The sequence below is a fragment of the Mus caroli genome, unplaced genomic scaffold (genome assembly GCF_978045245.1).
Source record: "Mus caroli unplaced genomic scaffold, Mus_caroli_1 scaffold_20, whole genome shotgun sequence".
In the NCBI taxonomy this organism is placed as follows: Eukaryota; Metazoa; Chordata; class Mammalia; order Rodentia; family Muridae; genus Mus; species Mus caroli.
The window spans coordinates 26,868,681-26,940,769 of record NW_028227275.1 but is presented as its reverse complement, the minus strand read 5'-3'; the positions used below and the strand labels follow the sequence as shown (position 1 = coordinate 26,940,769).

Here is a 72,089-nt window from a genome sequence, read left to right as displayed (position 1 = left end):
AGATTTGAAGTTTTAATTTCAATTACAAAGGAGGCATATGCTCTCACAGGTCTATAACACATTATTTTGAGACTCTAACTAGCTATCATAAAGTTTCCTGGCATCCGTGAACCCAGTACATACTATTTCACACATCTAATGCATGCAAATGTGTTTTACAGATTCTTATCCATTTCCTTGCGGAGTTTCACATGCAGCTGTTTGTTAAGGAAGAGCTGACAGAATTGCAGGGTAGGCAATATGCCAGACCTTAATGATAGTCTTGAAATACATTGGCTAAAGGGAGTGGGTACCATTAGTGCAGCCATTTTTGAAAACAGGATGGTACTTTCTGAGTCGAACAAACAAAGCCTATAAATAGAACTAGCACATAGTAGCTCATCTATCCCACCGCCCGCAATTTTCATTTCCAAAGGAAATTAAATCAGTATACCAAAGAGTTATTATTTGTATACCTTTATTTATCATAGCATCATTCATGACATGTGAAGCTAACCAGAACTGATGAATGGAAAGATAAAATACTGCATTATATATATATATATATATATATATATATCATTCCACTGTGTGTGTGTGTGCGTGTATGTCATGGAATATTATAAAAGAATAGTTTCCATAATTTATGTCAATATAGATTCAAGCAGAGGATATTGTGTTTTAAGTGAAATAAGCCAGACATTAAAAAAAGGAATAACAGATATGCTTATCCATGTAAAAGCTTAAAATATTCACTGAGTTCATATGTGAGTACTGGTCCTAAAACTAGAAAGGGTAGCAGGGCAAAATACAAATAGAGATCAAATCACAGATTCCAATGCACAGTTAGAGGGGTGGATATATTTGCTGGTCATATAACACAATATGGTGGCCATACCTTAGGACAACATTGTTGAATATTCAATAAAAACTATAAGAGAGATGAGCTAGTATGTTGGTTCAGTAGGTTAGGATGCTCACTGCCCAGCTTGACACCCTGAGTTCAATCCCAAGTAGCCACATGGTGAAGTGGGAGTCTTAACTCAGTTGTCTTTTCAGTCCACGTGCTTACCATGACATGAGTTAGCAAAGAAAGAAAGGAAGGGGGCAGATAAATGTAATTACATATAAACCAGAAAAGATTAAAGGCTCCCAACAACAGGTAAATAAATATATAGCAGGAAAGAAATGAGTATTCCTTACCTAGATTTAATCATTCTGCTTTGTGTCCACAGATCAAACATCACAGCATACTTAAAATAGATGTAATTACAAAAGAGAAGTCTGTTGAGTCTGTGTTATTGAAATATGTACCGTGGCTTGGCTGATTCATCAAAACCTGACCGAGCTAATATACACATCCTGAGGCTATCTAATGGTTGCTTGGGACAGTCCAGAGCTGATTTCTCTCAAAACCACCTTCAAAAGATTTTGTGTCCTACATATTTTTGAACCATCCACCAGGGTAGTTAAGAGCTTTTGCCATTGGGGCTGATACATAGCTCGTACCTTTTTACCTTGTATGGTCAGGATTTATCAAATTGTGACCTATGAACTATTTGCATGAAAAGCCCTGATCCTCCCCTAGACATGCTGTATCTAACCTCAGTTCAGCCCACAATTGTCTGTTCTTTATGCTTGCTTGCAGCAATTCTCATCCATCCTAATGTCTAGGAGCTCTGTCTGCGAGGAAGATGAGCATCATTGAAGCACAGCTTCTAGAGTGCGACATGAACTAGACATGAGGATGTTAATATATCAGGGAAAGCTTCATTGAAGCTAAATATTCAGCAATGCTATATTCCATTCCTCATTAATAACAAGCATAGAGATGGGTTCTCTAGAAAGAGAAATTAAAGACACGAGGTGAGCCTCAGAGTCACAGTCCTTCTCTTTTCACACACTCTCCTATGCTAGCACGGTTCTACAAACCCTTTGTTACTTCAATGCAGATTATGAAAGGTAAACTTATTTGCTCAACAAATATTAACTAATCTCTGCCATGAGTCAAGACTTATTCTTGTCAACACAACACATAGTCAAGGGAGGGTGTTTCCCTAGAGTTGGATCTTATTTCTAGGTCTCCTTTAGCAATTCCAACAGGGTAATTCACCCCAGACAGTGAAATGCTAGAAATTCCCTAGTCCAACTGCTTTGATTGTTTCTGTGATGTTTCTTGATGTGTTCTGTGCTGTGTCATGAAGGTGCTACTGTTGCCCTGGGGATGTGCTGGAAACAAAACAAAGAGGGTAGGTACAGCTAACTCCCACCTGACCATAACAATCCCAGCTTTCTCTGAGGTTGTTACAGGTCCATGTTGGATTTTAGTCGAGACAAGAAAGTTTCTAATATAATTTCTTAAAGTAGACACATAATTGTTTAAATTTTATCCTGAATAATGATCATCTAAATCCTTTAAAAGAGATGATAAACTATCCATTGAATTTTCTTCAAGTAGAATTAGTTTTTAAGTTTCATGGAGACTTCATAGTGTTGTCTGTGGTTGTTGTATAATTTATCTTCCTACAAAGTTATGGGTTAATTTTTATGAGGTCTGAGTTTTTTCTTTGTGGTAACAAGCATTGTGAAAAGAGAGATTTGCAAACCAGATTTTAGGTGAAATTGCAAACATTTATGAACTTGGATTTTCTTTCAGACCCCCCTATTAGCATCTCAACCACTTCTGATTCAAACTGACACACAAAGAGACACAGTAGGTAGAATTGAAAACCATAAATGTTAAAAGGATAATTTAAATAAGCTTTGGATGTTATATATACACTTATCAAATCAAATAGAAGTTCATTAGACTCAACTGATTGTCACTAGCATAAAATTAAAGTTGTTATGCTCTGAAAGAAACAATTTACTGCACCATTTTGCTGGAAATTGAACCCAAGGTTTTCTGCAGGCCAGACACTGAGCCACATACCCAAGCCCATCTTGTGTTCTTCTGATATTACTATAAATCAGAGAAAACATGGCAGATTAGCAGTTACGTGGTATGGAGTCTTTCCTGACTAGATGGTCTCAGTCAAGATGCTTGATCTGTAAGAAGCCTGAAACACTAGAACACTAACTTTCAGAGAAATTCTCTATGACATTCAACGGGTGTTTTGGAACATGGTCAACCCACAAAAGGAATTCTTTAGTCACGTACCTTAATTCTCCCATTTCCTGAACGTACAAACGTACATTGTCTTGTCTGAACGAATTTCAATCTTATCTGGCCTAATGGTCTTGCTTAGTCTCCTTTGAGATATCAGACAGAGCCAATTCCCCACTGAATTAAAACATCTTTCAATTTGTGAACTTTGTGTGTGTGTGTGTGTGCGGGTGTGTGTGTATGTGTGTGTGTGTGTACATCTAGGCCCTTGTTTCAAGTTTTTCCAATTGTTCTCAAGGCTTAGACATCAAAACGAAGCAGCAAAAACTGTACCCTGTTATTACCAGTTAATATGCATATCCATTCATATGTATACTCCAATCAACCTACTCATTCAGAAGAAGGTAGTTATGTGTGGGTGCCTGAGCGTAAATAGAACTCCTTAATCCAGTTGGGTAACAATGAATAGGCTTGGTTGTTTGCACTCTTGTCTTTCAATCAATAGAGGCCCCCACATCTACACTGGGGTGTGCATTGTTTACCTTTAATGAGGAAAGTTCCTGATAAAGCAAATTCTAATTAACAATAGTAGCTGGTGCTCTGTTTATGCTGACACTTGTCACAGAGAAAAGATCTTAGAAAGGGCAGTTTCAGGATAAAGCCACTCGCATGGTCACGGTTTTATTTTGCTAGATTAGTCATCCTTGATGCTCACTAGTATAAAATCTCTAGGGGAAAGATAACGTAGGAGAGTTTACGTGTTTTCCATGTTTTGATAGTCTCTCTTAAGTTCAGGTTTAGGGTCTGAGTACCAAGGATTTTTGTCTCTATGACTTCCAAATGGCCATACATATTCTAGGTGTCCTGAAGTTTAGATAGCCAAGAAAAGCTCAGACTTTTGTTTGCTTTTGTATACCCACGGGGGTCTTTGAAATTTCTTTTTATTAGGTATTAATTTGTGTGTGTGTGTGTGTGTGTGTGTGTGTGTGTATGTGTGTGCACATGCACATTTCTATCTGGGTGTGATGGATATATATTTTCTTGATGTCTAAAAGAGGGAGTTCTATCCATTGAATCTAGAGTTGCACATGGTTGCAAGCCACCTGCTATAGATGATGAGTATTGAACTCCAGTCCTCTGAAAGAACAGCGAGTCTTCTTAGTCGCAGAGCTGTGACTCTAACACTGACTTAGATATCTTGTCTAACGTTGCTATGCTTCGATTTTCAGATCTGTCTTTCGCAAAGTATAAAAGTATCTATCCATACAACCTCACAAGTTTATAGCATATCTAAACAAATTCTATATATGAAAGCATTCTTCCGAGTCCTTTGTAAATGTGAGGGAAGTTACTTTTCTATTGCTGTGATAAAATATCATGACCAAGAAAACATATAAAAGAAAGAATTTATTTGAGCTTATAGTTCCAGAAGGTTAAGAGTCTGTCATGATGGAGAATCATGGCAGAGATGTGCAGGAAGGTGAGGTAATTGAAGAAGATGTTAAGGCTCACATATTGAGCAAGCACAAATGAGAGAGAGAGAGAGAGAGAGAGAGAGAGAGAGAGAGAGAGAGAGAGAGAGAGAGAGAGAGAGAGAGAGAGAGAGAGAGATCTTCAAGATCTCAAAGCCCATCTCCAGTGCATAATTCCTGCAGCAAGACCACACCGCTTAAGCCTTCTCACACAGTATCACCAACCAGGGACCAACTATTCAAATGAGTGAGACTATGGGAGACATTTCTCCTTCAAAAAAAAACCCCATAATTATAATGATACTTTTGAGAACTGTTAATAAAATAATTAAATGAGGTCATTAGCTTGGGCCAATCCAAACTACAGATCTGATTCAGCTTTGTTTAAAGTGCCTTTACTGCCTCATTTTCTTTTGTTGCAATTACCTTGATATTGTGAAGATCATATGCCCCAGTACAGGGGAATGCCAAGGCCAGGAATTGGAGTGTGTGGCATGGGAAGCAGGGTGGAGGAAGGGTATAGGGGACTTTGGGGATAGCATTTGAAATGTAAATGAAGAAAATATCTAATAAAAAAATTAGCTATTGGCAAGAGTCTTGCTTGAACCCTAGCATTTAAGAAGCTGTCTCATTATAGAGAAAAATATGTCCAGCTGAAAACAATTTCTTCCCTCCAATATACCCCCTAAAATCATATTTATTTTCATGTATAAAGACATGTCTTGCCACGGCTAATATTAATTTACATTTCCTGAAAGATTATCTATGAAAGTGTGTATTTAGTGGATAGCTATTGCTACAAATGTTAATAGATTAAGCATATATGTGTGTATGATGACAATCTCCAAAGAAGAACTTGGAGAGAGTAGACCACTTTTTCCCTATGTTTGGCTAAATCCTGTTAAATAATTTCTTTCACAGTCTCACAGTGACTTTTTAGAGACATATTGATATCTAGGGAAACATGGAAGCTAAGTATTCAAAGACTAGGTCAAGGGACAGCATTTCTATTAGTACCATGATGAGCATGTCATGATCGGGTTGGAGTCACTCACATTGTCTACTCAACATTTAAATGCGGATGATATAAATATCTCTATATAGAAACTCAAAAGAATCAACATTGTCAAATTTGAGGAATCAATCATGCATGGGACATACCTGTAATGCCAGCACTCAGGAAGTAGAGGGGAAAGGATTATATATTTGAGACCAGATGAAAGTTTGCAGAGCCAGCTTGTCAAGGGGACAATAATTGAGTTCAACAAAAAAATGCAAATATTACTTTCATTTTCCTATATAAGCAATTATTGAAAAATATTGAAAATGAGTCAAATTAGAAATTCATCAGAAAAACAAAATTAGAATTAATTAACCAAAAGAGTCAATGATTGAGAACCACAAAATTGTCAAAAGAAATCATAGTAACCCAAAATAAATAGAAAGACAGCCTACTTCAAGCCTTATAGACTTGAAGCCTTAATACTAACAAGATTAGACTTCGAATTAACCTTCAGATCTATAATAGTTTCTTTCAAATATCCAAAAAACTTGTTTCTTGGTTGCTTTTTTCTTTTCCTTTCTTTTCTTTCTTTTCTTCTCTTCTCTTCTCTTCTCTTCTCTTCTCTTCTCTTCTCTTCTCTTCTCTTCTCTTCTCTTCTCTTCTCTTTTCTTTCCTTTTCTTTCTCTTCTTTTCTTTTCCTTTCTTTTCTTTTCTTTTCTTTTCTTGGATTGTAAAAACCAATGATAATATTTCTAAGGATATGCAAGGGACACAATCTTGGAAAAGAATAAAAGTAAGGAACTCATATTTCCCAATTTTAAAACTTGCTACAAGGACATACTATCTAAAATAGTGTGGTCTTGTTGCAATGACAGACATCGAAATTAGTGCAACAGAATGAAAAGTCTGGAAATAAGTTTCCATGTCTATGATAAATTGAACTTTTGACGTGGGTTTCAGGAACAGTCAGTGAGACAATATTCTTGTTGAGAAATTTTGTCAGGTTACTGGGTACTCAAAGGAACCAAAGCCATAAGCATAGGAGCTAAAACTATTTTTAAAAAACTTAGAAGAATATATAGGTATAAATCATCATGAACTATGATTAGGTAACGATTCTTAAATATGATACTAGAAACAAGCAACAGAAAGAAAAAGAGACTTCAACTCTCCAGACTTTTGTGCATCGAAGAACAGCATAATCAGATCGAACCAATAACTCACAAACTATCAGACCAGAACTTACAAGTCCAGAATAAAAGAGAGTTGTTCAATCTGATGATGGGAAAATATAAATATTTTTTAATTGTACCAAACTTACACTGAGCACTTTCCCCTAAAAGCAGGATCAAGGCAAGGATGCTCTTGTTCATTATTTCTACTTAGGATTTTACTGAATCTATAGACTTCCTGTCAGAGCAGAAAGCAAGAAAAAGAAAGGAATGAAGGGAGGGAGGGAGGGAGGGAGGGAGGGAGGGAGGGAGGGAGGGAGGGAGGGAGGGAGGGAGGGAGGGAGGGAGGGAGGGAGGGAGAGAAAGAAGGGGTGAGATGCCTCGATTTACCTACATATTTTATTTTCTTGCTTCTACTCTCTATTCTGGATTTGAGCCTAAAGGAGTTTTTCTATTAAACTTATTCTACAGGATAGGGTTCAGAACTGCATGACTGCCCTTAAACTCCAAGAACATCCTACAGGCCGGTTGCAGTGATGATCTGCACACACAATCCAAGCCCGGTGTTAACTGCTGAGGCCAAATGTCACCTTAGAGGATGTCTTCGCCAAGAAGGAATCATGAGCTAACCACCGTTTAATGACCATTAAGTAGGAGAACTGAAGGTCAGAGAAAACTGGAACAGGAAAAGTTGGTGGATTTGCAAGAAATAAGCTAAAGAGATGCCAACTATCTTTGGAAATTTACTTAATGTTTTCTTCTTGTCTGTGAGATAGGAATAATACAAACATCACCCATTCTCTCTCTTCTTACTCAGAGCCCAAATGTGCAATAGAACACCATAAAGTGACTCCTAAGGACATTCTGTGCTTCACTCATGGATCAGTACCTTGCTCAGCCATCATCAGAGAAGCTTCCTCCTGCAGTAGGTAGGAAAAATGCAGGGACTTACAGCTGGACAATAGGCAGAGAATGAGAGACCTGGAAACAGTTGTAAATGAGATGTCTCCATCAAATCCCTCTCCTTGGGGCTCAGGGAACCCAGTAAAAGAGGAGGCAGAATGAAAAGTATACAAGCCAGAGGGAATGGAGGACACCAAGGATATGAAGTCCTGTAAACACAGCAGAGTCAACACACACGAACTCACAGAGACTGCAGCACCATGCACAGGACCAAGATGCGTCTATACCAGCTGAGATCCCAGTGCTGAGAGGAGCAGTGGACACATGACCCCATCCCTAACCCAGAAGTTATCGCCAATTGCTAGCCACCAGCAAAGGAAAAATTAGTTCTCTCCAGTGGAGTCTCACTGGAGATACAATCTACTCTTAAGGCCAGGCCCCATGCTTAACTATAGACGACCAACACAAAACAGACTCACTGGTGTCTTTGGAGGTTCTGTGTCTCAATGTTTTGTCGAGGCAGTTTTTACTAGTTTTTAAATCATTTTTTATGAATCCTTATGAATCCTATGCATATGTATTAGGGCTTTAAGTTTTGTGATTTTAGGGGATTCCTCTGTGGGTATATCTGCATCTATATGAGTTTCTGGTGATTTTTTTCCCCCTTTGGCTCTTTGTTCTTCATTTGTTGTTTTTCCCTTTTCCCATTTGCTTTTGTTTTGTCTTATTTTGTTATTTAGATGCCTGTTTGTTTTCTAAGAAAAGACAGAGAGTGTGTGGAATCAGATGGGAGGGGAAGTGGAGGAATTCTCCAAGGAGTTGGAGAAGGCAAAAAACACAATCAGAATATATTGTCTTATAAACATGTGTCAATAAAGGAAAAATAATAAACAAAATAAAATAGAATACTTACATATGGCCTTCTTTCATTCCATAGTATAGAAACCTTACTCTCTTCTCTCAGGTCCTCTTTTTCATAACCTTATGTCTTATTACTCTGAAATGGACTTGTTCCTTTATTGTCTAACGTGTGAAGCGGCTCTCTGAGATCAACACAGAGGTATTGTTTAAAACAAGTGGAATGTGTTGACTCTGACCATAAGGATGTCTTAAGGATGAAGAGGACTCATGCATACAAAGTGGTTAGCATTGTGTGTAAACCATTAACGGGCCTATTACATAGTAACTATTATTAGCACTCTGTTATGATCAATTTTTACTATCACACTGTAAGACCCACTGTGCTGTTGTCTGAATGTGTGTGCTCAGAATTAGACCCAGGAAGCAAAACTGAGGAGGAACCCTGGGTGGCCTGCTGTGTTAGGGTATACACAAGGGTCATGACATAGCAATATACAGTGATCCAGGCTGGTCTGCTGTGTTATGCTCTGCAGATGTTATGGTCTAAAAGAAGCCCTACTAGAATAAGCCATACCAGTGAGCCAAACAAGAAGTTCTGATCCTGGATCACTAGTTCCTGGCTGGTTGCCCAGCCCACTAGGACTCACCCTTGAGGCTCACATCTGCAGCCTGTTTTCAAACCTCTTTAACACTCTCTAGGGGGTCACATCATTCTTCAAGAGTACCAATGTCCTCCCTATACTTACTATACTACCTATACCCTATACATGTGGTGCATTTCTTTGCAAACTCTTCCCCAGTGGTTTGGACTGTGTTGTTGTTGTTGTTGTTTCTCATTAGTGAACATCAGCTACAGTGCCCCTGACGTCCAATCACAAAGGATCCTTCTGTTAAGCTCAGCAGTTGCCTGTGGGGATGGACACTTGAGGGAATTTATACCAGAGCCCTCTTAATGGAGTACTACTGAGCTATTAAAAAGAATGAATTTATGAAATTCCTAGCCAAATGGATGGACCTGGAGGGCATCATCTTGAGTGAGGTAAAACAATCACAAAGGAACTTACACAATATGTATTCACTGATAAGTGGATATTAGCCCAAAACTTAGGATACCCAAGATATAAGATACAATTTGCTAAACGCATGAAACTCAAGAAGAATGAAGACCAAAGTGTGGACACTGTGCCCCTTCTTACAAGTGGGAACAAAACACCCATGGAAGGAGTTACAGAGACAAAGTTTGGAGCTGTGATGAAAGGATGGACCATCTAGAGACTGCCATATCCAGGGATCCATCCCATAATCAGCTTCCAAACGCTGACACCATTGCATACACTAGCAAGATTTTGCTGAAAGGACCCAGATATAGCTCTCTCTTGTGAAACTATGCCGGGGCCAAACAAACACAGAAGTGGATGCTCACTGTCAGCTATTGGATGGATCACAGGGCTCCCAATGGAGAAGCTAGAGAAAGTACCCAAGGAGCTAAAGGGATCTGCAACCCTATAGTTGGAACAACATGATGAACTAACCAGTACCCCGGAGCTCTTGTCTCTAGCTGCATATGTATCGAAAGATGGCCTAGTCGGCCATCACTGGAAAGAGAGGCCCATTGGACTTGCAAACTTTATATGCCCCAATACAGGGGAATGCCAGGACCAAAAGAATGTGAATGGGTGGGTAGGGAAGTGGGGGGGGGGCATGGGGGACTTTTGGGATAGCATTGGAAATGTAATTGAGGAAAATACGTAATAAAAAAAAGAAAAAAAAAAAGAATGTACAGCTCTGGAAACAGATGCAGAGACCCACATCCAAACATCAGGCAGAACTTGGGGAGTCTTGCAGGGCTATTTCTGACTCTGTTGCCTGCCATTGGATCCCCTTCTCCTACCTGGACTACCTGTTTGAGGCTCTTGGGGTGGGGGGAGAGGTTATGCATAATCTGCTGGAATTAGATGTCCCAGAGTTGGGTGGTACCCAAGGGAAGCTTCCCAGAGAAGAGGAGAGGGTAATGGGGGAGGGATTTGTAAGAGTGGGACTGGGAAGAGAGCTGAGTGAGGGGCTGAGATCAGGATGCAAAGTGAATAAAGAAAATAAATTATTGAGAAAAAAAAAAGAATAGAGAGCCCTTGCATGAAGGAACTCAAACAGAAAGAAAAGCAAATCTTCAAAGGGAAAGCCAGAGTGTGGTCTTTCACGATGTAGACTTGTTTTCCTTATGAGTTTAGAAAGATGTGATAAGGAAAAGGAGCCACTGAGGGACAGCAGAGCAGATAAGGTAAAGGTGGCTTCTGAGAACTCTCAGACTCGTGCGGACCACAGCTTGCATGGACACTAGCTAGTAGAGTTTCTGAACCTCTCTGTGCCATTCATGAGGCTGTTGTGAGGAGTCACATGAATTGGTAGAAGGAAAGGGAGTCAGAGAGTTGGATACGTTGGGAGTATGTAACATTAGCTGTAGAACAAGCAAAAAAAAAAAATGAACAAAAAACAGAAGCAGGAGTAACACAGCTGAAGACAGCGACAGATGCCAGGCTGCACTTAGTAGGGTATTTGCTTTCAGAAGAAGTCACACTATGTGCTCAAAGGCTATTTGCTACCATCTTCTGAAAACTCAAGAATGTGTTACAAACTTCATCTTCCCACCTGAAGGATATTTTAGGAAACAGAGAGTTGCTCTCCAGTGGGGAGAGAAAGGGTTGGTCTTACAAGTAGGCATTGACTTTTAAGTTATTTCAGACACATCTAAGCATAAATCTGTGAAGTGAACTCTACATTTAAGTTGCTATAAAACAGCTACCCAGGCCCACCTTGGAAATGAGTTGGTCAAGATGAGGTTTGCGACTGCGAAATGACATCAGAGCACTCACGTTGTATTTGTATTTGGCCTACATAGCCTGTGGGCCACCACAGTTCTGACCAGCACTTAGAAAGTGGTTCTCCACTCTCCACTGATGAAAACCACCTATAACCTCCTAGGTTCATTTGCACCACAGGGATTTCCCCTCCAACATAAAGGCAGAAGGAAGCCACAGCTTTTTCATGATTTCTCTTACGTACAAAAACCAGAAAGACATTTGATCAGCCAAGAAGTGGGAATTATTGGACATCATGAAACCTGGGAATCAAGTATAGCAGAAATGCAGCCTAGAACTGAGGTCCACGGAGAGTGCAAAACTCAGAACTGCCAGTGTTCTCAGAACACAACCTTGTCATACTCTCTTTCCAAGAAAGTTTGTCTCTGTTGTCCTTCCTAGAAACACACTCACCCTTCCTTGATTTTGAAGAAGAGCATCACCGCTCATGCCATGGACAATAGGCATCACCATGCATGTAAGCTGATAACAGGCTCAACATCATAATCCCAGGTCTCTTGCTTATATCTCCTAAATTTCCAAGAGATAGTCTATTTATTTACAAATAGATCAAGTTTCCAGCCTAGGTTTACAAAAGAGTGGCCATAGTTAACACTTTATGTAAAACAACCATAGCTATATGAACCAGTGTGTGCAGTGTGTGTGTGTGTGTGTGTGTGTGTGTCCAAGTCTTCTACCATATTTTTAGCTTCAAAGTTAAATCTTACAAAATTAAATATTGTATTAATTTATTATTACCACTACCATCACCACTATTGGTATGATTGATATATTATAAAGTATAATACTTAAAATGTATAAATAGAGAAAACTTGGCACGCCCATACTCCTATGCAGCCATCACAGCAATCAGGGAAGGGCACGTACCCCTCATCCTTCAAAGATTCCTACCATCCATGAAGGCTAGGTCTGCACCCTTCCCAGTCTCCAAACAGCAGTGGATTTATTTGTATTTTATGTAAACAGAGCAATCTAATATATATTCTAACTGACTTTTTCTATTCGTCATAATTATTTTTTAAATCATCCTTACAAATGCATGTAGTTTTCCATTTCTATTTATTGCTGGGAAGTATTTCACTTATGGATGCTTTCTTAAACTGCTGTAAACTGAACTTTTCAGAAAAAAATATATCTAATAATACAGGTCCGAAGCACTTCATTAAGCTTCTACATGTTGACTCAGCAGTTGAAGCAGAAACGTAGCAAAGTGGATTGCAACGATGCCTGTGTATGGTCCCATAACTTCCTTTTGACACTCAACAAAAGAAAGCTCCCAATGTCTTTGGAAACCCAGAGTGTGGGAGGAAAACAACAGAAAGGGTAAGCACAGGTCTTTGTGTTCCACACCATCTGTGCAAACCAAAGAAAAGTCACTTCCTGTCTCTGACCCTCAGTTTCCTTATTTATAAAATGAGGAAACTGGATAGGGTGTCTCAGCCTTAATATTTGTGGATTCTCCTAACTTGCCCGGGACAGCACATGACCTGTCTTCCTCTAGCAGTGTTAGCTAGATCTGAAACATATCCAGCCCACAGGCTTCTCACAGGAACTACAAAATAGTGGTTTTGTCCACATGATGCCCAATTCTAAGAGGCTTCTTTCAAATGTTCTTTGTGGTCAGTACCCACTTGTATTCAGGAATATGCTCTTGGTTTAAAAGAGTGGGGCTTCCTCCTGGTCAGTATCCTTACCCTGACCACTGACATGGCCTCCTGCTTCCAAAAGTGCTACAGATAGCCAACCTAGATGTCAGCTGTGGTTCCAGATCCAGCCTCTTTCAATTTTGGTCCTTTTCAGTACTTACCCCTTGTGTGACACTATTCTTAGAGAAAGATGAACAAATATCTACTCACACCATAAAAGGAACTGATGTCAGACCAAGATAGCACCATCAATACCACCAATATCTAACTTGGTGAATCAATGAGTTTTCTGAGGCTATTTGCTACAGATGAGTGAAAAATTACTTACAGAAATGTGGATGACTCAAAGGCAGCTACATCACCAAAAGCCCATACAAGTGGGTAATATCTCATAAGAGCTGGGACCCTGGCAGCACTCTGTATTACTCGAAAGAAGTTCCATGGGTAAGAGAGTCTCCTCACTCCTCTCTTCAGCATCTTGTCATACTTATATGACCTTTGGGAGAGAAGGGATTTATGAATATTCTAAGTTTCAGGGACTTCCTGAGACTTGGAAGCTGTGGAGTTCTTCCACCTGACAAGGGATGTTTCAACTTGGAACTTCCTGAGTCTTGAAGAGAGTCCCTCTGAAATGGAAAGTTTTAGTTCAGAATAAATTGCTACACAACATAACGTCCCCTCCCTCTCCTGCCACATGGGCAAATATCCACCTCCCAGGCTCTCTTCAGATTCTACAGGGAAGCAGAGTTACAGCTTGAAGAGTAGAAGTATACAAGAAAAGGAGGCTGGAATGGGATGCCAGCAACAGCTTCTGGGTGAAAAAGGTGGAGCATCGTGACATCAGAGATGGAGGGAGAGAGGCGTTTTATATCATAATCTCTGCAAAAGGGTTCTCACCCATTCGTCTTCCTGCTGCTCTGACTTATTTCATCTTCATGGAAGAACTAGGAAGTAGTCAAAGACTACTTGAAGCTACTCTACCTTCCATATACTTTACAGAGATAGAAACTGATAAATCACTGTTCCAAGTGATTTAATGACTTTCTTGAAAGCAGATAATTAGGAGCTCAACCACAGGCTCTTCAGGCTTTCAGGCCTAAGTCTGAACTATGTGATATCTATAGAACACTTTCCAAGAGTAAAATCCTTGAAGGAATAAAAGTTATATGACAAGGTCCCTTCTTTCATAGATTTTCCCCTTCCCATAAAGAAAATAATGATTTAACCCTTTTTGCAGTAGATGACAATCACCACACAGACCCATAACTGAGCAAGGTATAGAGGATAAGATATTGCCAAATATTCAGAAATAGTGAATATCTATTTCATACCCTCCTCCACCCAAGACTTGGGGGACTTAGGGGAAGATGGGACAGAAAGATTATAAGAGCCATTGGTGATGGATGACTATAAGGAAACAATGTATTATGAACAGAGCAGGGAAGATCAGACAAAACTCCAGAATGAAGAAGGAAGAAGTAGGCAGTAAGCTAAGGAGATAATGGCAGTTGATAATGGCTAGAAGAGGGAGAGTCCATTTTCTTTGAGGATACAATCCCTGGTGGGTAGGTCACCCTCCAGTAAGGTCCTATGCCTAAGAGTACATGAACAAAATAAACTGCATTTGCTTTTCTTTAATTGGGTGGGTAGGAAAAGGGGATGAATCTGGAAAGAATGGGGGTAGGAGGTGAGTCTGATCAAAATGTATTTTGTGAACTTCTCAAAAATTGATAAAAATGAGAAAATTGAAGGAAAGTCAGGAAATGAAGCTACTATAAAAATAACCTGTAGAGACCATATACAGTGGTTAGGCACTACCCCCTGTTGAAGGATAGGACCACCCACCCATCTCAAAAATATTAACCCAGAATTGCTCCTGTCTAAAGGACATACAGGGACAAAGAGTGGAGCAGAGACTCAAGGAAAGGCCATTCAGAGACTGCCCCACCTAGGGATCCATCCCACCTGCAGACACCAAACCCAGACACTATTGCTGATGTCAAAAAGCACTTGCTGACAGGAGCCTGATATAGCTGTCCCCTGAGAGGCTCTACCAGACCCTGGCCAATACAGATCTGATGCTAGCAGCCAACCATCAGACTGACCACGGGGACCCCAATGGAGGAGTTAGGGGAAGAACTGAAGAAGCTGAAGGTGTTTGCAAAACATAGGAAGAATAACAATATCAACCAGAACCCCCATAGATCCCAGGGACTAAAACTCCAACCAAAGAGTACACATGGAGGGACCCATGGCTCCAACTGGATATGTAGCAGAGGATGGCCTTATCTGGCATCAGTTGGAGGGGAGGCCCTTGGTCCTGTGAAGGCTCAATGCCCCAGCATAGGGGAATGCTAGGGCAGTAAGGCAGGAGTGGGTGGGTGGGTGGCAGAGCACCCTCATAGGAGTAGGGGGGATGGGATAGGGGGTTTGCAGAGGGGAGACCAGAGAGGGGGACAACACTTGAAATGTAAATAAATAAAATAATCAATTAAAAAATTAACCAGCAAAACACCACAGGCATCAGAAATGAGTAAGGGAGGGAGCCGGGGAAACAAAATCTTATTTTCTCTTTGTCCTGACATCACAGGTCACAGATAACCAGCAGGCAAGTCACTTAGCAGTAAAGGCTTGGAAGAGGCAGTCTTGTTTTGTATACTGACAAAGATGTACTGAAAAAGTCCAGGGCACAAGGAACATCTTGGAAGAGAGAGTCATAAGAATAAAGACTTTGGATAATATGAAGGAAGGCTGTGAAATGCTACCTTCTGGATATGCCATGTATCTCTGCAATCAAGAATTCACAGTATCTGAGTCTGCCTATGAGGGTCCTGTACAATACTGAGCCTGTAAACATTCAGTCATGCACATTATAGGTAATCATGGGGCCCTATTTTTCCCTGAAGAACAAATTGGCTTAGATGGATGGGGGCAGGGTAGGTAATCAATTGTTCTCTGTGGTATTGCCATTGCCTGCGTTCCCACATTCTAATGGATAGCTCTATTCACACGCTCACACACAGCGTTCTGGTTAAACTCTAGTTTTGTGGGTCAAAAAACAAACACAAAACAGAGCAAAAGAGACATGTGAAAGGATAACTTAGAGGGGAGAGGGGAAATTGATGAGAGGAGCTAAAAGAGAACGGAACCTATGTCACTCAAACTCATTATATACATACATAAAATTGTCCAAAATAAACTTAGTTTGAAAATCTAAATTTAAAAATTCTAAATGGAATTAAAGAGAAAAATATATAAAATTGAAATTCCCATGCCTTGTGTTTCATTCTGCGAGTGCATTTTTCACTACCAACACTCTTAGCTAAAATTGTGCAAAAGTTACTCTGCCACAGTTTGGGGTGTAGACCTCTGTTGAATGCAAATTAAATACAGTTGAGTGACAATGACAATAATTTAGTCAAACTGACGGGTATTCAAGTGACATTTTTAATCCCTTTCTGCTTGTTTCTAGTTCTTGGTGACTGGTCAGGTCCCATGTGCTCTTCCACAGTGAGACCTGCACTAATGATTAACATTCCCGCTTCTTTAAAGAAGCCACCACCTGCTTGAAGTTTATATTGCCGGGAAATGATTAGCTTGAGCTAGGTTGGAATTTCTTATCCAGTTATTCCTTAGAGTGTTTACAACTCTAAAGTTGGGGGGTGAGGGGCGAGTGTTTCTGCTGCCTTTTGATCTGGACATCAAATCTCAGAAAGTGAATAACCATTCTGTGAATTTTAAGGTATCTTTCAAATCTAAACTTCAGGATTTCAGGAGTCCCTGGAAACTATGAAATGTCTTCCTGTCCCAATGTGGTCAACTTGCTTTGTCAAGGAATTGATAATGCATTTTTTACATACCATCGTGACTCCTGAAACATAGACTGCACAGTACATTTTGGTGTGTGGTCCTTTGGATAACATGGTTCCCATAGTTTGGGGCATCCGAATACTTGTTCCACAGTTGGTCTTGCTTAGGAGGTGCAGCTTGGTTGGAAAAGGAGTGTCACTTTCTGCCGCCAAAAGGCAGGCTTAGAGAAGTAAACACTCCCACCGTTGTGAGTTTGCTCTCTTTGCTTCCTGCTTGTAGACCCCTGTATGAGCTCTCAGCTGTGGCTCCAGCTGCCATGCCTTCCTGCTGTCGCATTTCCCACCATGGTGGTGGTGAACTCATCCCTCTGGAACCCTACACCTAAATAAACCCCTTCCTTCCTTAAGTTGTCTCTGTCATGATGTTTATTATGGCAATAGAAAAGAACCTAAGAGGATAGAGTAGTAGAAACGTTTTACCCCATGATTTTAGATCACAGCTATGCTTTCTTATGTATTTATTAGTAAGTGACAATCATTAAAATTAATGCACTTATTTTTAATGAGTATGGGAAAAGAAAATAAGCAAAAAATGGTTAAGGGGAAACATGTTTGAGGCTTCACTAAAGTTCTGTGTATATATATATATATATATATATATATATATATATATATATATATATTTCGAGATGGGTTTCTCTGTGTAGCCCTGGCTGTCCTGGAACTCACTCTGTAGACCAGGCTGGCCTTGAACTTGGAAATCTGCCTGCCTCTGCCTCCCAAGTGCTGGGATTAAAGGCATACACCACCACTGCCCAGAACATATGAATATTTTTTAAAAATCATTGCATGCAATCCAATGTTAAAAAGTAAAATCATGGATGAAGAGGAGCAAGAAAAGCAAGAGGGGACTGAGCAACGTTTTGTTTGGCTCCCAAGGAAGTGTTGACAAAGAATATCTGCAGGAGGCCTAAGTTAACAGCTTATGAAGGGAATTTTATATTTTTCACTGCTCTCCAGTGCTTGAAATCTTATCACATGCATGTATCACTCTTGCAAGATAATAGTCAATTATGATGGAAGATAAATCCATCCTTTCTCCTTTTTTATCCCATCTACAGTTGCCTTGAGTCAAGCTGGGTATCTCTCTTCTACAACAATTTTGTAATAGTTTTTTGTAAAAGAAAAGGTTTCTATCTATAGAGGGCTGTCTGTGTGCCAGGAATGCGCCAAGGATAGTAAATACTGTCTTCCTGGGTCCTCATACACTCTAGGTGTAGGCACTGATAGTCTCTGTTGCTCTGTGAACAAAAACTGTACTCCCAAGGCTGATATATTTGAGTGCTTGTTCCCTGGATGTCGGTGTTGTTTGGAGAAGCCATGGAGCAGCCTTGATGGAAGGAGTATGCTACTGAGAAGCCATGGAGCAGCCTTGATGGAAGGAGTATGCTACTGAGAAGCCATGGAGCAGCCTTGATGGAAGGAGTATGCTACTGAGAAGCCATGGAGCAGCCTTGATGGAAGGAGTATGCTACTGAGGTCAGGCGTTGAAGGGTTATAGTCTCAGCTCACTTGATGTTTGTGGTCTCTTTCTTGGGTGTGGCTAGAGATATTATCCCTCAGCTTACTGTCCCTACTACCTGTTATCATGCCTCCCTTGCCATTATAGACTCTTCTTCAAGGACCATAAGCCAAAATAAAATCCTTCTTCAGTAAGTCTTGATATTTTGTCACAGTAACAAAAAAAAAGTAACTCATTCATTCGTTTTGCAGATGAGGATATTGAACCCTAGAACATTCCTGCTTGTCACACAATGAATACGGGTTGGAGCCAGGCCTAGGGTGAAGACAGCAACACCCCTGTTCTCTGCCGCAAGTTTTCATCTTGCACATACACAAACACAGGTCTCCTTTGATTAAATTCTGTGCAATACACAGGCCACCACCTTTCTTGCCAAAGTCTAATTTTTAATACATTCATCCTTCTCTTCATCATGCATCGATATACCTAGCAAGTCCTAATATTTCCCAAGTGGTCTTCCCCCACCCCTGTGACATGTGCAGGTGGGCACAGTCCTGAGCAGTTTGATGGCTTGTGAAGAGGTAAGATAAACACTGGCTGCTGGGTCCCAAACCCAGGCCCTAGATGCCTTACAACAAATGTGCCTTAAGGCTCCTCTAGAAGTTATTCGGGGCTCTGAGCATCCACTACATTTTCAGTATACCAAGTTCTCTCATCTTTCTACAACTGTCTTTTTCCGACTAGGTATCAGTTGTGATGCATTCCAGCTTTGTGCGCCCATAGAAATCCTTCACAATCTAAGCCGAATGCTTCTGTTCCCTTGGGATCCCCTAACTGCCTGCTGTTGTCTTCCTGGTAGTGCTTACCACATTGGATTAGCTGAATTTGCCTATCGGACATGTTTACAGACAACTGTTATCTTTTCTAGAACAGCACTGTGAAATGTGAGCATGGCCTGAGTATAAAGCTGAGTTGAACTCATGATAGAGAATGTAGAACAAGAAAGTAGCTGGAAGAAAAAAAGACATGACTAATTAGCTAGGCTGTGTCTCCTGTGCTTTCAGAATCCATGTGACATCGAACCAATGTATATCAACAGACAAATGTCATACTTGGGGAGGAGACACTTAGTGAAGAGAAAAAACGTGTGTGTGTGTGTGTGTGTGTGTGTGTGTGTGTGTGTGTGTGTATGTGTGTGTGTAGAAAAGAGAGGGAGAAAAGAGAAAGGGGAAAAAAGCAGAGTATATATGTAGTTAAAGCATATGTGTGTGTTTATGTATGGTTGATATATATATGTGTATGTGTATATATTTTATGTAGCATGGCTTACTCATGCATGCATATGTATGTTCATATATCATATAACAAATTTATCACACCCACAATGTGTTTATATATAGGTCATATATACATACACAAACACAAATGCATGTGTTTTTTACATATGTAGTTATATGGAGGCATCTGTATAATTTGTTTCTTCAATACATGCATGTATAATGATATGCATGTTATATATTTTATATACACATACAAATACTATGTATATATATACGTGTGTGTGTGTATACTGTAATGCAAATAATAGGAAATTTTCAGGATTGTTAGGAGGTGGTAGGAAGAACATTTTTTGCACACAACACGGATTTTTTTTTAATTCATTCATTTTAGGTATATAAGTGTTCTATCTGCATGTGCACCTGCATGCCAGAAAAGGACATCAGATCCCAGTAGAGATGGTAGTAAGCCACCATGTGGTTGCTGGGAATTGAACTCAGGACCTCTGGAAGTGCTGTTAACTGCTGAGCTATCTTTCTAACCCCGAGACAGACTTTTTAAGATTAAAAAAATCTGTGCCTGTGGCTTTCTTTCATGTTGTGGTGAGTCACTAAAAAGAAAAGAAACAGCCAGAAAATTGGGAAGTAAATGTTTTAGGGAAGCCTCACTAATGCCAAGCTAGGATGAAAGTTAAGAAACACACACACACACATACACACACACCACAATAAATAAACCCAACTAAGGAAATGAGAAACCATCTCTTTGGATTTGATAATGCCTATTTTACTCCTACTTGGAAATAGATACTAAACCTATGTGGGACCAGTCCTCCATGCCTAATGTGAGATGCTGCTGAGGAAGATAACTACATCCCTTATGGTGGTATTTCAAAGAGTAAGTGAGATAAAGTGTGAAAAAAAAAGACATACAAATATGACCTGTTAGCTTTTGTCCTGTGGCCTTTCACCTATCTAAAGTCTATCATCTTTCTGAACAAGGCATTAGCTGCTGACTTGGGACATGGAGAAAGTGTTTCTAAATCGAACACTTTCCATGTGTTGGATTGCCTCATCTCATTTCCCTTTTAGGGCAAGGTGACACGAAACATTATTACAGACTCTGACCTTGAGCTGAGATAAATTGTTATTATACCGCCTGGCTGGCTTTGGGTGTCTAGAGCTCTTCACCTTAATAACAGCTGCACTCAGTATTCCACATCTGCCTGATTATTATCCTCTTTTTCCACTCACTGTACACATGACCGAGGTAATGGACCATGTCTAGTGCAGGGCCCCTCCGTGGACTCCTCTTCCGCTTTCTGGGAAGTTCATGTTTTTATAAGTAAGATCTCTCTGTCCCAGCCTGATACAGTTGCAGACAAGGGATGTTGTAACTTCAGTTCAGGAGCCAGGAAAACACCTCTGAGCAAACCTGACACAATCAGCAGACACCAGATACCACAGCTGGGTCACGGGAAAGATTTAAAGATAGTTCCCAGGAATCTCTTTAACAGACAATGGAGAACAGATCTTTAGATGCTTTTTTAAAACTCCCAAATAAGAACATTAGGTTCATATATGAGGAGCCCACAATGATATGCAAATCTGTAACTTTGACTTCTGACATCTTCCATTTTAACGTTAGCCTTTGTGATCAATACTCTCAATTTATCACTAAAGTAACTAAGCTGCAGTTACATGAGACATTTTGATGGCAACATCTGCATAGCCAATAATTTCTATTACTGAGCAGCCCAGCTGTCCCTTCTTTTTGTCTTGATATTGATTTTCACCTCCGATTTTCATACTATCTCCTTTTGCAGAAGACAAAACAGGAAGTCGAAGACTGAAAGTTACTCTCGCCCTCTGTTAAGAAGAGGCTATATGCTTGGCATGTGTGTCTTCATTAAGAAAATAAACTATAGGAAAACTCCAGGCTGCAGGGACAGCCTTTTAAGAGTCAGTTGTGCTAGCCAAGAATAGACACTGCCTTAAAATGGAGCTTAGTTTATCAGCTTCCCTAATGCACTAACTTGGCTTATCAAGGCATTACTTTGAGTCTAAGTTACCCTATACCTAACACTCCAACAATACAGAAGAGACTGATGTTAACCCCCTATAAAAGTAATCTACAGAGCAAGTTTTTCACGTGCTTCTTATGTCAAAACCAGACAAAAAGCAGTCTGAATAAGCAGTCAGCTAGCCCCTAGCCTTCTTCCCAAAGCTACTCCCTAACCCGCGCCAATACCTAACACCAAATTCCTCTTGCCATGGCAAGACTGGTAGATGCTTCAAAGAACACTGAGAAGCCACACACACACACACACTTCCTTTTTAGTTTTTTTTTTTTAATCCATCAGGCCCATCAGGAGCTAATGCTTGTTTAGTTCGTGTTCTTTTTATTTTTAAAATACAAATAAAACTTCTTTCAATATAAATATATCATTTCATTCAAGAGTAGAAAAAATATACTATCACCTTGGTCACTGCCCAGCAGGAACAAATTTGATTACTTAAAGAGTCAGAAATCAGGTCTTCTCTCCACATGTGAGGTTAGCCCAGTTCCAGTGCGATTTCATACATAGGAAAGTCTTGGTTCTAGAAACAAATCATTTCAGAGATCATAATGATTCAAATACACCACGCTAAATGTCTAACTTGTGTCCTGGAGTCAATGACACTGGGATAAGTTGAAGTTTAACACCAAGACCACAATTAAATTCATATAGAAACATTATATAAATTACTTTGTCAGGCTGCAGAAACAACATTAGATTTTATAGCAGTGTGCATCACTTTAAAAGTTAACAAACTTCTAATAAAGTAACTCAAGTCTGTTTCTTCCTCTGGATCAAGTGTACAGTGCATCGCTCTCTGGAGTCCACGCAGCGCTCACCGCAGGTGCAAAGGCTCTCTGGCAGGGACGCGGACCGCAGAGTGCCCAGCATTTTGTCCCAGTGTGTGAAGTAAGGAGCAAAATTGCAGTTAAACTGAGAGTGATGCAGGTCGTGGTGAGCCACGCCCCCGTACCAGCCAAAGGGCACAAGTCTATGAGTAGACCACGGGAAGTCATAGCCTGAGTGGTCCTCCACCGATAACCAGATGTTAATCACGTGAAAGGTAAAGATGGTGAGTGGGTGACACTGAAGCACCGCGACGTTCAGCACATCGAAGAAGGTCAGCGAAAGCAGCTCCCAGATGCTCATGTATTGGGTCGCCAGCGCGAAGGAGGACGAGTTCTGGTGATGCACCTTGTGGAAGGTGCGGTACAGCCAGGGCACCTTATGGTGCAGCAGGTGCCACGCGAAGATCTCAGTGTCGAAGAGCAGCAGGCAGATCAGGACGTGACTTAGGAGCTGGGCGAGCTCGGGGGCCTCCTGGGGGAGGAGCGCCGGGCTGCGCACCCAGTGCAGCAGCGTCACGGGGAACACGAACACCAGGTGCTGGTAGAGTGTCAGCCCCAGGCAAGGCAGAAGCTGCTTTACGGAAGGCGAGAAGTCCGGGTGGATCTTGTAGCGTCGCAGGATGGGGACCCAGGGATACAGGACGTCCAGCACCACGAATGGTAGGCAGAAGCCCATGTAAGTGATGATAGAAAAGGTGACTGGGAAGATAGGTGAGCGCGTGAACGCCTCCCTTGTCCTTATGGTGTCCCAGAGGGGCTGCAGGAGCAGCTGGCTGGAACAGCCCAGGTCTTGGAGCTCCGAACCGTTGTGGCAGCCCATGCTGAGACTGTGTCCCACAATTGTGGTCTCCCCAGTCCCGCCGACTTTTAGTCCCGCCACTTAAGACTGTGGCCACTCCCCCAGTGACGTCACCCTTCGTCTCCTTCCCACCCCCCTTTCCCTGATACAGAATTTTGCTTAAATAACCCGAATTTGGTTCCTGTCTATGTCCTGGTTTATAGCTGCATCAAATCTCCCCTTCATGCTTGCAGCGGCCCTTAAAGCCGTTTCCCAGACGTAAAGAACTGTTTGCTTGCCTTTCAATTGATGTACTAAAGACACAGGAAAGAGCAATTCTGCCTTGGGACAATTCACCCGCCATCACCGCTACAAACTAATGAGTTCTTCGCTCTCAGAAGGCGCTGTTTCCCAACCAAAGCAGAATTCCCTGAGTTTTAAAATATCTGTTTTTGACTGTTTAAAGACTTATTCTATATCTTGGGGAACTCCGAGTGTGCGTACCTCACGCCACAGTGCGTACTGGGTTCCTTGCAGACAAGGAGATGGAACCTGGCATCCTCCAAAAAAGAGCAGTCAGGCTCGCAGCCTTTTGACGCAGACGACTCTCCCGCTCTGGTGCCCTTAAAGCCCGCGGTGTCAAGAGCACAGATCAGATCCTGCAAGACAGTGGTCAAGAGGGTAGCACTGCCAGCCTTTGCTATGGATTGGAGAACGGAGGCTTAACACCCGCAAAGGCTCACTCGATTGGGCCAAACCGCAAAGGCCAGTGGAGAAGAAGATCTGAGCAATCTCATAGCCTCCCGGAACATGTTTCATCTCCCCTGCCATTTCCTTAGAGGTCCCTCAGGCTCCGACTTTTACCAACCCTCAGTTGTTCCCTACTCCTCAACTCCTGGACACCCTTTCAGACACTGGGACTGATCGTCCAGGGACTGAGCACAGGAGGTCAGTACTATGTCCGAGGAGAGCACCCTAGAGAGCCGAGCACAGAAATCAGCCCCGGGTAGCAGATACGCGGCAGGAAGACCCCAGAGGAAAGCCAGGGGCCATTCTCCCAGGGTTTCCTTCTTGTATTTGTGTCTTTACAGCTGCTTTTCTCTGCTGGAAGCTGACATAGTCTTATGTAAGCTTGTGTTTCTTGTATTATTTTCCAAAGAAAACAGGGATTGTAGCTCTAGGAGCCTGCTGCCAGTCCCCCCCTGGTGGGGGGGGGGCAAAGGGGGAAGGGATGGACTGTAACTTCTGCCTGCACAAGACTGTTACTTGTGATTCACACTCATCAAGAACTGGCTCCCACATTTTTCAGGAAGGAGGTGGTGACCCCATAACTGTGGCTTCACAGCTCTTTACCAAAGCACATACCAAAGGAAATAAGGCACACAATCACTTTAACTTTGTATTTCACAGGTAACCACTAAGATATTTGGAATTAAATGCAAATAGTTAAGGTTTTTTTTTTAACATGAAGAAAAGATAAAAGGATATAAGAAACAAACACATATGGTAAAAATATGGTACAATAAATGGGTCTAACATATAAACAGGGTGTGTGTGTGTATGTGTGTGTGTGTGTGTGTGTGTGTGTGTGTGTGTGTTATAGTAAACAGGTTCATTTTATATAGAGAAAACATACATACACAATAGGTAAGTTCATAATTCAGGCTCTTCCCATTTGGTAGATGTTCCAGAGTTATCACTGTTAGAGGAGGTGCACGCTCTTCATTCATTCTCTAGGGTCCGTAAACTGTAGCTTTGAACCGTTTGCAGCCTCAGAAAAAAGAAAAATAAAAACAAATTTTATAAGACTTATTACAGCCATTATGGAAACCAGCATGGGGTTGTCTCAAAATAAAACTAGCATATAGCCCAGCTATGCACTCCTGGCCATAAACTAAAGGACTCCACATCCTATTGGTATACAAGAATACACCAAAGAGCTAGAATGGGTATGAAAAGGGATTTGTATAGGAAACATGAAGTCACTCAAGTGGAATTTAGCTAAAGGTGTGCTTGTTGCCTTCAAAATACCCCAAAGATAGTCTGCTAACCAGACCTGCTAGAGATAAGGGATGTTTGGGATGCTGGAACATAAACGTTTACTTACCAGAACCGACCAGCCATTAGTCTCTGGTTCCCATGCTAAAGGAGAAAGCTGGCTGACTCATCCCAGCCATTAAGCAGTGATTCCCATTGCAAAGGCATACTTCTGAAAGGACAGCTCATTCATGGTGGGTAGTGTCAGGATACAGCTACCATGAAGTGTTGGTCTGCCATCAAGTCCCCTATGTTCTTATCAGGAAAAGCGTAGTTCTGTCAGGTGCACAAGATGACTGTTGGTAACAGCCATTTGAAAAAGAACAATACTGATGCACTTAAAATAATTCTGAAAATATATAATACCTTCGCTGTGTAAATTCCCTGTCTCCTAAGCAGCCAGACTTTGCAGTCTCCTGTCTGTGTTTAAGTGTAACCTGGGGCCAGACTTGAAAGGGGCAGTGTATATAAAATGTATATGCCTATGTATGTATATATATATACACTAACAAAATATTCTATGGGAGCCTGGCTCTTGCTTGGGTGTTAGCCCAGTCAGACAAGTCAAGTGCTATCAAAGTTATTCCTTCATTTCTAAGTATATGGAGTGATTTCTCACATGGGAGGTACATTCTTTCTCCTAACACTACCACAGAGATGCCTGTCTGTCCATGTTCATTGCTGCCCTGTTCACAACAGCACAGAAATGAGACGCCCCTGGATGCCCATCAACAGATGAATTTATGACGAAGATGCGATAGGAACCCACGATGGACTTCAATTCAGGTGTAAAGGAGAATTAAAAATTTGGATTGGCCTGGAAAGTGTAACATTAGACAAATTGATACCAACTCAGAAGAGAACATGTTTTTTCACTCATATATATGTCCTACTTTGTAATGTGTATGTGCATAAATGGGGGTAAATGGTAGTAACGCCTAGAAACCTAGAAAAGAGGCCAAGAGAGGGTTAAAAAAGAGGTGCTGGAGGGGTGGAGGGCAAAGGGACATGTGTGACTTTAAAAACAGAAAAGAGACCAGGTAGAATTACAGGGAGACTCAGGGAGGTAAAGAAATGGCAGAGATGAGAAGAGAAAGAGAAGACTTTGTCAGAAATCATTACAATAATATCTAATGTCTGGTATGCTAATATTAAAAAAAAGACTATAAACTCACTAAAGTCCTCAAAAAAAGAAGAAAGGGAGAAAGAAAGGAAGGAGAAGAAAATGAAAAGAAGAGAGAGACAGAGAGACAGAAAGGTTCCAACGTGCCATAGGAAATTCTGACTCTCTGCTGGTGTATCTGTCATTGCTGAAACAGGAGTAAAAAGTAGCCTTGAGCTTCTTGACAGGCAATGCACAAAAGGAAAGAAGACAGATTTTTCTTATGCTTCCTGGATGGCTAACAGAAGCAAAACGGGAGGCGGAGGGGCTTGGGGGTGGGGAGAGATACAGGTCTCTGGCCTTCCTATGGACTGATTTCTTCAAGTAGGATAATAACAGACTCCTTAATTCCTCTTACAAGCCCATGCTGTTTCCACTCACACTGTTAGGGCAACTTTCTTCTTTCTCATCCCCAGTGAATGTGGTCCTTTGATGCACATCTCAGAGAAGAGAGGAAGATTTGGGGTTTGTTCACTTAAAGGGGAAAAGAAAAAAGAACTTCAATGTGGGCCACTCAAGGTTCCAAAGGGACCACCAGAGCTCAGGAGCTCAGGAACTCACAATCTCAGAGATACAAATGTGTCATGACAGTTACAAATAGGTTGTACTCAGCAGACTTACCTGGATTTCTGTGAGGCACACGTTGTTCTTTGCTTCTGCCCTGTTTTTCATGCCTGGATGTGTTAGATCTGCTTGCACCCTATAAAAGATGGATGGTGTTGCTTGATTTACATTTAACTCTTATCTGTGCTGCCAAGACTTTGTGGTGCCGACTCATGTTCTTGCTGTTTCAGTGGTTCTGTCCTCTACTGCTGTATATTTATCTCTCCGTGCTTAGGACATCAAACCTGTGAAGCAAAGCCTGGAGTCAGGCCTGCAGGATGCCCTGTTCCCGTGCCCCTGCTCCTCAAGACACATTGAAGAACAGCTGCCCTCCTCCAGTCCCTGCCCATGAAGTTCATGGGACGGACATCGTGCCCAACATAGAGATGCAACCATCTCAAGGAGTTAAGTGGTTACAGACATCACAGCCTGATGCTAGAGAAGCAGGCATAATACTCCAGATGACTAAACAAAGTTTAATAAGCCAAAACAAAGTAGAGCCATGTGCTAAAGTGAAGCGGTTCCTTGAATTTACCAAGCCTAAGGGAGTTTCTGCAGACTCAAAAATGTAATAGTTTCCAAGTGAGTAGAGACTTTTAGAGCAAGGATCTTAGGATTTATTTCTACAGATCTAAGAAAATGTCTGTCCTCTCTCAGTTGCTCACTTTCTTCTCCCTCACTGGCTCTCTCTGACAAGGCTCGCCCCGCCCGCGCCCCCGCCCCCGCCCCCACCTCCATGTGAATTACAGAGGAGCCTGGGTGAAACCTAATGCATATCAAGCACTCCCTTTGTCACTGACCTCGAACGCCCTCCCATCCTAAGGAATGTTCCAAAGATGCTGCATATTCATTTTCGAAGATACAGGCTCAAATTTGAAGATTAAAAATATGTTTCTGCATTTCGATATTTATTAATGTTTATGTATTTATTGAGAACACTAGCAGATGCCATTTGGGTCTGCTATTTAAGGACAGTTGCACACGTGAGTGGCTGTTTTATAATTTCACATGGTATCAGAACGCTGTCTTGTACTTTTCCATTTGATAAAGACTTCTTGATCATTTCTTCTTGGCCTGAACCCTCTGACAGCCTTTAAAGACAAGAATCCCATCTCCTCCAGTTATTCCCAAGGTCCAAACGTAATTAACTCTGTCTCAGAGTTATTTGGTACCAACTAATCAAAAGTCTTTGGGAAGTCTCACCAATAGGGCATGCAGCTAGCCAGCAAAGCTAATGACATATAATCTTTAAAATGGGTATGGTGATTTATTTACTTATTTATTTTGCTTTCACAAGTGAGGCTATTTAGACAGATGCTTGGCTGAAACAACTGTATATCAGAGATTATAAGCAAGGCCCAAAGAGGTGGAATGATCTCAAAGATTGCAATATGACATCACATTTCAAAGATGAGGAATTAGTCTCAGATATGCCAAGAATGGCCCTGATTAGCGATAAAGTGTCAGTTACAGCTGTTGGAGAGTTACGTTCAGTGTCAGTTCTTAGCCAGCCAGGGTTGCTCTCAAAAAGATCTTTGAAGTGCTTTTTCTTCTTTTTTTCTTTTTTTTTCTTTTTTGTAGTAATTTTCAAAAGACTGAGGGACCATTAATTAACCTAGAAAGTAATGCTAATGAAGAATCCGAAGGATGTCAGCTCTTCCTGCAAAGTCTCCGAGTTACCCAGATACCTTGATGCTCCTAGTTACCCAGATACTGATGCACATGGCTTCGACCTGTCATATAGTGTATAAGTTACTACTGTCCGTACTGACGGAACTATTACTGGCCTCTCTGAAGCAAGCATATACAGACACTCCTAACTAAACTAAAAAGTCATACTATGCCTGTAAAGAAAGAAAAATGTCACCAGTCCCCCTAATTCTCCCCCCATCAACATGATCAAAGTTTTGGAAGAACACATAGTTTAAAACAGGCAAAGTCCATTTTTTTATAACGTAATTGATACAAAAAGTTCCATTTGACTAGTTTGAAATTAGACTTGAAATCTGCAACTAACACAATACAGCAAATACAGCTGGATGATAACTGAAAGCCTTCATCGGGATAATTACTTCCTTAGGTCGCCTTTCACACATCACAAGAAATCCAAGTGGTTTCTGGCCTTGAAATATCTCCATATATTAGAGATAAATGATAGGGGTTGGAGGGATGGCTCGGCATTGAAGAGCACTGGCTGCTCATGAAGAGGGCTCCTACTCAGACTGGGTTCAGACTCCATACTCACATGACTACTTACAATTATCTGAAACTCCAGTTGCAGGGTATCCAACGTCCTCTTGTGGACTCCTGAGGCACAAAACTCATGTGGTGCACTCACATACATGCAAGCCAAACACTCAGACACAAAATGAAAACAAACTATTCCTTAAAATAGCAAAGCATCAAGTTACTATTTGAAATGTATTTATTTATTAAATCAACATCTTTCATGTTCACAGACACAAAATCACCCTCGTTGTTTGGACAATGAAATCAATAAACTTGGCTATTTCGGAACGGTCTCTCCGTTAAAGGCTTCTCAACTTACTATCCTCCCACTGCCCACACTCAATATTTATCTCCAAGTAATATTTGGGCGGATAGCTGTTCCTTGAGAGCATCTTCAGATGATATTAATTATAAGAAAACTAATTGTTACCCTGGTTACAAATGATCACAGCCACAGCTCATTATCAAATTACCAATGGGCTGATGAAGCTTCTGGGCAGTTCCTACGAGGGAGACCCAGAGAAAGCTTTTAAAGTTTTTTTTTTAATATAGAATTTTTTAATTAGGTATTTATTTCATTTACATTTCCAAGGCTATCACAGAAGTCCCCCACACCCCTCCCCCACCCACTCCCCCACCCACCCATTCCCCCTTCTTGGCCCTGGCATTCCCCTGTACTGAGGCATATAAAGTTTGCACTACCAATGGGCCTCTCTTTCCACTGATGGCCGACTAGGCCATCTTCTGCTACATATGCAGCTAGAGACAAGAGCTCCGGGGGGTACTGGTTAGTTCATAATGTTGTTCCACCTATAGGGTTGCAGACCCCTTTAGCTCCTTGGATACTTTCTCTAGCTCCTCCACTGGGGGCCCTGTGATCCATCCAATAGCTGACTGTGAGCATCCACTTCTGTGTTTGCTAGGCCCCGGCATAGTCTCACAAGAGACAGCTATATCTGGGTCCTTTCAGCAAAATAGTGCTAATGAATGCAATGGTGTCAATGTTTGGAGGCTGATTATGGAATGGATCCCTGGATATGGCAGTCTCTAGATGGTCCATCCTTTTGTTTTAGATACAAACTTTGTCTCTGTAACTCCTTCCATGGGTGTTTTGTTCCCAATTTTAAAAAAAGGACAAAGTGTCCACACTTTGGTCTTCATTCTTCTTGAGTTTCATGTGTTTTGCAAATTGTATCTTATATCTTGGGTATTCTAAGTTTCTGGGCTAATATCCACTTATCAGTGAGTACATATCATGTGAGTTCTTTTGTGATTGGGTTACCTCACTCAGGATGATGCCCTCCAGGTCCATCCATTTGCCTAGGAATTTCATAAATTCATTATTTTTAATAGCTGAGTAGTATTCCATTTTGTAAATGCACCACATTTTCTGTATCCATTCCTCTGTTGAGGGACATCTGGGTTCTTTACAGCTTCTGGCTATTATAAATAAGGCTGCTATGAACATAGTGGAGTATGTGTCCTTCTTACCGGTTGGAACATCTTCTAGAATATATGCCCAGGAGAGGTATTGCGGGATCCTCTGGTAGTACTATGTCCAATTTTCTGAGGAACCGCCAGACTGATTTCCAGAGTGGTTGTACAAGCTTGCAATCCCACCAACAATGGAGGAATGTTCCTCTTTCTCTACATCCTCGCCAGCATCTGCTGTCACCTGAATTTTTGATCTTAGCCATTCTGACTGGTGTGAGATGGAATCTCAGGGTTGTTTTGATTTGCATTTCCCTGATGATTAAGGATGCTGAACATTTTTTCAGGTGCTCCTCAACCATTCCGTATTCCTCAGGTGAGAATTCTTTGTTTAGCTCTGAGCCCCATTTTTTAATAGGGTTATTTGATTTTCTGGAGTCCACCTTCTTGAGTTCTTTATATATATTGGATGTTAGTCCCCTATCTGATTTTGGATAGGTAAAGATCCTTTCCCAATCTGTTGGTGGCCTTTTTGTCTTATTGACGGTGTCTTTTGCCTCGCAGAAGCTTTGCAATTTTATGAGGTCCCATTTGTCGATTTTCGATCTTACAGCACAAGCCATTGCTGTTCTTCTATTCAGGAATTTTTCCCCTGTGCCCATATCTTCGAGGCTTTTCCCCACTTTCTCCTCTATAAGTTTCACTGTCTCTGGTTTTATGTGGAGTTCCTTAATCCACTTAGATTTGACCTTAGTACAAGGAGATAGGAATGGATCAATTTGCATTCTTCTACATGATAACCACCAGTTGTGCCAGCACCATTTGTTGAAAATGCTGTCTTTTTTTCCACTGGATGGTTTTAGTTCCCTTGTCAAAGATCAAGTGACCATAGGTATGTGGGTTCGTTTCTGGGTCTTCAAGCTTTTGTAGAAGCTGGATTTGGTGATACAAGCTTTTAGTCCCAGCATTCAGAAGGGAAGGCAGGAGGACCGCAATTTCCAGACAAGCCTGGGTACAGTGAGAGTCTCAAAACAAAATAAAACAAACCCAAGGGGACAGTGGCTGGCAAGATTTACAAGTAAAGTCAAGAGCGCCCTCTCGTGGAGATGAAGAACAGTGACCACCACCACCCCACTTGATTCTCTATTGTGATGAAAAACAGTGCCTTTCCCCCCCTCCTTCATTCTCAGTTGTAAAAAACAAACAAACAGATTTTTTCCTCCCCTCTCATTCTCCATTCTTCATCAATTTCCTCTGAAGAATACACTTTAGAAGGGCCACAAATAGACAGACGATAAGACACTTGATCTTGGCCAAAAGGCTACAGGGCAGCAATCCCAAGATCGGATATTAACTTTTCCTCCCAGAAGGCTGCAGCCTTATGTAGATCTTTATGTTCTGCTTGACATAGGACTTGACAAAGCCTGTTGAAAAGACCCCCAGGGAGTTCCCACCAAACCATCAGAGGCCTTCTCACAGACTCCAAGAGAAACTAAGGTTGGTGGGAATGCAGTTCAGTAGTGGAGTGCTTGCCTAGAACACACAGAGCTGGGCCTTGGCAGGATGAGGATGGGGAGGGGAGTGTTGGCCACAAAGGCTGAAGCATCCAGAGAGCACAAATGCATGCGAACAGGCACTGAAAGCCTCTGTGACTAGAGCAATCGTCTGGTATATAAAACCCATGGATTTCTCCACCCATTTCTCTATAGGAAAGTTTCCAGCTCGCAGGCAGGAGAAAGCACCAGAAAGTCCTTCAGTCCTTTCTGAGACTGTCAGGAAAAAACACACGGAGGTTGTACCAGTCCTTAGACCTACCTGGGTGCTCCTTGTTCTTACATATCTAATCAAAGCATGTACCCACTATGTCAGACCACATCATGTCAAAGGGGTGACAATCCAAGGTTCTGCCTGCAACTAGCCACTGTCTGGGGAAGGGATTATTACTGCCAGGTCTGAAATGAGTCTCGATAACACAGACCAAGCAGCCAAACCCAGCCCTCTCTAGGCCCATGTACTGGCTAGTTTTGTGACAACTTGACACAGCTGGAGTTATCACAGAGAAAGGAGCTTCAGTTGAGGAAATGCCTCCATGAGATCCAACTGTAAGGCATTTTCTCAATTAGTGATCAAGGGGAGAAAGGCCCCTTGTGGGTGGGACCATCTCTGGGCTAGCAGTCTTGGCTTCTATAAGAGAGCAGACTGAGCAAGCCAGGGGAAGCAAGCCAGTAAAGAACATCCCTCCATGGCCTCTGCATCAACTCTTGCTTCCTGACCTGCTTGAGTTCCAGTCCTGACTTCCTTGGTGATGAACAGCAGTATGAAAGTGTAAGCCGAATAAACCCTTTCCTCCCCAACTTGCTTCTTGGTCATGATGTTTGTGCAGGGATAGAAACCCTGACTAAGACAGCCACCCAGCCCCTCCTTCCTTTCTCTCCAATTGTTCATGGACTGTGTGATCGAAGTTTTGGGACTTGGAGAGAGTAGAGAAAGAAAATCTTGTATCCTGCTAAAAGAAAATGTATAGACTAGCCACTGTAAAGCAAACACCAGCACACCGATGTTCAGGCCTATGAGGCTGAGATTTATTGAAAAGTTTAAATACAAACCTTTAAGTTGTTACAAAGTTGTATCATTCTGCCTGTCTGTATGAGCCGATATCAAGTAATATTCCTGCATCTGTGGTACCTAATGCAGAATATCAGAAAACTTATCAACTATCCAGCTGGTGACAGCCATCGCCAGCAAGCCAAGTGAACAGATGTGGGCTTCCTGTACGCAGGCCCAAAGCAGGCTAAGTAAAACATTGTGCATACAACACTGATTCTCAAAGAGAAATTCCTGAGCTGAACTCTGTCTGAAAACATCATTTGTGTGAAAGGGAATCGGACCACTTGCCACCGCAACCAGCTTTAGCTTCATGCAGGCACCTTCACGGCAGCCATATTCACTTCTGACAAATCAGTGGTTTGTCCCTCCACAGAATGTTTCTCCACAGAAAAGTGACCGGACTACACATGCGGAACCAACAGAGCTCATTGTATTAATCTTCAAGTTTTTTATTTTTTTAATCAGTGCAAATTGCTTTTCAAGAGTCTACGCTTTTTTTGGGGGGGGTGTGGCTTGGCCTGAAAAATTTTGTTACTGAGGTCTGATGAAACTGAAGAAAGAATATTTACTCCTGCAGAAGCTGAGATAACACTGTATTTCACTAGGTAGCTAATGCATAAAAACATGAAAATGTTGTTTGGATAGGTGAACACAGGAACTCTGGGCTAGACAGTCCTCTAAGGCAAAGGGATGGGCACTGAGTACTTTGGGTTTTTTTTTCCTCCTTTGTCTTTGGTTTTCTAGAGACAAAGTCTCGCTTTCTAGAAGAACCCTAAATACTAGAGCAGTCTTCTGTCTCAACCTCTGGAGAACTAGGACTGTCGGTTTGCCCTGCCACGTGAAGCTCAGAGCAAGGAGCTTTTCATCGTGTGTTCAGGTCACTGGCAGACTTATTTTTGCTAGCAAACAACAGCTTGAAATGTCCTGTGGGTGTCCACTTGTGTTGGGTGGGAATATAAAAGCAACTGAGTAGCTTGTTTTACCTCAGAGGGTTTGAGGCAATGATTCGGTGAGTGAAGGGCTTGCTACACAGGCATGAGACCCTGAGTTCCTGTCCCTAGAATCAGGGTAAAAATGCCGGCTAGGACAGACACCCCATTCCGCAGCATTGGTGAGGGGGAAGGTAGAGACAGGCAGATCCTGGAGGCTCACGGGCCAACCAGTGTAACTGAAATAGCAGGCTCCCTGTTCAGCAAGAGACCCTGTTTCAAAAAGTAAGATGGGAATAACTGAGGAAGACACCCTAATGTGAGCCATTACCTCCACACAAGGAAGGGCTGGCCAGAACACAGCCCGCACACACTTAGGCACGTATGCACAGCACATATGCACCGAAAACAACCGTGAAAGGTAAACAAAAGGATTACAGAGACACTTAAAAGGCACCACTGGTTGTTGACGCTTGCTAGTCAGTCACAATGAAGCATAAGACAGCTAGCGTGCTTCTTATTAACCAGAGAGCAATGTACACCTTCGACATCATCATTTTCTTGCACATAAAAAATACAAATGACCTAGACAAGGAAAACACAAGGATTTTACAGAAATTAAGCAAACACCTGTTTTTTTTTCCCCCCTCTACTGAAGGGGAAGTGTTCAAGCCCAGCGTTCACTGGTATTTCTTCATTAGAGTGATTATTTCATCATACAGTTTCCAGGGGGCATCCAAACCCCAGATAAAATCCAGATGGTCCCATTCAGGAATGTTCTTGTGATACACCAACTTGGGGATTTGAGTCAGTAAGACAGTGATGTCATTGATGTCTGCTAGCCAGTCCCGGCCCCCGCTCCACAAAGCAGTGGGTAGACGCAGGTTTTTTATGCTGTACGAGGGAGGAAAACTCTACAAAAGAAAAAAAAAAAGAGTCATAGAAAGTTTTGCAATTATTCCCGTTATAATTTTTTTTAATTTTAATAAATGAAATCTCCATGGAAAAACAAATGCCTAGTAAGTTTGATTTGAAAGTAAAAATTTAATTTAAAAAACAAACAAACATGTTTTAAGAATTGCTGCCATTATGTTTTTCAGGTAGTCGTTATAAGGAGAAGTAGAATTGTGCGGCTCTTCCTCTTTGCTGCACTATAGGGACCACTTAATCCCCAGTGAGCATCACGGTTTTCCCCAGATGTGGAGTCAAGGCAGTAGAGCCAACTGAACAGGGAGGCACTGTGGGCTCATCTCCTCATGCCCTCTGAATGCAAGAGAAACCACACAAATCCTCCACGCCTCCATTTCCTGATCTTTCAGCCCCCTATGCAAGGGCTAGCTCAAGAATTAGGAAAAGCAGAGAGAAAGGTTCTCACACTTTAGGAAACGCAGTGATCAAAAATGGAAATTTTACTTAATGGAAAAGGCTTAAAAGCCATGCAATATGCCTGAGGTCTCACATCTAGCAAGCTGGCAGCTGCCTGAAGGCTCTTTGGTTCTAAGGAGTGCTTATGATTCTACTGAACCACAGTGATCCCTTATGCACAGCCTAAAGGATGGAGACAGGAGGCTTGGGCCATACCACCACTGACAGATCTGGGAAGATCTGAGTGGACTGAGAGAAAACTTCATAACCAGGCAATTCTGCCGAGAATATTCCCCCAGCAGCTGGGCTCAACTGAGTTCTGGAAGCCTAGGTTGGCTTCGGTGATGAAGCACATTTTAAAATTCTTACCTGGTTGTAATGAAAATAATTCTTTTCACTGCTTCCCCAGTCAAAAGCTTGAAGCTTTCCGTATTTAAAAACCTAAAAAATACAATTTGGAGGAAAAAAAAACTTAGCAGACATGAAATTTATAAAATAATATAAGAGGTTACTAGGGCTGGGCGGTGGTGGAGCACACCTTTAATCCTAGCACTTGGGAGGCAGAGGCAGGCGGATTTCTGAGTTCGAGGCCAGCCTGGTCTATAGGGTTAGTTCCAGAACAGTCAGGGCTACACAGAGAAACCCTGTCTCAAAAAACCAAAAAAAAAAAAAAAAAAAAAAGGTTACTAGGGTTAATTAGGTCCTCAGAAATCAAGTTATTCCCTAATTCAGGTCTATTTATCATTTCCGAATAATTATTTAAGGTAAATTTAAAACTGTACTATGGCTTCCTTTACCACATGACTGAATTTCTGACTGAATGGCTAGAAAAGTAGCTATGACCAGAGGATTACCTCTATGAGATGGACTTTATCTGTGTGGAGGTTTTCTGCTAACATTGGCTTCTTGGGCTTTTGTAAAGAGTAATTGATTTTATTTGGAGATGGCCATGTACACTAACGGTTAACTGGGAGCAAGTAAAGTTGTATCGCCAAGTGACACTATAATTATCATGGTTTGCATTCAGCATGACCTCTGATGTTCGCACAACAATGAAATCAGTGACATGTATGCAGCATTCAGTTTACCACTCTCACACATCACGCACACGGGTAAAGCACTAGGTGCTTAATAAGAATAGCTTGGAACTTAGCCTGAGCTCATGTGCTCAGCTAGCAGCACTACAGTGGATGGCATCAGAATGATATGAGGTCAGAATAATATGCAGATTCTAGGAACAGGCCTACAGAATTCAGATCCTGGATAGATATGGGGATAGGCCCAGGAGTCTATTTCTATCTGTGTCCTCAGTGGCAGTGGCTAGCTTGGTAAGGCCAGATGAGGATGGGACTCTTCCAAGAGAAACAAGTACCCAGGCTCTGGGCAGGACTGGAGGTTGGGTGTGGAGAGGCAAGAATAGGTTTGGCTGGGGAACAAGAGGATAAGCTAGTCAGATTCGGATTGGAGGATGCTGCGATTGCCAATTTGGCTAAATTTGGAATTAGCTAAGAGACATCTCTAGGCATGGCTGTGTCTATGAGGGTGTTCCCAGGGAGATGTATCTGAGGAGGACGGAAGATCTAGCCTTCAAGGTCATGTGTGGCATCCCATGGACTAGGGTCCTGGACTAAATTTTAAAAAACAAAAACATAAACAACAGTGGAACATGAGCTGAGCACCTGCCTCATTTCCTGGGGCCATCTGACTCCTGGAATCAAGGCCCAGTGGGAGAGCCCAGCAGGAGGGCAGTAACAAGAAAACACTAGGAAATAGCAGAGTAACCCCTGTGTGGACAGAGGGACATCACAGTGAGCAGAAGGGCAAAGGGCTGTCTCCACTGAGCTGTGGATTTGGAAATGCTGAAATCACACTGGCTAGAGATCGATGCTATTGGCCCTCAGCCTGCAGACTTTGACCGAGATCAGCTGATTACAGGGGCCAGAATCAGAGCAGACGACAGTTGGACTACAACCAGTTCAGCTGCTCTCATCCAAACTCAGTGCTCCTGGGGGGACCAGGGACATTGAGAATGAAATAAGACTCTTCTGTGACAATGACATAGCATGGCCTCAGGGCAGCCATAATCTCAACATGGCCAAGGGCCCCTGAAAGGCCAGGCTGGGGCATCTTTGAGAATGGGGCCCTTTTGAAGATATGTTCAAATAGCGAGGTAAAATATTCACACATGTTGGGGGAATTTTAGGATGAGGACTTGTGAAGAAAACGCATGATCATAAAAGAAATAGAGTAGAGAGTAGCGGGGCCCTGAAAGAAGGATATGGTGAGTCTCAGTGCTTTCCAGAGTTTAAGGCATCTTCTAAGTGGCGATTGTGAGCTGAAACTATGGCACAGACAGCGTGCATTCTGGGGCCCGTGCTCCAAGCCACAGCAAGCTCTGTCACCTGACACTTAGCTTTCCTGACACAATAATAACCTAAGAGGTAGCTCCGTAAGAGAAGCTTTCCAGAGGGCAGCTCACATCACACTTCTGCAGACAAGGCTCCAATCCCCATCAGTGACTTGCACACCTGGCCAGTAGAAGAGGCTGACGGCCGAGTTTTTAAAAATACAGATCCTTGTGAATGAAAAGGACTGAACCACTGATAAATAGGACATGGATCATCTCAAAAACAATTATGTTGAGAAAAGCAGCCAGACAAACAGCAAACAAATGCATTATAATATATGTCTCTCCTAACACAAACTCTGGAAAAGACAAGGTAAAGAATAGTGACAGAAAGCAGGTCAGTTGTTGTCACAGAAGGCATTAGCCAGGAACACAAGGGGACTTTTGAAACTGGCAAGTGATTCCTATCATACTTGAGACAATGGCATTATAGGTTATGCAAAAAAAAAAGTAGCAAGTTATACAACTTGCATTGCAATAAAAATGCAAAAATAAACACCCAAAGTATACATGCTCCAGTCCAAGTGAGTGAGAATCTCAGGGGATCCAGGAGTCTGCTTTCATTTTTATTTAATTTTTTTTTATTATTGTGTGTACAAGTTGAGAGAGTGTATGCACTTGTGAAGGTCAGAGAACTTTCTGTGAGTTCTGAGGGCTGATTACAAGTTGCCTGGCTTGCAGAGCCAGCCCTTTAGCTGCTGAGCCATCAGCACAGTCACAGGTTTGTTTTACCTATCTATCTATGTATCTATGTATCTATCTAACTATGTATCTATCTAACTATGTATCTATCTATCTATTTATCTATCTATATATCTATCTATATATCTATGTATGATCTATCTATCTATCTATCTATCTATGTATCTATATATCTATGTATGTATCTATGTATCTATATATCTATGTATCTATCTATGTATCTATCTATCTATCTATGTATCTATCTATCTATATATGTACCTATTTATGCATCTATATATCTATGTATGTATGTATCTATGTATCTATATATCTACCTATGTATCTATATAACTCTGTATCTATGTATATATATATATATGTATCTATATAACTATGTATCTATCTACCTATGTATCTATATATCTGTGTATCTATATATCTATGTATCTATCTAAGTATCTAAGTATTTATCTATCCACCCATCCATCTATTTATTTAAAAAGGATTGTTTATTTAATTTATGTATATGAGTACGCTGTATCTGTCTTCAGACACACCAGAAGAGGGCATCGGGTCCCATTACAGATGTTGTATGAGCCACCATGTGGTTGCTGGGATTTGAACTCAGGGCCTCTGGAAAAGCAGTCAGTGCTCCATCTCTCCAGCACTTATTTATGTTTTTAAGTATCTTACCTATGTCAGTTTATTTTTGTAGAGTGTGTGTGTGTGTGTGTGTCTGTGTCTGTGTGTGTGTCTCTGTGTGTCTGTGTGTGTATATAGAGGTCAGAGGATAACGTGGAGTACATTCTGACCTTGGACCTTGTTGGTTCTAGGAACAAACTCGGGTTATCAGGCTTGGCAGCAAGTGCCTTTATCCACTGAGCCAACCCCTAACTCCATAGTCTTCATTATTAAAAATCAGTGTTTATAGTCAGTTTTGCAATCCCATGTCTTAATTTTATTTAAACGAATGCTTTAGTAAAAGGTGAAATCCTCGAAGGAACACAGTAGTTCTGATGCAAGTGGCATCTGCCCAATTCTCAGAAACTGCTTTCTAAGACACCATTAGAACATCTTGGCTTGAAGCTTAAGCAGCAAAGTATTCCATGGTTGGGATAAAGTTAGTTGGAAAAGACCATTCTCAAAGATATATCCGAAGGTGGAAAAATATGTCCTCCATGACTGTCAAGTGGGAAAAGGAAAGCATACTCTAAAGCCATAGCAGGGAAATAAAATCCTCCTCAACATCACATATTCTACCTGCTATATCCTATAGCTGCTTCTTTTTGAAATGATTTAACAAGAGGCACCGAGCAAACTCAGAGAAATTTCCTGTCCCAAATGCAGAGACATTTCCGACTTCAAATGTGCCCTTACTTTCTATATGGGATTATTAGAATAATTTTATTTCCACTTGAAGATACTTACCTTTTTATCTGTATGTGAACTCCAACTGCTCTGGAACTGACATACATTGCTTATGGGATAAAATGACCAAAATTCTATTTCAAACTTAGTGACCCTCATTATCATACATGATTGCCTGTCCCCAGAGAACCATATTTCAGCAAACATGAAATAAAATAAATCTAGTCTACAATTAAAAAAAAAACAGGGAGGAAAAAGGAAGGGATCAGAGGAAAGGGATATATACATCTGAGTCAAAAATAAAGGGGAAGGAAGTCAGGGAGAGAAGAAAGAAACAATTCGACCCTGATTACTGTCCGATGAACCCATGCCTAACTCAGAGTATATTACGGGAGATACCAAAAGTGGCACCAAGCCAGTGACAAGCACCCATAACTGTAGGAAGAAAGGGAAAAGTGTGCAGAGTGATGCTCTGAGGATTCTTGGCTTGTCCAGTCCAAACGTTACCAAATACTAACGTCACACGAGTTCAACGGAACCCTTGGTTTGCTTACCTGACCCCAGTGTAACATGTTTTGCACAGAAGTTCCCGCAGGGCAGTGTGTTGTATACACATCCACTCTAGACTGAAAGATGAATATGATGAATTAGAGAATGAAAATAGTGTTAAGGCGATACTCATAAGTACGTTTATCTCTTCACAGGATAAAACAATACAAATCAAAACAGGTTTTTTTTTTTCAGACTGTTACTCTCTCGGAGATCAGAGCCTATCTGACTATGAATATATCCAACAAAAATGTCTGCATCTGCAGAGGACCTATGAAGGAAAGGCAACAGCGGAGCAAGTGCAATGGAGAACAGGCTGCAGCCACTGGTCATTTCTTATCTCTTCATGCTTCCCTAAATTGCCAAACTTTCAAGTACCATGTCTTCCTTTAATATTAAGGGGACCATTTGCTAAAGATACATGTGTTTCTCAAATGAAAACTCCAATGTCTGATGGGTCCAGGTCTGCATCTCTCACACAAATAAGCACATCCATAGACCATAACTACGTACCATATTTAAATTCTTCTCATTGAAGCCACATAGCAGGAAGAAGACATTTGCGCAAAGCTCCTTCATGATGACGTGAGTGCAAACGTGAATGCTCAGCCACTTCAGCATCGCACTCTGAGGGAGAAATTGCTTCTGTCCAAACATGTCCTGGAAATACAAAGAAACCCAAGAATGGGTCAGCATTTCAACCTGGTGTTCCAGCTTCACATGCCTTCAGAAGTACAGGCATACAAGCATCTCCGCAGGGGCCTCCGGAACATCAACTTTCAAAACATGAAAGTGATAAGACATACTAAACCAGATGTGCTTAGAGACACACACGACAAGAAGCCCCCTCACAGTGAAAAGACAGAGGAGCCGGGCGTGGTGGCGCATGCCTTTAATCCCAGCACTCGGGAGGCAGAGGCAGGCAGATTTCTGAGTTTGAGGCCAGCCTGGTCTACAGAGTGAGTTCCAGGACAGCCAGGGCTACACAGGGAAACCCTGTCTTGAAAAACCAAAAAAAAAAAAAAAAGGCAGAGACAGAAAGCTAAGTAAGTTTATAGTAGACCATTATGAAGGGAGCTGACCATGACCATTTGTTGACAGTCCCTAACAGGACTTCCGAGAAGATCCAGAGGCCCCAGCTAAGTGTGTTTCCCTCTACTCCCATATGGGCCTAATCCACCCCCTATAAGTAGGTTACTGTTTGTTTGTTTGTTTCAAAACAGGGTCCTGCTGTATTGCTCTGGCTGGCTTCATAGTTGTTATATAGCCCAGGCTGCCCCTAAACTCAGAAATCCTGCTGCCTCAGTCTCCCAGAGCCTGATATTGTAGCTGTGAGCTGCCATGCATGATTATTGCTAATTTACTATGAGATATTTTATGATGGTAGAACAGATGTATCATTTGAATCATTGCTTAATTGTTCAGTTCAGTGGCAAGCACATTCACGCTTATGCCATTATCTCTATGATCCACCCTCAGAAGCCTTGCTTCAGTGCCCATTAGACAGTTCATTACTCCTCACCTGCCCTGCCTCCAGCACCACATGGGCTTCTGTTAAGTTTTTCTAGAATATACCCACAGGACCAGTTTGTGAATTGTCTCTAACTTTTGCAGACAGAAACAGTCAACTATAGAAACCACTTGGCCCACAAGGCCAAATTCACTTGCTCTCTGGCTCTTTGTAAGAATTGTTTTCCAGTTCTCAGTGTACATTGTCCCTAACCAACAGTCAACTAAACCTGTGCACACGTTACAACCGGGACTGTCACTCCATTCTCAAGGCAGATCTTCATGTACTGTGGGATAGGGGACAGGTCTTCCTTATATGGAACTCAGACGTCTGTCCCTTTGTCATCTTGCTCACACACACCAACTCCAGGGCAAGCAAGAATAGAAAACTCAAATTCTACAAAGGAAATGTGGGTTGTGCTATGACCCCTTAAAAGGCTGACATTTAAGTCTTAATTGTCTGTATTTGAGAATGTTGGTATTTGGAGATTGGGTCTTTTCAGACAGAGGCTGGACCTTTAAGTATCCTTTTAAAGAAGAGAAATCTGGCCACAAAGATGAACATGTACACAGAGAAAACAGTGACTGATGGTGAAGGCAGATACTAAGATGATGCTTCTCCAAGCCAAAAAGGCCAAAGACGTGCAACATATTTGCCTGTGGATGCTAGTGAATAGTATGCAGAAGTTGCAAACTCAAATGAATGCAGCTGTGCATGCAGTCTGCTTCTCTGCCTCTGAGAGGATGATTGGTGAATAGCAACAACTTTGACGAAACTGAATGCCCCTGCTGAGCTCAGTACTACAATTGTAACCACTACTCCTTCTATTGTTCGGGCTTATCACTAATCCACAAGATGACAAAGCAAAGCTTCCTTTTTCCTCCCGTAAGAAAAAAGTCAGTTATCCGATCTGCAGTGTAAATATCACACTACTTTAAATGTATAATACTCTATTCTAGTTTCTTCCAGAAAATTTACCCATCCACAGACAGCCTGTGATCCACAGAGAGTCTGTGATCTTTGTCCGTTAAGATTTCTATTACTTGTGATAAAATACTTTTTTTTCTGTTGGGGGAGAAGGCATTTATTCCAGCTTATAGTTCCACATCACAGTGCGTTATTTAAGGAAGTCAGGACAGGAACTGACACTGAGCAGGGACCTGGAAGTAGAAGCAGATACAGAGTCCTGCTCCCTGGCTTGCTCCCTCATGGCTTGCTCAGCCTGCTTTCTTTTTCTTTTTTACTTTTTTTTTTTTTTGGTTTTTCAAGACAGGGTTTCCCTGTGTAGCCCTGGCTGTCCTGGAACTCACTCTGTAGACCAAGCTGGCCTCGAACTCAGAAATCCGCCTGCCTCTGCCTCCCGAGTGCTGGGATTAAAGGCGTGAGCCACCACGCCCGGCTCAGCCTGCTTTCTTAAAGCAATCAGGATCACCTGCCCAGGGATAGCACTATTAGGAATAGGCTACTCTCTCTTGAATCAATCACTCATTAAGAAAATGCCCACAGAGGCTTGCCTACATGACAATTGAGACGGGGAATTTTCTCAGTTAGAGGATTTCTATTCCCGAATGATGGTAGCCTATATCAAGCGGACATAAATCTAGCCAGCACACTGTTAAATCAATCTTCTGTTGGATCATGTATCAATACCTACGAACAGACATCAATTAGATCGGAATGATCTCTTTCAGAAAAGCAATAGAAGAAAGAGTTGGCTAAAAAAGGACCAGGAAGTAACTCTCACATGGAGACAAGGGCATGTGACATGGAAAGTTAGCCCATTCACAACTCCAGGCTTAGTGTCTACAAAGTGGTCATTTGATGGGTTAGTAAGTTTTATATTCGTATTTTTTTTTCAAAGGATTAGAGGGGAACACTTTGCTGCCGCAAAAGCAACATGTATTTTTTAGAGAAGCTAATTCAAATATGTTGTGAATATCTGCTCACTTTTTTGTTTGTCTGTTTTTTGTTTTCCTTGTTTTGTTTTGTGAGTTTTTGTTTAAACTTTCCCAGTGTGTGCCATAAACCACTGTAGTCTGAAATCATGGTTCCTCAAGGCCAGGCCCACCGTCTTCATCAGAATCACAGAGAATGTTTTAAAAACACAGATCCCTGCCGGGCAGTGGTGGCGCACGCCTTTAATCCCAGCACTTGGGAGGCAGAGGCAGGCAGATTCGAGGCCAGCCTGGTCTACAAAGTGAGTTCCAGGACAGCCAGGGCTACACAGAGAACCCCTGTCTCGAAAAACCAAACCAACCAACCAACCAACCAAACAAACAAAAAAATGTAGACCCATGATCCCCACTCCAGAATTTACAAAATGTAATATCAAAGTGGACTGGGAGGAGGTGTGACATTTCTACATTGACAAAGCTAACTTATAAACTCTAGGGAACAAGCTAGACTTAGAACATTCATTCCTACAGCAGTAACCACATCCCCCTGTCTCTACTCTAGAGATGCCCCTCGCCCAGCCTGAATGTCCACAGCAGTCCAGCTAATTAATAGCAGGTCTTTATAATCAAAAGCTGTCTATGGAACATTTAATAAGAAAATCAAATCCCAGGCAATCTGTCCCTGGGAGATAAGCAACATGCAGAACAATCTATAGAATTGGATACCATCTACATTGAAACAAAATGATTCATCTCTCTTGGTGCATCTCTATGTGCATACATTCATATGTGGCGTCTGTAGGAAAAGACCTCTAAAACGAGTAATCCTAAAGAAAGGACTTATGGAGGTGGCCTAGTAGTCAGGAGGTACGTGTAATTTCTGAAGTGTTTGTAATCCAAATCAGCACTATTAACAAAGACAGTCAAAACAAAGTTTTATCAGCATGTTTGCTGGTGCAATGACTTCCTGCCACAACAGTCTGACTAAATTGCTGTAGCTCTTTATAACCCAAAACCTACCAAGTAGCAGTTAAAAAGACAATGAAGCATAACACTGTGATCCTTCCACCTCAGTAGCTGTCAGGTTTTGAGATCAGAGGAAAGTACATCCTTCCTGTGAGAGACTTTAAAAACAGCCTGAGAGAGAGAGCTTTGTTACACCTACCTTGAAGTAATGAGTCACTTAATATCACGGAGAAGTTCTAAGAACCAAGTTCTCAAGCAATGTGATTATTGTGCAACCCTCTCACAGTAATATCCTTACACAATCATAGGTGGTACAGGTTAATTACTTGACACAACCTCATGGCACAATCAAAAAATGTGGTGAATGTGAGACTCAGGAGTCCACTGCTGTCACATCGTGCTACGTGCCTTTGCATTAAGCATTTTTGCAAGACCAAAGAGTACATGCTAAGGTAATGATTAAAAGGAAAGGGTATGAATAAATCAGTAGTAGGTATTGTCAAGTATGACATTATTCTGGTTTGCTGTTATGAGACACTAACCAAGAGCAAACTGGGAGAGAAAAGGCTGTATTTCATCTTACACACCCAGCTCACATTCCATCATTGACAAAGTCAGAGAAGAAGTTAAGGTGAGAACCATTGAGCTTCTCACCGATTCACACACACAGGCTAATGCTTGGGCAGCTTTCTTATACAACCCAGGACCATCTGCACGGAGATGACATTGCCAGTGGCCTGGGACCTCCTGTATCAATTAATTGTCAAGACAATCCCCTACAGACACTCCACAAGTCAATGTGATTTAGATAATTCCTCAATTAGGACTCTTCTTAAATGATCCTAGGCAGTGTCTAGTTGGCAGTTACAGCCAACTATGTCATAAACAATGTGCAAAACTATATGGCTGACACTTTCAGATAACTCTTGTCACCATAAGTTATTGTATACGAGCATCACCACAAATTGTGAATTGTATGTTAGACTATGATGTCATTAGTGGATAGGTAGTTTTCAGCTTCACTGTAATCTATTAGGATCACAATCCAATGCACGGTTTTTCATTGTAAAAAAAAAAATTACAGGGCTGGAAGTATGACTCAGCCACTAAAGGTTAGGCTCACAACCAAAACATGAAAAAAACCACAGACACAGCATATGACTGTTATAATGCTGTATAGGATTTGACATGCATTTGTGTCTATATATAATACATAAGAGAGGAATAATGGACTAACCGGTCTTAAAGAACTTAAACTCCTTCTCCTGAGTGCTGTTTCCCCCTTTGAATACAGCTTAGAGTTGCATAGCTTTGGGGCTAAGCACTAATATGCTTACGAGTCATATTATAAAATATGCTCTATTAAGATAATGTCCTAGATTGTATTCTGCATGGCTAGGGACAGGCACATAGGAATGGCACATATCCTGTCACCTACCTCCTGTCCACTCCTGCACACCCACATGCCCTATGGATGAAAAGAACTCTTAGAACACTTAAGGTACCTTTCCAAAGACTTCCTTGTACCCTCCTTGTACGGTGGATAGGGAACTGGACAAACATGTTCACAAAGAAAACATGCCACTGAGTGTTGAGTTAACGGGACAGCCCCCTAGCTGCCTCTGCGGTGGAGCGGGGGGTTGGGGGGTAGGTGAAGGCAAGCACACCCACTGATCTCGTAAGAGCAGGTACAGAGGACACTGCCATTTCTCCTCTAATGACCAATTTCTCAGCTCAGAAGAGAGTATCTGAGGAGAAGCAAAACTGGTGGGACCCAAGTACCTTGAGAAGAGGGTCTGGCAAGCGTCCCAATTGAAGTAGTGGGCCTGTAGCAAAATTGAGAGACAACACGGGAGCCAAGACTAAAAACATTTTAATCTTCTTTGCCAGCTCAGGCATCTGTGAAAAAGCTATGAAACCTGCAGAGCAAAAGAAAGAATTAGCTAGATCTTCTAGGAATTACTCACAAAAGAACATGTGAACGGTCAGCCATTGTACCCTACAGAGGAAGCCCAGGAACTATACAAGTGACACTTCTCTTGTACACTTGAACAGAGTTCTTAAAACGCCCTGGCTCAGAAACACTGAATTTGGTTCTAGATTTAAGTCTACAATATGCACAGAAAGAAGATAAGAGAATGGGGCTGGAGAGGTGGCTCAGCAGTTAAGAGCACTGACTACTCTTTCGAAGGTCCTGAGTTCAATTCCACATGGTGGCTCACAACCATCTGTAACGAGATCTGGCGCCCTCTTCTGGAGTGAGCTTCAATGTACTTACATATAATAAATAAATAAATCTTGAAGAAGAAGAAGAAGAAGAAGAAGAAGAAGAAGAAGAAGAAGAAGAAGAAGAAGAAGAAGAAGAAGAAGAGAACCAAAAAGTCTTCCCTGTTCCCATGGCAACATGAACCTCTACAGCTCCACCCCACAGATCTACTTCTCCCCTGCTTTCCATTCCTAATTGGCAGACCATCCAAGCAGAACACCAGTGTCTCAAAAATCACATTTGGACTTCCATTGCTGGAAAGTATCTTTTACACTTCTCTTAGATCAGCCGCTGCTACTCGTCCCTAGGACACTTTAGAAACCATGGATTTTCACAGACACGAAAGAAGTATTATTAATTACAACCGTGCAGCTCTATTTCCTGGAAGGCAGGGTAATCTAATAACATGTTAACACTCAAGCTTTTCCCTTTGTGAGTCTCTATGCAGAATGTATTCCATGTGTCGTGAATAAGACAGTGCTAGTGAACACCTAACGTCAGAATCTAAGAAATGATGGAATATGTTTGCATGCTTGTAAAAATTTAGTCTTGATTTGCAGTTTTTAAACTTTGTAAAATTTTGTACTTGTATTTATAATGATAATAATTAAAAAAAAACATATTGAGCTGAGTAAACAGCTTACTCCATAAAGTGCTTGCCATACAAACAGAGCCTGAGTTTAATCCCCAAAGCCCATGTCACAAAGCCACGTGTGGTAGGCTGCACTTTGAGTTTCAGCACCGGATGGCAGGAACAGGTGAATCTTTTTTGAGGCTGGCTGGCCAGATAATCTAGCCTATTTAGTGTCTAGACTTTATCTCAAAAGAACAAGACAGACAATGCCTGAGGGAGACAGCTAAGACCAGGCCTGTACAACACACTGGCCACACATACACAAACACACACACTTGAAAACATGTTAGTTTTATAATACATGAACGAAACATGCAAATAGCTTCCCAAAGGTATAAAGTATGAGCTGTCATCTTTGTGGTTAGTTATGCTTGACTTAACTTAATTTCTTTGATTACTAAGGTATCTATTTTGGGTGAAACTACAGGTTAGACCCTGGGATTCAAACATGCTAGGCAACCTCTGAGATGAACCCCACCTGGGGCAGTTAACATTTAAGTATATTTTCTTATTGACTCTTTAAGGTTTCTAACATTAGAAAACTTCCCATTTTTCTACCCTCTCACAGTCTTATGTTCCTTAAAACTGGGAAACACATAACATATAGCCTACATCCATTCTTTCAATTTTAAGAAACTTGATCATCTATATTAAATTCCGAATTTCTATAGATTATTGCTGAAAATCCCTTGCCCTATTCATGATTTCTGCCTGTCATTTTAAAAAACGGTATTTTAAGTAATGTCATTTTGTGTATTTCACTTCTAAGACACATTTTCTTTGACCTCTTTATTGGATACATACCTATGGTGCAGCCTTGAGAATGACCCACATAATAGATTTGTTCTTGGCCAGTTTTATTCAAAATGTAGTTAATTGAAGCAGGTAGGTCATATTTTGCCATCTCATCAAAACTATAATCCAAAAAACAAAGAACTCTTTAATTGAAATAGCACACAAATATAGAATAGCATGCAGACACTTAGCATGAAGTGGTGTCAGCACACAGTGAACATGGCCGAATAATCAATCTTACATGCGTTCAGAACACTAACCAAGGACCAAGGAAGTCCCCAGCATTCCTGCCAAATTGTACACCCTAAAGGTAACACCTCGAAGGTTTGACATTACAAATTAGCTTGATTCACTGCACACAGTTGGGATAAAGACACATGTCTTCTTTTATTCCTGGCTTCCTCCAGGTTGGTATGGGACTATAGATGTTTATTCTCATCTTATTATGTTAATATGCCACACTTGATTAACTGGATTTGCTGTGGGTATGCATTTGAGTATTCGTTATTATAAACAGTGTTACAATGAACATATTCTAATAACTGCTTTTGGGTAAAAGCTCTCACTCCCGTGATTCATGACCAGGATGACTCTAGTTTTATCAAAGGAAAGCAAACCTTTAACCATTTACAACGCCAACCTTCTATAATACCTGGCACACTAGGATGTACTCTTTTAACCAGATAGGGGTGTGTTTGTGTGTGTGTGTGTGTGTGTGTGTGTGTGTGTGTGTGTGTGTTAGCATTCCTTCTAGGCTCTGCCCAACAGTTACCTGCCAACAGCCAGGTAGGCCTGTTTTCCTATAAAAGGGGCTGTTTGGCCCCTCTTCCCTTTCTCTGCCCTTTCTCTCTGACTTTCTTCTCTGCCTGACCCCTTTCTCCCTCTCTCTGCACCCCCCCACCTCTCTCTCCATGTGTTTCTGGCCAGCCTCTCTTCTCTTTCTCTTTCTCTTTCTCTCTCTCTTTCTCTGTCCTTCTGTCTCTCCTCCCTTCTCAACTCCCCTTCCCATGCCCTAAATAAACTCTATTCTGCACTATACCTGTACTTTCTGGTACCTCAGGGGGAAGGGATGCCTTACTTAGCATGGGCCCACTTCTTCATGTACCCCTCCCACTTCACCATACTACACTCTTCAAATATATCCTGACCTTTTTTATAAAACACAACAGTGTATGTATGTATGTATATCTGCGTGAACATGTGTGTGAGACTCTATGTGTGTATGTGCATGTGAGTATGTGCATATGTGTGAATGTATGTGTATGTGTGTATATGTGTGTGAGTCTGTATATGTATGTGTCTGCGAGTATATGTGTATGGATGAGTGTGTGAGCGTGTGTGTGTGTGTGTGTGTGTGTGTGTGTGTGTGTATGTGTGTGCAAGAGAGAGCGAGGAGAGAAGGGACAATCCCAGTGTGAGGAAACACTTAGAACACCCCAGACTCTGTGGAGGGATTCTTCCTTGAATCTTTTCCTTCAGGCCTCAGTGACTTTATGAGCTAGGACTTTATTATCCCCAATTTATAGATGAGGAAACAGACACAGTTTATACCCTGTGTCAAGTATCACACAATAATTCATTGGTGGAGCCAGAAGTAAGAAAGAGAGAGACAGAGAATAATAGAATGAATAAACATGTAACATGTGAGTGTTACTAGGGAGATGGGGAGATTGCCTGAGAGTTAACCTAGCAGCCCACACTGAAGGCCAGGAATGGTAAGAACGCCTTAAGAATTCCTAGCTGAATCTTAAAACTTATTTAGATTTACTTATTTAGATTTACCTTCATGACTGTTTTTAAATCCCAGACAAGCTTCACAAAGTTTCAAAAGATATCAGCTCCCTTTTTATACAACTTCAGGGTTACTCTTGAACTTCACCTGTCTGCCTTAAGGATGTGAACGATACAGACAGAAGCAAGTCATAATCAACTGTGATATACCTGAAGGCCCAGAACTCATCTTGATCTATGGAGAGGGTCTTGTGCTTCAGAGACCAGGTGTTTCCTCTGCTGTTTCCCATCCACACATCAAAGCCAGCATCCGCCAGGAGGAAGCCCAAGCTGCTGTTGTCAATGTTTGTGACCCAGTTACTAGAATCTGCCAGCAAGCCGTGCTGAAGATACACAACTGGTCTGGGACCTGAAAAACATTGATATTTAGAAGCTGTTAGCTCCAACCTTCTCAGCAAACATGATGCTTTGCTAAACAGCCAACTGTTAGGAGGACCAAAGCCATTAGAGCAGCAGAAGCTAATTAATATATGGAGCCAACAATGCATGCCTGTAAAACCTGAGGGCTGTGTTTTCCTTAAACAGTGTTAACAAGGAAGCAGCAAAACTTCACTTTTTTCCCTTCTGTTTTGCATACCTAGTAACAAAACATTGACTTGAGCATCAAAAAAGGGAACTGAAAGGAACACACAACCGTGAGATGGCTCTGTACACTTGCAGCCATGGCTGAACCCTAAACAGAGATAGCATCAACTGCTGGCCACAATGCAGGGCAGTGGGACTTCACCTCCACTGATGGCAAAAGCACAAGAGGTCAGCTCAGGAACTTGGGAAAATTCCACCAGACCCCTCCCCTCCTGGAAGAGAAAGGCCATAGAGCACATAGGCACCTCCCCCCTTTGCGGGTAGGGGAGGCCTAGAGCATGTAGACACACTCCCAGACTGACCTTTGTCCACCTACAGACAAGGGAAGTTCTTGCCACCTCATTCCCTAAAGACCAACCAGTTTAAAAGTCACACTATTCTGCCAGTCACATTGTGCCTACTGGCTGCAGCTCTGAAAACTGTATAAAAGCTCAAACATGCTGCTCAGGGTTGGGGTCAGGGTCGTTCTCTCTCCTTTCAGTGCAGGGAAACATGCTGGAACAATCAAATTCTTCTTGATTTGCATCGATCCCTGACTCCAAGTTGTTCACTTTGGGGGGCTCAGTAAGTTAAGGCTCCACAGAGTCTTACACACACAAACACACACACACACACACACACACACACACACACACACACACACACACACACAAATGCTTAGCAGAGCTTTGCTCGTCATTTGTAACATATGAGCAGAACTAAGTATAGACACTGGACAACAGTGACTTATAAATGTGTACAACTGAGAGTATTTATAAAATATAAGGCTAAGCATGTACAGGAACAGAAATGTTGATGTGTATAGTGGATTTATTCATACTGCAAAAATTTGGAAATCTTGGTTATTTAACCCTGCATCTGCTCGATTTTGGTATAACCCTAAATCTGTTATAAAAAGCAAATTAGGGAAACAACACCTTTCACAATAGCCACAAACAATATAGAATTCCTTAGAATTCTAACCAAGCAAGTGAAAGGCCTGTATGGCAAGAACTTCAGATCTCTGGAGAAAAAAAACTGTAAAAGATAGAAAAATCTCCCATGCTCATGGATTGGTAGGGTTAGCATAGTAAGAATGGCCATCCTACCAAAAGCAATCAACAGATTCAACACAATTCCCATCAACATTCCAGGACAATTCTTTACAGACCTTGAAAGACCAATACTCAACTTCCTATGGAAAAATGAAAAATGCAGGATACCTAAAACAGTTCTGTACAATAAAAGAACTTCTGGAGGTGTCATCATCCATGATTTCAAGCTATACTACAGAGAAATAATAATTAAAAACCACATAGTACTGGCATAAAACAGACAGGTTGATCAATGGAATCAAATCAAAGACCCAGAAGTATACCCACATACCAATGAACACTTGATTTTTGACAAAGAAGCCAATATTATACAATAGAGAAAAGAAAGCATCTTCAAAAACTGATGCTGGTCTAACTGGATGTCTGCATGCAGACTAATGCAAATAGACCCATATTTATCATCCCACACAAAACTCAAGTCTAAGACAACAACAACAAAACCAACCAAACAAACAAAAACCCAGATACACTAAATCTAACAGAAGAGAAAGTGGGAAATAGCCTTGAACACACTGGCATAAGAGACATCTTTCTGAATAGAACACCAATAGTTCAGATACTAAGATCAACAATAATGAATGGGACCTCTTGAAACTGAAAAGCTTCTGAAAGACAAAGGATACCATAAAGAGGGCAAAACAGCAGCCCAAAGAATGGGAAAAGATCTTTACCAACTCCACATCAGACGGAGGGCTGATATTCAAAATATATCAAGAGCACAAGAAACAAGAAATCTACAAACCAAATAACCCAATTAAAAAATAGTGTACAGAGCTAAACAGATTTCTCAGCAAAGGAATCTCTAATGGCCAAGATGTACTTAGAGTCATTCAACATTCTTAGTCATCAGGAAAATACAAATCAAAACAACTCTGAGATTCATCTTATACCCAGAGTGGCTAAAATTAAAAACTCAAGCAACAGCTCATGCTGACAAGGATATGGAGCAAGGGGAACACTCCTCCATGGCTGGTGGGGGTGCAAAGTTGTACACACACTTTGGAAATATATTTGGCAGTTTCTCAGAAAACTGGAAACAGATCTACCTCAAAACCCAGCAGCACCACTCTTGGGCATACACCCAGAAAGACTTGTTCATAGCAGCTTCATTTATAATAGCTAAAAACTGGAAAAAACCTAGATGTCCCTCAACTTTAAAAAATGGATAAAGAAAATATGTACATTTACACAATGGACTATTACTAAGCCATTAAAATAATGACATCATGAAATTCTGCAGGCAAATGGATGAAATTAGAAAAGAAAATTCTGAGGGAGGTAGACCAGACTCATAAAGACAAACATGGCATGCATTCATTTATAAGGGAATATTTGCCATAAAGTACAGGATAACCATGCTACAAACCACAAATCCAAAGAAGCTAAGTAACAAGAAGGGTCCAAAAGGGGACACTTGAATCTTACTGAGAAAGGGGAATAGATTAGGCATCCATTAGGGATGGATGGAGGGAGGGAACTGGGGGGAGGAGGAGTAGGGATAGCAACAGAAGGGAAAAGGTGGTGGGGAAGGATGGAGAGGGGAGTACTGGGAGAAACAACCTGATTGTGGCAGGGGTATCTCTGGGATGAGCTAGAAACCTAGGACAATAGAAACTCCCAGGAATCTATGAGGATGACCCTAGCTAAGACTCCCAGAAATGGAGGAAATGAAGCCTGAAATGGCCACATCCTAAAACCAGGCAAGAATTCAATGGAGGGATTGGAATACTGACCCAGTCACAAAACCTTAGACACACATTTTTTCCTATCTACAAGATATGCAGGGGTAAAAAAAAATGGAGCAGAATTTGAAGGAAGGGCCAACAAATGACTGGCCCAGCTTGAGATCCATGCCATGAGAGGTATCCCACCCCAGACACTATTAAAGATACAGGGATCCATAGACAAACATTAAGCAGAGCTTGGGAGAATCCTGTGGAAGAAGGGGAGGAAGGATTGAAGGAGCCAGAGGGATCAAGGACACAAGCAAACCTACAGAATCAACTAACCTGGGGGCTCACAGAGGCTGAATTGCCAACCAGAGAGCATGCATAGGACTGACCTAGGCTCTCTGCACATACGTAACAGATGTGCAGCTGGGTCTTCATGCAGGACTCCGAAAGTGGGAGCAGGGGCTGTCTCTGAATACACTGCCTGCCTTCGGATCCCTTTCCCCTAACTGGGCTGTCTTGTCGAATCTCAATAGAAGAAGATACACTTAGTCTTACTTGATATGCCAAGGCTGGTTGATATCCATGGGAAGCCTCTGTTCTTCTGAGGAGAAGGGGAGGAGAGGTATGTAGGGGGAAGGGAAGGGAAGGGAGGGGGAAGGAATGAGAAGAGAGGAGGGAGGGGAGGCTATGTTTGGGATGTAAAGTATATAACATAAAAATTAATAGTCATAGAATAGTCTTACTGAAGAAGACATGAACTTGAGATGGAAATCTGAAAGGGAACTGTGGGGCGGGGAAGGGTAAGTATGATAAACATATATTGTGTTCATATATTAAATCCTCAAAAACTATTTAAAAAATTGTTAAGTAGAAAACACACCAAATTCTAAAGGTATATATGAATTTATTTTCTGATCACCTCTTCCTGAGACAGTTAAACTGCAAAAACAAAAACAAAAACAAAAAACAAAAAACAAAAAACAAAAAACAAAAAAAAACCCACAAAGACTTGGATGTACAATCCACCCCACCCCCAAGAAAAACCATCCTATCCTCCAGAGGCCTACAGGGTGGTGACCAGGCAGCCATTCATCAAGCAAACCCTCATTCAGCATCGACTGTGACAGGTCCTTCTCAGTACTGGAGATAGAGCAAGAACAAAAGCAAAAGGGAATACCACCTTGGAGAGAAATGGGAAAGAAAGTGGGTCAGCCCCGGGTCCACTGTATGTGCTGTTGCTTTGCTTTCTAATGGCATCTTATGGCTACGTCAGCAAGACTAAACTCCTCGAAAGTTCTACCTTCAGTTCACTGTCCCAGATATACCATCTCTGCCTTCAGTCAAAATTTTACTTCATCGTGAGAAATAGGAAAAAAATAATCACTAAAAGTTTGGAATTACAAACTCACTACAATAATTACTAAAATTCCTGCCTCTGGGAGTCAATGCAAAACCTCCATCAAGGACGACAACAGAAACAACAACAACAACAAAATGCCAAAACTGACATTTTTGTCTTTTTTTTTCTAGATAAGGACAGGTAAAATGACTTCACCCTGGTCACCTGGCTGTCCACTGGCAGCCTCCTGGCTGTCCACTGTAATGCTGCCTGCCAGTGAGGTGAATCTCAGCTGAAGGCAGGCCTGACAATGACTGTGCTTCTTAAGAGGAAGACAACTTGGTGTGTGGGGAATTCCTCCTACCTCCTGAGACACGAGTCTGCATGAGATGCTACGTCACTTCAAAAAGTCATGGGGAACCAGCTGAGGTCTAGGGAAGTCATCACTCCAAGGGGCAAGGAGGAAGGAGGCCAAAGTTGAACGTTGTCAGCATGACACAGAACTCGGGTTTTCACCAGTCATAAAGTCTCAAAGGATTTGATTCAACTTCATAATTGGTGGCCCAGGGCCAGTGATCTTAGACTACCAGGGGCCCCACAGTTCCTGGGGAAGGCTAAGACACTATCACAATGGAGCCACTTCAGGAATTAGCTTGAAATGGCAGACTTCTTTGCCTGACCCAAGAGTTCTAAGGTCCTCCTCAACCTGAAATCCTAAGCTCCTTGCTAGTTTTGGAAGAGGCTGCATTTCCCACAAAAGAACTTGTATCCTGCAACAGCAGATTCTAAACAAAATGGTAAGAGGGACCTTGCATGTAGTATCTATCCATTCCTATGATTCCATACTGGATAGTTCAAAGCTAGAGCTGCCCTCAGCTTACATCTCCATGAATGGCCGACAGAATCCACCAAGTTCACGGGAACTCATTAACCAGCAAGTGGGACCCCCTACTCCCCTGCTTTGGACAAACCCAATGTCCAAGGCTTGGTACAATCATTCTTGTATCAAGAAAGCTTGACTAGGCTTTGGCCTAAGTGCTTCCTGAATGACCTCTAACCACATAATAACCCAAGCCAGCTTCTAGAGTCTGCTTAGCTTCGCACTATTGCTAATACTGTTCAAAACAGCTACGAGATATGTCCTAGGCTTCAAGTCATGTACGGCTTAAACTTTCATGTCCGTGTTAAAGATGAGGTAATTGAATAAAAATAAGAAATAAGAAAAGAAAGAAAAGGACATGACTGGTCCCAGTATGGTAGAGGAGAAAGTTTACTGTAGATAAAAGGGAGAGCATGGCCAGAGGCAGGGACATCTGGGAGAGTCCAGAGTGGACACGACCATGTGAGGAGAGGCAGGATGGGAAATGGGAGACCCAGACGAAGAAGCCAAGAAGATAAGGGTAAACCAAAAGGGATCTGGTAATCAAAATGGCTGAATTATAGAGGAAAGGGCAGCTAGAGAAAGACAGCCCAGCCCCCCTGGGCTAGAGAAGTTTAGGGAGGGTGAAGGGTATGCAGCCAGACCCTATTATAGGTAGGGACTGAAGATGCAGGGAGAACCTGGCAGCCAGGTCCACTTTGGTATGTTAAATATGCACCTCGGGCATTTGTCCTGGGTTTGAGACCTAACAGTGACCTACATGTAGAGAAAGCAACTGGCCATAGACCCTTCAGCCAGCGGTGTGCTAACACTGAGACCCAGGTCTATTTTATTTCAAAGGTCTTGGTCTTAGCCAGTGATCTTTAAAAAAAAAAGGCAATTATTAAAGGCTAAAGTAGATAAGAGGCATGCACACAAATATTGTGTCTGTTTCCAGCCAGCTCCCAGCAAGCCAAGCAGCCAAGCAGTACTTAGCAGTCCAAACTAGCTAAGTACTGAAATAACACAGAGTGATTGTGAAACAGACATGTTACTGCCTCTGACCTTGACTCGGAGAATGAGGATCTCCATACACAGAGCCTGGCCTGGAAGGTCTTGTTTTTGAAGCTCCCTTGGCTATTCCAAATCAGCCCATCAGAGGTATATGCAAACCTACTTAAGAGAAGTTACAGCCAGCTATTGCCTGCAAGCTGGATGAGGAGAGAATGAGCTGACTAATGAAAGAAGAAAGAAGCCACAAAGCAGACATATTCTCCCAACAAGCATCCAAAGGGGACCCTAAGGGTCTCCTCAAGAATTAGTAAGAGTGAATTGGAGTTGGTCGCAAAGTCTACCATTGGGTTTCAGTTATCCAAAATGATGGCTCCTGAGTGAATTTTTATAGTCTAATTCTAGTTTGAAGACTTGGGCTTAAAAATCAGTTCAAACACTATTGATTTCAAATACTATTGATTTTAGTGCCTCTTTGTTGTATTGACAGAATACCTAAAAATGCCTAATTAATTTAAAAATAATAATAATAAAAACAAAACAGAGATTTAAAACTTCCAAAGTCATGGTTCAGAAGTCCGAGGCTAGGGAGCCTGGATCCCTTGAGAACTAGCTATCTTTATTATCACATGTCAGTAGGTAGAAGGGTAAAAAGGCACATGACAAAGGAGGAGGTGAGGTGCAGCCTACCTGGAGGAAGAAACAAGGTGAAGGGGCTTAGGTCCAAAGTATAGATCCCAGGAGACTAAACAACGAATCCAATATGTAAGTTATCAGATAGTTTTCTGACTTTATCAGGGACAACACTGCAAACCCAATGGCTACCATAAAGGGCTGGGTGGATGGAAACTTAAACACGAGGTATAGGAATCTTTATGCCACTTCAGTCGTTTATCATGGGAAAACTACTTAACCACCAGAACCTTGTTATCCTCATCTGGCCAACAGGCTGACCAGAGTCCAAATGATTCATCTGATGATTCAGGCTTGGGGGGAGACTTGGCTTGTCCACAGAAAGCAATTAGAAAGTCATGTGGCCTTTATCAGAGTCCAGGCCATGACATTTCCACTTCAAAGTCTACCTGTAGGAAAGGGAGTGACCTGCACTGCAGGAGAGAGCACATGGCCCCACATCCCATCACTAGCACAGTGCTGCTCTCCACAACCCTGGTGACTGTCACTAGGATCGGTTAAGCCACACGAAGGCAGCAACATGGCCCACCTCATTCACTGCAAGTTGAATCTGGCAGGGGTACACACAGGGAAAGATGCCTCAAGGGCCTTACAGCAGGAATGGGGTAGATTCTTCTCACATAAAAGATGAAGAAACCGAGACCATCACACTCGAGCCTGAGGCTAGTGCTTTTAGTACAGTCACACTAGTAAGGCTACAGATTTTGCCCCGGCTGTCTCTGATCCTGGAAGATAGGGAAGCCTTGACCCCAAATGTGACTTAGAATAGAACGAGGAACATTTTGGAATCTCAATGCTTTGCTCCTAAGAGGGCTATGGAGGACTTGGGGACAGGCCAAGTCCTTGGGGTGCAGCATTTTCAAAGCAAATGAATTAGCAGCATAAACAACATTAAAGCAAATGAAGCCAGGACTTTGGCCTCCACAGGGCTCCAGCTTCACTTGGCCCTGTGGGGAAGGCAGTAATTAATTACACTTGTTATCAGCCATCTGAGTTACTGTTGACTTAACCACTGTGAACCAAACACACAGCGAGTTCAGAAGATATGCCCCTAGGCGCCTGATGTTCTGAGTGCAACAGTCTTTATGAATCTAATGGATGGAGATGCACACATTCCTTAATATTCTGTCCTGGCTGCACTTTTCAACCCAATCCAGAGCTGCAGACATTTGTACTTGTGCCTATTGGAGACTCTGCTTGCAATTTTCCATTTAAAATACATTGTGTGTGTGTGTGTGTGTACACATCCTTGTGCATGTCAGGGGAGACATTAGATATTCTCCCAGACACAAGGCACTTAGCAGCAGCTAGCCAAGAAGGAAGGGGTGTGGAGAAAGGGAAGAGGCAGGCAGAGCAGTGTATGCTACAATGTTACACTTCTCCTTTGCTTCAAACTCAACCAAAGTTGGACAACCAGACTGTACAGCTAGCTCGACTTACGTTGTTGAGTTTAAAAGATTGAAACACAATCCCCTATCCAATATACCATCAGAAGCCGAGAAAGCCTGGGTATGCACTACGCGCCCTGTCTACATGTGCTCAGTGCCTCTGGTACAGGGAATTACGGGCCAGATTGTGTACCCTTCCTAAAGCTCCATTTATTAAATGAATAAATAAAGCTAGAAACTCACAAGTGGTTTCTTTCAAAAGGAGGGTTTTTCTACAGAAAGACCCAACGAAATCAAAACAATGGCCTGGAGTCTTTCCTTTGGAAGACAACTCACAAGTCTTGTTGAGAACTTTCACCTATGACTCAAATGGCTCAGTTGGCAACCCTTGGAGAGTCTGTGCCTAGGCCACGCCAGAGAAGTCTGCTTCCTCATGTTGCATGCAGTTGTTTCTAGTCTTCACAGCCCAGAATTCGATCTCACCCCCCAGGTAAGCAGATGTAGAATTGTTCAGGTACAAATGAGATATCTGATTCCCCAGGTAGGTAACAGTTATCGGTTGATTTCCCAATTAGACAATTAGTAAGTCAATTGGCCTTGTATTTTCCTTTTAACGCTGGCACAAGTAGTATTTCCTTGTTTTAGCTAAATAAAGTCTATATTAATGTTATCATAGGATCAGCTTGCTCAGTACTTACATAAGGACACGTTCTAAATTCAAGGAATACTACCTCTGCAGTTAAAATGCCCAAGTAGCTAGTAGCTGCCCTTTGCCTTGGCCGTCTCCAGCAGGAAATGACTGAATTGATCTCAAAGATATATATGTTCTAAAGATGCAAGCTTTTCAAATTCTTGGTCCAAGCAGGGAATGAGAGCCTTGTCATATTAACACTTAAGGCTGAGCAGATAAAAATAAAACCACTTCTCTATAAATGATTAATGTCTGTGTTTCAGTTCCCTTAAGCACTTAGTGAATACTGTGGTAGTTCAGCATGTGATGAGAGTGACTGCTTAAAAGTGGAAAGATGGCTCAGTGGGAAAAGAGTAATTTCTGTGAAAGTCTAAGGATTTGAGTTCAAATGCCCCACCACCCACATTTACAAACAAACAAACAAAAACCCTAAAAAGAAATCTAACATGGTATGAGATGGAGACAGTGGGATGCCTGGGACTTGCTGGCTACCAGACAGGCTCCAAACTCAGTGAGAGACCCTGTTTCAAAGGAATAGGATGGAGAATGACAGAGAAGAGCATCTGACACACACACACTGTATCTTAAATGGGAAATTGCAAGTTCAGTCGCCTCAAGCCAGCCACAAGTACAGACGTCTGCTCCTCTGGATAGGGTGAAACATACACACACAACCAGGACAGACTATTAAGGGATGTATGTATCGACATCCATTAGATCCATAAAGATTGTTGCTGCACAAAATCACATAATAGCTAAGATTTAGACTTTCCCTGCAAACGAGACAGAGAGGTTGGAACAGGAGGCTGCAGGCAGCAGAACTTACAGGAGTACACGGGCAGAGTAGACACCTGGCTCCACCCTGTGTTCCTTTGACACCCATGTGAAGTTAGTCATGCTGTCTGAAGAGCCACCTCACCATTTATGTGTAACCCATTGCCCCCCACCAAGAATGTCACCCCAATAAATAAATGACATTTTAATGTATCTTATAGTTTCTATAAAGAATAAGGCTATAGGACATTACTTCCTATATGTTAAAAGCATTCATTTCACAAAACAATACTACATTTCCATAGACCTGCTTTGAGATTTGTTTTCTCTGGTATATGGGGAGTCCCCCCACCCAAAGTGATTCACTCAAGGTTTCCTCAGCTTCTGCGCTGTCTCCTGTCTCCGGTGCCTAAATGAATGCCATCAAGATTGTAAGGGGAAGAAGTGTGGTGGTCAGAGCAGGGAGAACCGTATTAATGAGTGATGGTTTGTGGATGGCCTAGAGACTGGGAGGAAATCAAGAATGATTCTGCAAGGGCTGTGGATGCGGCTTGGCAGCAGTGCTTGCCCAAGCATGCACTAAGGACGTGGGTTCAATCCCCATCACTGCCAAACAAAAGGAAAATGACTTAGCAATTTCTAGTCTAGGTCACTAAAAGGGTGATGTGCTATTAATAGGCAGCCAAAAGGGAAGTGGAATTCACAAGATTGGTGCCATTTGGGGTACTTTTTTTGGCTTTCAGCAAGGCAGATTAACAGCATTGACCACAGTGCTCCTAAATAGACAAAATAAAGAGATTCTGGCCAGCACCTGGGCATGGGCCACGGAGAGTGAACCATAAGGAAAGCATCTGTACAGGTCTTAGAGAAATCACAACTCCTTTAGGTAACTGAGTAACAGTAATCCTTGTAAAGACCCCCCTGAGGCTGCCTTGTAAACACACAGATCACGGACCTCCTCAAGGGAGGGTGGGGTCTCCTCAGAATTGGTGAAGGAAGACTAGGATCTAAAGCTGAGCACAGATCTGACACAGCACTCTCAGGCAAGACAAGAGCATCCACCTCCCCAGCCTGCAAGGGGACCACCTTCTGTCCACAAACATTGCTGTCTCTTTGAAGGGGCATCTTTGCCTCCCTTCACAAGAAACACCTTCACCAGCCACAGTGCAATGTGTGTGCACAAGACAAGGAGCCCTGTATGCTTGCTTAACTGCAGTGTGGAGACAGAAGCCTGCAGGGGAGGGGTGACTGTAGTACATTCTCCCGGCATAGTTTTAACTGGGATCCTTAAATAATGTCTGGTAGTAGTAATTACTAAACTACGAACCTTATAGGAAATAATATCTACACTCATTTTTCTTTGGATAGAATCTAAATGCTGATGTTGGTTTCCTGGTTGTTTTGTTTTTTGGTTTTGCTTTTGAAAAAAGGGGAAGGAAAGTAAGATCAGAGGCTCATTCTTGCATGAAATATATACTTTATATGTTTGAGAGCAGAAAGGGGGATCAATGCAAGTTATCGTTCAATCGTTTTGTAAAAGATTCACAAGGGGAGATGATAGTATAGAGCTATAAACACTAAAACAAAATCTCAAATGGATTTGGAAAAGGAAAACTGGCATAGCCACCTAAGCATTATTTACTTAGTGTCTTGGGATGGAGACAGAAGAAACAAGCATCTCACATGACATAATAATATAAGTATTTCTATGTACTATTTATTAACTTGCACAATATATAGGTATATTTTTTTGCTGTTGTTGATTTGTTTGAGCAGCAATGTTTGTTAGCTGAAAATTCAAATGAGCACAAAAGTTCATAAATAGAAACTTTTTAAACAAACCATGATACAAATATGCAATGGAATACTATGCATCTTCAGAGAAGTGTTCTAAGAATTATGGGGAAGATCTCTGTGATCAGAAATAAACACACTTTTTGTGAGCTTGCTGATAGCAAATAAATAATTCAGAGAATAAAACGCTATGTCCTTTATGGCACCTTTTGAATTTAAAAGGTGGCAACAGAAAAATAATCCATATTTGTTTCTAATGAGCATGGAAGGTACAAAGATGTTAAATGAAGGTATTATACAGCAAGAACACATGATAAAAACTGGAAAGTAAGACAGAAAAAGATGTATTTACTGTTATCTTTCTGGTCTTTTTGGGGGGGGTAATTTTCAAATTGCAAAAGCCAACTGTTTAATGTTCACAACAGTCCATTAGATAAAATGTTTCGTTAATAAACAAAGTATGAGGCATTTTTAAACTGTAAATGGAATGTGACCTTAGATCCCAGTAGAAATGTTTAAATTAGTCAAGCCAGCCTTGCTTAGCTGGTACTTTGGCCTCCAGCCGTCTTGTGGTAACCCTGTCAAGTGAATTCAGTCACCAACTCAGATGATGCAGTGACTTCCAAAAGTTGTTATGCCTAGCCCCAGAAATCATCCATACCTTTGCCAAAATGGTTCTTCCGCCCATGAGGGATTCGGTGAATACTCAGAATATAGCCATCTCCTGTCAGGACCGAGTGTTCCTCACCAGGATATCCCCAGCGCATGATTATCTCGGTCTGGGGAGAAAAAGAACAATGGGTATTCTATGGTGGACTCTGAGTCTTCCATCTCCAAAAATATCAGGCAGAAAACAAAGCTTTATTCTGCTCCATCTAGTAACCAGGATTCCATCTCAAGACCCAGTCAGTTATACTCGTAGGCATCTCATCATTCCGCCAGCTCTGCACTGAGTGTATCAAATTTGGGCTCTTGTCGTTTTCTTTCCTGCCGACCAGGCACAAATAAAGACTTCTTTTCTAAATATGTCAGCTAACATTTTTCATGTTCTAAAGTTCCTGACCTAGGCAATAAGGCTAAACAAAATGTCATTTGACAGACATGAAACTAATAGAAGAAAAGCCAAAAAATGAGAAACTGCCATTAATTTTACCTCCCCACAGGGAAAGAGTCATGAGTGACAGGTGGGAAGGCATCCACCAATTACATGGAAGATCAAAGTGTTTATTATCCTCTCTGCCATAAATACCCGAAAGACTTGAATTCCATCATTCCCTTAGGAAGGATGCCATGGCCTGTGTCATTCCATACTGTCCTACCTAGGAATTTGTCAGTCTCTGCAGTCACCTGTTTCTTTAGCTAGTCAATCCATCTTCTGTCTTAAAGCTACTGTGTCTTTAATAATCTATATTTTCTTTCTATCATATTCTTCCACATGGTTTTATCAAGATTTCACTGTTTACTTAAGATTCATAATTTTGAAATGCTTTAATTAATTTTAGTGGGGTTTTTGTTTGTTTGTTTGGTTGGTTGGTTGGTTGAATTGGTTTGGTTTTTGCTTAGATTTTTTTTCTAATGGTTCCTTCTAATATTTTCACAACTGTACTGAGTTGTGTTCTCTGGACATTCTTAATGACATCTCAGGTTCAGCACTCACGAAGGCATTCTCGTAAACGGCTTACTCAGTGTGATCAGTTTTAAAGTGTGCTTTACACGGTTTAAAAATAAAATTACTAAAAAGAAAACATTACTTAGCGTAGGCTGTGTATCTTGTTCAGCAGCCTGATAAACCCGGTTATGTAAGCGGTATCTATACCGCTGGGGAAACTGTAGCTTGGCATCTGCCATTCACAAAAAAAGTGAAAATCATAACAAGCTGTAACGAGCTTAGGGTTATGACGTCATAGCTCTGTTTAAGAAAAGACACTTGTCATCACGGCATTTCAAAAGCATGTGATCTTTAGAAACTCACCACATTCATGTTGACTTCAGGATCCACAGCTGATACAGTCCCTGTGGGCACCCGAGAAAGCAGGATCCCGATGGTGAAAAAGAACACCAGGCCCTGGAGTTGCATCTTCCTGCCTTTTAAAGTAACCAACTGAATTTTAACACACAAACATGCCTTGACAGACCAGAGCCTTCTTTAAAAGTCTTGAACCAAGTTTAGGATAAATAAAATCCCAGAGCGGAGACAGATATGAACCGAACGACTCCCGCGGTCTCTGGCAGGGGAGTGGGGGGCGGGGACATCAATCTTTTTTCATTAAGAGGCCTCCAGATCCCCCCCCTGCCCCCCAGCTAACACACTAGGCCCTGTACACTCAGGTACCACCTCCTCACAAAGAGAAACAAACTATCCCTACACAAGCAGCATGTGGAGGAATTTAGGAGAAGAAAAAAGAAGAGCCCTAGCATTCCCCCACCTTTTCCTCTCTGCATCAGATTTAGATATATTTTTTAAATTCAGCCTACGTTAGCTCTTACCTGCCACTAGATCCAAAATTTGTTCTTACCCAAACTTATATGTTAGCATTCAAAACTGTCACTCAAGTTAATGAAAATCAAGAGAAATAAAAGAGAAACTCTCCAACCGTCATCAAAGATCATTCCTCCACCCCACCCCCCAATGGCTCGAAACTACAGTGTGGCAAAATATTTTGGCTGCTAAGAGTGAGGTGGTACAAGTCTCTAACAGCACTCAGACTAAGGTCAGAATGAATGTTGGGGCTGTAATCCAAGCCTTTAAAAAATGGATGTGCTCACTTTAAAAGACAGGTGCACATATTCCTAAAGACTTGTACTTAAATTATAGCAGCTTTGTATATAACGATCAAAAGCTAGGGGAAAAGATAACCAAATAAGTGACTAGTTAGACAAATTGTATGTATGCATACTTCACCAATGAACACCCAATATGAACAAATCTCAGAATAATTCTGTACATCAAAAAAGTCAGGGATGGGGTTAAAGAGAGAAGGAAGGAATTGTTCCAATGTATATAAAACTTGGAGAAAATGTAACCTAGTTTATAAAGGGAGAAAACAGATTGATGTCTGGGGAGAAGAAAGGGCAAGAGGGGAAATCCCCCAAGGAGCATGTGCAAGGACTCTTCAGGGTGGTATGCATGCTCCTACTTCTGAATAGACTAATTCCCTGGTATTTGTACATGTCAAAATTTAGAAATTCCTACCATGTGTCCTGCCGGTCAGTGTTGATTTCTCAATACTGTTGTTTGAAAATAATAAATAAATAAATAAATAAAGACTCTCTTAAACCAAGCATTCCACATTTCATAGGAAATTGGCTCTCAGAAAATTGCAGTTTCTCCTGAAGTTATTTTTTCCAGCATTCCAGACAGAAGAGAATAATCTCTGGAGTTTGTCCTGGCCATGCATGCTTTTAATTGCCCGCACAGTCTTATGTAGCACAGTCTAAGGCTACCTTTCTAACTTCAGGTCACTGTCTCAGAGGTCCTTCAATACTAGAGAACATAAAAGCAGTCTGAAAAGTGAGGGGGGGGGTGTAGATCGATAAATAAAGGTTCTCAAGGCAACTTAAAATAAGCACATTTCTTTTTGGTGGAAGCCAGTTTTTTTTTTTTTTTTTACAGAACCTGATACAGTCTGGGAAGGGCATTCACACGGTGAGGTGATTGGGAAAACTACTCACATGGAAAGTCACCCACTAGACTTCCTTCCAACACAGCACCGTTACTCAACAAACTTGACAAATAATTCTCACAGAAGGGGTTGTCTGATAAGGCTCTGAGACTAGGGCGCTAGTCTAGGTGTTTAGAACATCTTTACCGCAGTACTTACAGCTTTGCAACAATCCAATTCATTATTTGTCTGCCTTCCTTTCACTGGAGAATGGAAGTGGGGGTGGGGCAGAGCTGAAATCTGATTTAACTTTGAACCTCCAAGACTCTGACAAGTCCTGCACAAATAGTACAAATGTTGCTTTTAAAAAATGGGCTGGAACAGCTCCGCAGTTCAGAGACAGACGAAAATAAAGGTCCGGGGTAGTTTTTCAATAATTACTAAGCTATTGGCAATGCCCAGATGTTGCAGTGCCTCCTAGAGTCTGCCGCTTCTCTACCAACTCAACAGTACTACTAAGCTCATTTTCCAAGATAATGTAAACACACCAGTCAAATACTGGAAGCAAAGGACTAGCTGATTATACAGCAGTATCGCCGGGGTTTTTAACCAGGACCCACTCCCAAGTTTGCTGTTGGCCATGCAGTCATGTAAGAGCTAAGAATAAGTCGTGGGCGAGCTAACGGGAAGAAAGGATGAAGAGGACTGAGAATCAGGCATTCTGCCTGTTCAGCAGTCCAAGAACTCTGGGCAGGGTTCCGAATCGTCGATCGCGCCTGCCCAGGAAGCGGGAGGGCGCCCAGGGAAGGACAGTCCACTTCTTGTTGATACCCACATAATCGCCGCCCCCAAACCACCTTCAGGTACCCGACACAGAACGTGCCCGGGGAACAGAGCAATTGGAGGCCAGAGACCGTGGTGGGGCCTCCTCTCCCAGCCCTGGCGATCCACAGGACACCAGCTCCCGAGCCCGCTGCACGAAGCCAGGCCCAAAGCAGTCACTCACCGGGAGTGGTCCTCCAACCTCAGCCTCCAGAAGCAGTGCCCACTACAAGCAGGCGAGCTTGGCCAACCTGGAGCCTACACCGACTTGGTGGGAGGGCGGAGCCGTCACCCTGCCCAGGGCTTTCGCACAGCCAATCAGGGCAGTCCACCACCGGGAAGTGCCCTGGTGACTCCACCCCTCCCGGCCATCGGCCTAGCCCTGGGGAAGCGGACTCAGAGGAGCATGCGCCTTCTGTTCGCCCAAAAGACTCAGCCCAGCCCGGCCCTGCTCTAAGCCCAGCCAGAGCTTCCTCCTGCTCCAAAGCTGGTGGGCATCCTGTATACCTAGCACTTAGCAGAGCATCCTAAACTTTTTCCTCTCATGACCTCCTTTTACTTCAGAAATTGTCATTCAAACTCCACTAGCTAGGTATACAAAACAGGTACACAAATCAAGCATTTTTTTAACCATAAATTATAAAGGAATTCATTTTAAAACACTTCTTTTGGTATTACATATATACATACATATATATATATTATGTATATTTACCATTTTCTGCAAACAAAAACAAATTGGTGTATTAGTGAGACAGATGTCCTTACGTTTACAAAAAGATATCTTGACTGAATACTTGATACTGCTGGACCCACTCAGCAACATAAAACGGTTCTCAGAATTGGTTCCTACTTTGTTGTTATAGGTGTAGCCGATGAGACCACAACAGCCCATAAATACATAGCACAGAATGTCTGAAGTCTTTTTAGAGACATTTCAAAAATTGCTCAAGTTTTGTCCTATCTGAAGCCAAACTCCAGTTTATGACTTTTTATGAAACTCGGCCAGGCAACCAAACAATAACTTTTAAAATCAAACATTGTAACACAATGGAATCCAAAGGAATGCTACTTTTATACTTATGTGCCGAGGAAAGACAGTGGGGAAAATATTAAAAGCCTTGGCTTTCTATAACTTAACGCACCAGAAAACATTTTACATGCGGCACAAACACTGCACCTTGTAACCTTCATTAATGTGAACAAGGGTATCTCAGGCAGGCAGTCTGTGGTACTTGCTGCCACACAGGGAACAAGTGCACACGTTGCATGTACAGAACCTAGACAGCAGTCATGTGCATCACACAGGCAAACTCAGCCTGAAACACATCACAGTCTGATATGTTTGATTTTGAACCCACTTTTGGTAATTACACATCCAGGAGCCTTTTAGGGTTACCAATATTTTTTTGTGACAGCCCCATGTGAGGTTGTAACCTATAGTTTAGAAGGCTAGGCTCTAGAACACATGAACTTGATAAATAAAAGCAAATGAGCACCCCTGAAGTGCCAGGGATGGCTGTGGCTAGCAAAGCCCTGTCACAATCTGAGCATCCTCCACATTGTGATGCTAAGTCCTCTCCATGGGCTCTCAATCCAAGACCTCTGCATCTCCATTTCACACAGATAGAATCTGAGTTTAGAAAGGTTGTTTTGCCTTAAGTCACTGAGGTAGAACTCACCCAAAATGCAATCCAGGTAAACTACATTCACAACATAGTCTGTGAAAATGAGCAAACAGACCATACTGCCAAGAAATTCCTCCACCCAGATGAGGAAAAGCATACCCAGCCACTTCTGGCTTTAGACCATTGTAATATATAATGTCATGTGAATAACTCAGATGCTATAAGAGAAAGCTGCTAGCTGGTGGTGTGATAGTGGCGAATATACTTAAGGTACACCTTTTTTTTTTGGGGGGGGGTGTCCTGGGGACAGACGTCAAGGCTTCACATATGCTAAGTGTCATAATTAGCTTCAGTTGTAAATTTGGCATATCTCTGAAAATGAAACCTCAACTGAGAAAATGCAACCATTTATTGGCCCAAGGAAAAAAGTTTTAATTCCTAATTGATGTGGGAGAGACTAGCCCACTGTGAGCAGCACCCTAGGCAGGTGGACCTGGCATATATATAAATATTAACTGAACAAATCAGAGGAAGCAAGTCAGTAGTTTCCATTCCTGCCTCTGGGTTCCTTTCTTGTGCTCTGCCCTGAATTTCTTTGATGACAAACTGGAATCTCTAAATTGAAATAAACCTTTCATTCCCAGTTTGGTTTTGTCAGTATTTTATAATAACAACAGAAAAGAAAACAAAGAGTATTAGACCAAAGAGTGGCGATGCCCTTTTCTGAAAAGAGTCTTGCCTTCAGAGAGACTGAACTTTTGTCAGACCTTGAAACCAAGTTGGTAGTCTGCCTTGAGAGCATTCTACCTGCTTGGATCTAACCTGCCTTAAAACTGACAACACAACTAACCTAGCTATGCCTTGAACTTTCCATATAATCAGCCCTTACAGCCTAAGCTAAATGTCCGACTTTAAACTATGTACTCTTCCATGCCCCTGACCTAACTTAGAGTAATGTGGGGCATGGGGAGGGGGCGGGTTATGGTAATGATGGCTGCCAAGGGTCTGATAGCAATATCAAACAGGGATGCACCATAAATGTTGGAAGCAACATGTGGATATGGTTGATAAGATAGATCCTCATGCAGGAAAATGCTCTTCCACATTAGTTTCCGTGGTAAAATTCTGTATATATATATATATATATATATATATATATATATATATATATCCTCATACCCTTGCCATACCATGTTCTTTTGTGCTGTCCAATAATAACAGAGCAAAGTCCTGTGTTAAGAATAGGCAAGTCAGAGAGGCAACAGGGTCAGCTCAAACATACACTAGAGAAGCAACAGATAGGTCATAGACCACAGTCTAAGATAGGTGGCATAGGAAGAGGAAAGAACGAAAACACAGGCCCACTCTTGGTCTAAACTGCTTCAAGGGGAAATTTCTTGTGTCCATCTGTAACATGTGAACCAAGCAATAGAGCTATAACCCCAGCCTCGGGATAGGCCCTTCACATTATAAACATATTGGCAAATACTGAAACAATAATGCTATTAGAAATTCTGCTTCAACTTTATATGCCCCAGTACAGGGGAACCCCAGGGCCAAAAAGGGGGAGTGGGTGTGTAGGGGATTGGGGGGGTGGGTATGGGGGACTTTTGGGATAGCATTGAAAATGTAAACGAGGAAAATATCTAATAAAAAAAGAAAGAAAGAAAGAAAGAAAGAAAGAAAGAAAGAAAGAAAGAAAGAAAGAAAGAAAGAAAGAAATTCTGCTTCCCCCAAGGAGCTGAAGGGGTCTGCAACCCTCTAGGTGGAACAACAATAGGTACTAACCAGTATCCCCAGAACTCTTATCTCTAGCTGAATATGTAGCAGAAGATAGCCTAGTCGGCCATCATTGGGAAGAGAGGCCCCTTGGTATTGCAAACTTTATATGCCCCAGTACAGAGGAATGCCAGGGCCAAGATGTGGGAGTGGGTGGGTAGGGGAGCAGGGAGGGGAGAGGGTATAGAGAACTCTCGGGATAGCATTTGAAATGTGTATAAAGAAAATATCTAATAAAAAAAAACAATACAGCTCAATTTAGAATAAATAACTGTTTTATTCCCACAAAAAAAAAGGAAAGAAAAAGAAAAAAGAAAAAAATTCTGCTTCCAGCCATGATGGAGTAACAGTGACTAAGTGTGCTCTTTTATCTAACACAACCAGGGAAAAACAGCAACTTAGAAAACAGTAGTTTCCTATTAGACAATGTACAGGGTTGGAAAGCAAGCTCCAATAAAAACAAAAACAAGTTCCAATATGAAGATAACAAGGAAAATGAACCCTGCTGTGCACAAAAGATTGCCTGTTAAGAACTTCCAGGTTACAGACCGGAGTGGAAATTCAGATGCAATCCAGCAGTTTCTCTTAGTTCTGGAGACAGGAGACCTCAGGGAGACCTGAGGCAGTAGACTGGCGTGGAGGAGGTGAATGGAAAGAGCTTCCCTAAAGTATTTGATTAGACATTAACCACACTTTGGAAGTGAAGAAATAACACTACACCGGGCTGGAGAAAAAATAGTTTTAGGTTAAGATTGTTGAAATTATGATTACTGGACTCGACTCCACATGATTCTTTACTAAGGTGCCCTGAAAATTCAACAAAGAAAGACAGAGCTTTGCAAGGAATGACACTGGGAACCTTGTGGGCTGGATCTAAAACATTGTGCCTAGTCACAGAAAAGTTAATTCAAAATGGATCATGATGGCAAAGCTATCGACCTTCTGGGAGTTGATGTGAGAAGGAAGAGACCGTGGGGAGAGTTGGGTTTAGTCAGTATGCCGGTCTGAATGGGACTATTCCTCATAGGCTTCTTAGCTGAATACTTGGCCCCCAGTTGATCGCACTCCTTGGGAAGGCTTAGGAGGTTTGACCTTATTGGTGGAAGTATGTCACTGGAGACAGGCTTTAAGGAAAGACTCGCCCATTTTCAGTTTTCTCTCTATGTGTTCGTAAATCAAGGTATGCTATCTCAGCCTCCTGCTCCTGACCCCAGGTCTGCTGTGTGCTGCCATACTGTCACTACTAGTAAAGATTGCAACCCCTGGAGCTGTAACCTAAACAACAACAACGAAAACAGAAACCACAAAACCTCTTTCTTCTAAAAGCATCCTTGGTAGTGGTGTTTTTTTTTTTTCACAGCAACAGATAAGATCCAAAGTCCCTTCTGAGACTCAACGCAATCTCTTAATTGTAAATCCCTCTAAATTTTTTCTTAAAAATCAAATTTTCTACTTCCAACATATAATAGCATAGAATAAACATTGTGATTCTACAAGGGAAGGATGGGATTGTGGTTAATCAGTACTGGACCAAAGCAAGACCAAAACCCAGAAGCAGGTAACAGCAAATGTGGCCGCTCTATCTGCAGCACCAACAGACTTAGATGGCTCTGCCTCTCCACCTTTGCTGCCTGCACAGTCAGATCACTTAAATACAACACACCAAAATGTGACCCATAAAAGAAGAAAGAACAAAAACATTTAAAAGTTCTTTAAAAGAATGTTTGTTCTTCAAAAGGCCATCTGGAATGATAATGAGGTATGGCTTTATACCTACAAAAACAGCCATAATTTTTTTTTGAGGCTCATAATAGCCA

General features: G+C 41.8%; 2 protein-coding genes across 3 annotated transcripts; both read right to left on the bottom strand.

The window, feature by feature from the left end:
* Positions 1–22,024: 22,024 nt before the first annotated feature.
* On the bottom strand, positions 22,025–23,510 carry Ch25h (cholesterol 25-hydroxylase). Its single transcript, XM_021152561.2, has one exon. The coding sequence runs from the start codon at positions 23,352–23,354 to the stop codon at positions 22,458–22,460; it is 897 nt and encodes a 298-aa protein (XP_021008220.1). The 5' UTR covers positions 23,355–23,510; the 3' UTR covers positions 22,025–22,457.
* A 9,824-nt stretch (positions 23,511–33,334) lies between these two features.
* Positions 33,335–67,149, bottom strand: Lipa (lipase A, lysosomal acid type). Of its 2 annotated transcripts, XM_029472561.1 has the most exons (11): positions 67,050–67,149; positions 66,263–66,380; positions 64,414–64,526; positions 63,103–63,220; positions 50,691–50,889; positions 48,759–48,868; positions 46,837–46,973; positions 41,197–41,343; positions 40,689–40,760; positions 36,045–36,116; positions 33,335–35,224 (listed from the first exon to the last, which is right to left on the bottom strand). In XM_029472561.1, exons 3-11 carry the CDS (start codon positions 64,516–64,518, stop codon positions 34,991–34,993), a joined length of 1,194 nt encoding a protein of 397 aa, XP_029328421.1. In that variant the 5' UTR covers positions 64,519–64,526; positions 66,263–66,380; positions 67,050–67,149; the 3' UTR covers positions 33,335–34,990. The 2 variants fall into 2 exon arrangements, with proteins under 2 accessions (XP_029328421.1, XP_021007487.1); XM_021151828.2 differs by lacking the exon at positions 66,263–66,380.
* Between the last annotated feature and the right edge of the window lie 4,940 nt (positions 67,150–72,089).

Coding starts and splice junctions, on each gene's coding strand:
- Lipa (XM_029472561.1), bottom strand. CDS start 64,518: ATGCAACTCCAGGGCCTGGTGTTCTTTTTCACCATCGGGATCCTGCTT. Junction 63,221..64,413: donor CTGAAGTCAACATGAATGTG/GTGAGTTTCTAA, acceptor TTTTCTCCCCAG/ACCGAGATAATCATGCGCTG. Junction 41,344..46,836: donor TGCCAGACCCTCTTCTCAAG/GTACTTGGGTCC, acceptor TTGTATTTCCAG/GACATGTTTGGACAGAAGCA.
- Ch25h (XM_021152561.2), bottom strand. CDS start 23,354: ATGGGCTGCCACAACGGTTCGGAGCTCCAAGACCTGGGCTGTTCCAGC.